General features: G+C 40.3%; 1 long non-coding RNA gene across 1 annotated transcript; it reads right to left on the reverse strand.

The window, feature by feature from the left end:
* Positions 1-11139: 11139 nt before the first annotated feature.
* On the reverse strand, positions 11140-58147 carry LOC136884346 (uncharacterized). The gene is made up of 3 exons (XR_010861353.2): positions 58120-58147; positions 14742-14853; positions 11140-11863 (listed from the first exon to the last, which is right to left on the reverse strand). It is a non-coding gene; the product is annotated as an uncharacterized lncRNA (long non-coding RNA).
* Positions 58148-72089: the final 13942 nt, after the last annotated feature.

The following is a 72089-nucleotide window of genomic DNA, read 5'->3' on the forward strand; positions in this document are numbered from 1 at the left end:
AATTGCCCGCTACTACATAGAGGGCAGCAAGTTGCTCTGTAGATTAAAGATGGCGGATGACAGCTGACGAAATTGCCTGCATGATGGCAGCACAGTGCTCTATTTGTTAAAGATGGTGGATGACAGCTGTCAAAATGCACGTGGCTTTGTTTCCAAACAAGAGCACATAGAATTTTTCAAATTGCAGTCACCACATTTCAAAGGTAACTAGCTAAAGAGCGCAGCACTGAGGTTTGTGATGCAAGATGGCGGATGACAGCTGTCAGAGAAAGGCACGTGAGTTTGTAAAGCACGTGGAATTTGCCACCGCCACAAAGAGGGCAGCACGGTGCCCTCTTGATTAAAGATGGCTGCTGTCACGTGGAATTGCCTGCCACCACAGGTATCTAGCTAAAGTGGGCAGCACGGTGCTCTCTGGATTAAAGATGGCTGCTATCCAAAAGCATTTTTCAAATTATCCGACAACACATTTCAAAGGCAAGTAGCTAAAGAGGGCACCACTGTGCTCTATGGATTAAAGATGGTGGATGACAGCTGTCAAAAAAAACCGTGGATTTGTTTACCGATTCAAATCTCGCGCTAGTAAGGTTAAGTTGGTAGCACTAAGGTTTAGGCCCGTTAAGATGGCAGCACGGCGGATGACAGCTGTGACATACCACATTTCAAAGGTAAGTAGCTAAAGAGGGCAGCACTGTGCTCTATAGATTAAAGATGGCGGATGTCAGCTGTCAAAAAAGCACATAGCTTTGTTTGCAAACAAGAGCACGTGGAATTTGCCGCCACCACTTTTCAAAGGTATCTAGCTAAAGAGGGTAGCACTGTGCTCTGTTGATTAAAGATGGCGGATGACGGCTGTCAAAAAAGCGCGTGAGTTTGTTTCCAAACAAGAGCATGTAGAATTTTTCAAATTGCCGCCACCACATAGAGGGCAGCATGGTGCTCTCTTGATTAAAGATGGCTGCTGTCATGTGGAATTGCCTGCCACCACATTTCAAAGGTATCTAGCTAAAGACGGCAGCACGGTGCTGAAAGATGGCTGCTGTCAAAAAGCATTTTTCAAATTATCCGCCACCACATTTCAAAGGTAAGTAGCTAAAGAGGGCAGCACTGTGCTCTATAGATTATAGATGGCGGATGACAGCTGTCAAAAAGCACGTGGATTTGTTTACCGATTCAAATCTCACGCTAGTGTGGTTAAGTTGGTAGCACTAAGGTTTAGGCCCGCCAAGATGGCAGCACTGCGGATGACAGGTGACGAATTTACATCTACTGCGATAAAGAGGGCAGCACAGTGCTCTGTGGTTTAAAGATGGCGGATGACAGCTGTCAAAAAAGCACGTGGCTTTCTTTACCACGCGCTAGTTAGGTTAAGTTGGTACTACTGAGGTTTAGGCCCGTCAAAATGGCAGTACTGAGGTTAGCGATGCGTTGTTATCTGTCAAAAAGCACGTGGCTGTCAAAAAACACGTGGCTTTGTTTACCTCGCGCTAGTTAGGTTAAGTTGGTACTACTGAGGTTTAGGCCCGTCAAGATGGCAGTACTGAGGTTAGCGATGCGTTGTTGTCGATGACAGCTGTCAAAAAGCACGTGGCTTTGTTTACAAATACAAATTTCCCGCGGGTGGTGGAGGAGACCTCTGGGAGGCCTCTGGCTGTGGTGGTGGTGGTGGAGGAGGCATCTGGGAGGCCTCTGGCTGTGGTGGTGGTGGAGGAGGCATCTGGGAGGCCTCTGGCTGTGGTGGTGGTGGAAAAGGCATCTGGGAGACCTCTGGCTGTGGTGGTGGTGGAGGAGGCATATGGGAGAAATCTGGCTGTGGTGGTGGTGGAGGAGGCATATAGGAGACCTCTGGCTGTGGTGGTGGTGGAGGTGGCCTCTGGGAGCCCGCCGTGGCGGTGGCCGCAGAACCATCCAATTATACTACTTATACGTATTCTAAATACTAACATTCCCATGAAACCACTGACTGGAATTCAGTTACAAAAACATGAACTTGCTACAAAATGTAGTTTATGTGATAATGGATTTTCAGAAAATGATCGTAAAATTTTCGAGCATGACCATTTAACTGGCTTGTAAAGATGTCCAGCACATAATAGCCGCAATCTTAAGTTCAGAGTTCCTAAATTCATTACTGTAATTCTGCATAATTTATCTGGTTACGACTCACATTTTATTATTACAGAATTTTGAGCTTCTGATGAATAAATAGATCTAATCCCTCAGGAAAAAGAGCTGTATACCGCATTTACAAAATGCGTAGAAGAATATAGGAACTATGAAACTGAGATTTCTTATCCCGTTTCGTTTTATGGCGAATAGCCTCTTCACCTTGGTGACGTGCTTCTAGTCCTCTATATTCGAACTAGCATTATCGCTGTGGAAATTGGTGTCTATTGGAATTTATTCCGCCTTGTCTTCCACCATAATTTTCTGTGGGACTTCATATTGCTATTTATATCATCTTTGTCCTAGGATCATTGTCTTATACTTTAAAGTCTTCTCATGTATTTCTTTAAATTGCCACGAAGTCCTTAGTTGTGGCGTCATATTAAGAGGAGTCTACCACTCTCCTCTCTGCCACTCTGGCCAATCACTACGACGCACAGTGGGACGAAATGACGAAAACGTGGCCGAAAATCTAAATCTTGGTAAAATTGGACATAAATGGGTACTATAAGATTTTTGATACTGCTTATTACGAATCTGATGTTAAAATTGAAAAATTCAAAATGGCGGATCCAATATGGCTGACCAAAATTCGTAAAAGTTGGTTTAATTGGGCAAAAATGAGTGTTATATGGTTTCTGATACTGCTGATTACGAATCTGATGTTAAAATTGAAAAATTCAACATGGCGGATCAATATGGCGGACCAAAATTCGTAAAAGTTGGTTTAATTGGGCAAAAATGAGCATTGTAAGGTTTTTGATACTGCTGATAACGAATCTGATGTTAAAATTGGAAAATTCAAAATGGCGGATCCAATATGGCGGACCAAAATTCGTAAAAGTTCCTTTCACAATTTTGGAAGCATCTAAATTTCCTGAAGCTCGGAGACTCATTTGCGCAGCGTATGCCAGTTCTTTGTGATTATACTTCTCACGAATCTCCGCGGTTCTTCTTCTTTATGATCTGTCAGACATTTCGTCAAATTCTTTTGGAGGTCGACCCATTGATCCACGCTGTTCGCTTCTCGTAGTAACACCAGGTACAGGAAAATTAATTAAACCATTTAGCCATGTTTCATTTTTCTTAAAAAAATAATCATCACGTTTGGAAGCCTGTTTATGTTTGGTCCTAAACACGTGAAATAAAGTTGAAAAAATTGGCCTCATGTATTTCGGTAATGTATAAGGTTGTCCAATATTGTCAGCCACAAACTTTTCTTAATTGTCAACAACTACTTGCAGGTCACTGGAGAGATATGTTTTCATTTAGATGAAAATGTCTTTTCTCGAAACATGCACATTATCATGGTTACTAGATGAACCTGAAAAAGCACATAAAATAATATATATACATATGTATGTGTGTGATTGTGTGTGTCTGTGTGTGTATGAAAAAAGATAGGACAGAATATAATAGCATCGTTCGTCCTTTTCTAAGTTATGCGTCAGATCCTTCAAAAGAAGAGTCAATGTTTCCGTCTCCTTTCATCAAATTCTTTCCTTTACTATGCTACACGTATAAATAATAGCATAATTCACATAAATATTGCTATAACTGAACTTTTATGTAACTTTTTACAAAATGCATAAATATCGGCTAATACCAATTTTCACTTCAAATGTGGTTCATTACCGGAGTAGTGGCTAGTAGTGCGTTTTTTCAAGAGATTTTGAAAGTAAATTAATTGTACTTCATCATAGTATGCGAGATTTAGCCGAATGCTGTCGTATACATAACTTTTACCTATCATTTGTTACTATATTTCAGTATTATTTTACGTTATTTACCATAAAGTTAATTATAAATAAATAACTGTTACTATTTTGTTTAACATCTAATAAGGTTTGAATAATAAACTACATACCTGGAGAAACATTATCCATTTTGTCGATACTTTTATAAACGTCTGAGATCACTTTTATCAATATCGTAACATGTGATACGTCGCTCGTTCCGCTTGCCTCGTGCGTGACTAACAGAAACGCTACGCATTTGCCCTGCTGTGCAACTTCACAAAGAACCGGCCGGCTGTTTCTAGGGCCGGAATTCAATAGTCCCAACGTTCCTATTACCAACTTATGAGTCGAAAATCCCCAATAGAAAACTTTTTTTTCTTTCGGACTTTTGGCCACGTTTTCGTCATTTCATCCCACTGTGCGACGGCCATTTTAGACTGGCTTCTGCTGGGCGAGAGCTTACCCACCATGATGAGTTGTTGCTTAAGCATTATGAGAGCAAGACGTGTGTGGTGCCCGCGTCAACCTCTGATCATGAATCTTGGCTACATTGGTTTCGTGCGAGGGTTTTGACCCTCAGGAAATTCTTCTTCTTGTTTGTGGCGGAATTCGTCCTCCTATTTTTAAAGTATTGAATATGTATTGGATTATCTCATCTATGTGAGTAGCGTTACGGACGCCAAGGCGTTCCTGCTAATCTGAAGACAACAAATAAGTCCTTCGTGATTTTCTTTTAGACTACACCTCCTTCTGGGACAATCTAAAAGTAACTTCTGGATATAGCTTCTCATGGACTGTTCGCGTGTTTGGTATCTCAATGAAGTAATCACAAATTTCGTCCCATCTTCACTCACCTTATTTCTTTTTTAAGTTGATGCTAATCTGTAAATCGGGTTTCGTAGTATTTTTCTAATTTATACTCCCTATGAGATTTTAAAGGTGAATCGTATCCTGGTCATTATGCTACACCCACATTATTATTATTATTATTATTATACATACATACATACATACATTATCATTATAGACTGTTATGCCTTTCAGCGTTCAGTCTGCAAGCCTCTGAGAATTTACTAAACGTCGCCACAATCCTCGATTTGCAACTAGTGTTGTGGCCTAATTTAGTTCTATATCTCTTATCTTTAAATCGTTAGAAACCGAGTCTAACCATCGTCGTCTTGGTCTCCCTCTACTTCTCTTACCCTCCATAACAGAGTCCATTATTTTCCTAGGTAACCTATCCTCCTCCATTCGCCTCACATGACCCCACCACCGAAGCCGGTTTATGCGTACAGCTTCATCCATCGAGTTCATTCCTAAATTAACCTTTATCTCCTCATTCCGAGTTCCCTCCTGCCATTGTTCCCACCTGTTTGTACCAGCAATCATTCTTGCTACTTTCATGTCTGTTACTTCCAACTTATGAATAAGATATCCTGAGTCCACCCATCTTTCGCTCCCGTAAAGCAAAGTTGGTCTGAAAACAGACCGATGTAAAGATAGTTTCGTCTGGGAGCTGACTTCCTTCTTACAGAATACTGCTGATCGCAACTGCGAGCTCACTGCCTTAGCTTTACTACACCTTGATTCAATCTCACTTACTATATTACCATTCTGGGAAAACACACAACCTAAATACTTGAAATTATCGACCTGTTCTAGCTTTGTATCACCAATCTGACATTCAATTCTGTTGAATTTCTTACCTACTGACATCAATTTAGTCTTCGAGAGGCTAATTTTCATACCATACTCATTGCACCTATTTTCAAGTTCCAAGATGTTAGACTGCAGGCTTTCGGCACAGTCTGCCATTAAGACCAAGTCGTCAGCATAGGCCAAACTGCTGACTACATTTCCACCTAACTGAATCCCTCCCTGCCATTTTATACCTTTCAGTAGATGATCCATGTAAACTACAAACAGCAAAGGTGAAAGATTACAGCCTTGTCTAACTCCTGTAAGTACCCTGAACAAAGAACTCATTCTACCATCAATTCTCACTGAAGCCCAATTGTCAACATAAATGCCTTTGATTGATTTTAATAATCTACTTTTAATTCCATAGTCCCCCAATATAGCGAACATCTTTTCCCTCAGTACCCTGTCATATGCTTTCTCTAGATCTACGAAACATAAACACAACTGCCTATTCCTCTCGTAGCATTTTTCAATTACCTGGCGCATACTGAAAATCTGATCCTGACAGCCTCTCTGTGGTCTGAAACCACACTGGTTTTCTTCCAACTTCCTCTCAACGACTGATCGCACCCTCCCTTCCAAGATGCCAGTGAATATTTTGCCTGGTATACTAATCAATGAGATACCTCGATAGTTATTGCAATCCTTCCTGTTCCCTTGCTTATAGATAGGTGCAATTACTGATTTTGTCCAATCTGAAGGTACCTTACCAACACTCAACGCTAATTTTACTACTCTATGAAGCCATTTCATCCCTGCCTTCCCACTATACTTCACCATTTCAGGTCTAATTTCATCTATTCCCGCTGCCTTATGACAATGGTGTTTATTTACTTTCCTTTCCACTTCCTCAAGCATAATTTCACCAACATCATTTTCCTACTCCCCATGAGCTTGGCTGTTTGCAACACCACCATGATGATTTCCTTTTACATTGAGAAGATGTTCAAAATATTCCCTCCACCTCTCCAGTGATTCCCTAAAATCTATTATGAGTTCGCCTGAATTACTCAAAACACTGTTCATTTCCGTTTTCCCTCCCTTCCTAAGATCCTTTATTACTGTCCAGAAAGGTTTCCCTGCTGCTTGACCTAGCCTTTCCAGGTTATTACCAAAATCTTCCCATGACTTCTTTTTGGATTCAACAACTATTTGTTTCGCTCTGTTTCTTTCATCTACATACAACTCCCTATCTGCCTCGGCCCTTGTTTGGAGCCATTTCTGATAAGCCTTCTTTTTACGTTTACAGGCTGCTCTCACTTCATCATTCCACCAAGATGTTCGCCTTTTCCCATCTTTACACACAGTTGTTCCTAGTCATTCCCTTGCTGTTTCTACTACAGCATCCCTGTATGCCACCCATTCACTTTCTATATCCTGAACCTGCTTACTGTCTACTGTTCGAAACTTCTCACTAATCATATCCATGTACTTCTAGTCTTCTCATCCTGGAGATTTTCTACCCTTATTCGTTTGCAGACAGATTTCACTTTCTCTACGCTAGGCCTAGTGATACTTAGTTCACTACGGATCAGATAGTGGTCTGTATCATCGAAAAATCCCCGAAAAACTCGTACATTCCTAACAGATTTCCTGAATTCAAAGTCTGTTAAGATATAGTCTATTATGGATCTGGTACCCCTAGCCTCCCATGTGTAGCGGTGAATAGCCTTATGCTTGAAGAATGTATTCGTAACAGCTAAACCCATACTAGCACAGAAGTCCAGCAAACGCTTCCCATTCCCATTAGCTTCCATATCTTCCCCACATTTACCAATCACCCTTTCGTATCCTTCAGTTCTATTCCCAACTCTCGCATTGAAATCGCCCATTAGCACTATTCTATCCTTGCTGTTGACCCTGACCACAATGTCACTCAATGCTTCATAAAACTTGTCAACTTCATCCTCATCTGCACCCTCACATGGTGAATACACAGACACAATTCTTGTCCTAATTCCTCCCACTGACAAATCTACCCACATCATTCGCTCATTTACGTGCCTAACCGAAACTATGTTGCGCGCAATGGTATTCCTGATAAAGAGCCCTACCCCAGACTCTGCTCTTCCCTTTCTAACACCCGTCAAGTACACTTTATAATCTCCTATCTCTTCCTCCTTATCTCCCCTTACCCGAATATCACTTACTCCTAGCACATCCAGATGGATCCTCTTTGCTGACTCAGCCAGTTCTACCTTCTTTCTTCCATAAGCCCCATTAATATTGATAGCTCCCCATCGAATTCCATTTCGTTCGCCAAGTTGTTTCCAAGGAGTCCCTCGCCTGTCAAATGGGAGTTAGACTCCATTACTCCCATAGGTCCGAGGCTTGCTTAAAGTGTTCTGAGCTCGGTAAATTCATGAAGCAGGATGCTGCCCTACTTGCACATAGTCCAAGTGAGGATCTCTCCTCTAACGGGTTATGGACCACCGGTGAATTGTATAGTCCTAGCCGCCTGAGCACAAGGAGGGCCACGACTCAGAATAAGTCCGAGATGCCCACTCCCATTCCATAGCAACTGGTATTATTATTATTATTATTATTATTATTATTATTATTATTATTATTATTATTATTATTATTATTATTATTTGTTATTTGCGTGATAAGTTATATTTTGGCATTGCATTAAGAAGGTGGATCTCATGAAATTTATTTAAGCATTTCTGATATTAGGTAACTTAAAGAATTTGAAGGTTTAAGGACCTCGGCAGATTTCACCTAGGTTTCTGAGTCTTCGTTCGGTGTTTCAATTATTTTCTACTTTCCCCTTTTCCGTCATTTAATTTATTATGGTATTTTGGTTTTCTTCTTCTCGTTTTCTTTTGCTTTCTTTCGGTTTGTACCTTTGTTGCTTCGGCTTTTGGGATTGGATGGTATCTATGGTTCTGGCCGTGTTCTTGTTTACATAGCAACTGATAGTGATGGGAATGGTTATTTTATTGTTGACATGTGTGGGTGTAGAGTTTGATGATTGGACGGAGATTGGTCTGGCTTCTTGGTGGAGTATTGTCAAGTGATCTTTTCTTTATGTTTGCATGTTTTCCTGTTTTCTCCCTTGGCTTGAGTTTGTCATATCTCTCTTTCGACAGGTTATGCCAATTATTTAATTCTTATTTTGTGAAACGTGAGTTTTGGTTTCAATTACCTGGTGAAAACTCCGTGGCCGTTATTTAAGCTGATTTGGTATAATTAAATAAGTTGAAAGGAGAGAAGAAATTTTCGAATTAAATGTAACGTCTAGTTGAATTCTGAAAAATAAGTCTACTTAATTTTATCAAAGATTTATTGGTATTATAGTGTCGAGGCTACTGTCTTGTTCAATTTTAATCTTTCTAAATGCCGGTCGAATTGAACTTTTAATCTTATTAATTTGTTTAATTTCAATTAGTTACTTGATTTTTTACTTATGAGCACGACTTCACTACTTATGTTGTTTAATTGCCTTGTTTCACGAATTAAATTATTATTTTATTTTCTATTGGTTTTTCTTTCACGACATTTCAACAATTTCTTACTGTGCCAACATTTTCATCGATCTTATGCCTACCCTTCCACTTATGGTGAATATTCTGTTGGTTTTAATTTATTATTTGTTTTGAGTTTTTTATACGTTTTGTATATGTTTGACTTGTACCAGCTAATCGAAGGCTGGTACAGCCGTGATAAACCTTCAAGTAATTTGCAACCAGGACAATTTACAGAAATTCGACGTGCTTTTCCTGAAGAAGTATTTTCCTGAAGAAAAGCAATTTAATTTAAATCGGCGTAAAGATGTATACTCTTATGAAGATATAGACTGCTTAGAACGTCTCGAAGAACGCTCCTTACCATTAAAGAATCATATTACAGCTCGCTAAATTCAGCTAAAATTAGTGACGAAGGCTATTTACATGCACGACGTATCTGGGAGCAGTTCCACATTCAAATGCTAGACCAATACTCAGACATATATAAAGAGAGATGTACTTTTGTTAGCTGATATTTTTGAAAATTTTCGGTGTGTTTAGAAGAAAATATATAGCCTTGACCCATGCCAGTATTTTAGAGCACCTGGGTTAAGTTGCGAGGCCATGTTTAAATACACGCAAGTGAATTTGGAACTGCTAACAGATATCGACATGGTGCACTTCATACAATCATCTATTCAAGGTGGCTTAAGTCGGTGTAGTGGGCGGCATTCTAAAGCAAATAATAAGTACATGCCGAGTTTTGTCTCTGATCAACAATCTCAGTATATTATTTATCTTGATGCTAACAATCAGTATGGATGGGCAATGAGCCAGCATCCACCATTAAATGACTTCCGCTGGCTACCGCAGTGCGAGATGGACGATTTACAGCTGCACACCCTAGGTATACCCATATATATCCTTGAAGTCGACTTACGACATCCTGGAGAGTTACACGCTTCTCACCATGACTTGCCGTTCTGCCCTGAAAATTGACATCTCCGTACACAACATCATCAACACGGGTGCTAATCACTTATTTGTATGTCAAATTTAAGTATGTCATTCATTGTCGGAATTTCAAATAGTGTTTGCAGCATGGTTTAACAATAACTCATTGTGTACTAGAATTTCGTCAGTCACCGTGGCTAAAACCATATATCGATCTCAACAATGATTTAAGAACAAATACAGTTAACGAGTTTGAGAAAAAAATATGTATAATCCCATGAATAGCGGTATTTTCGGTAAGACAATGGAAAATGTTGACAAATGTGTTGATGTAAAATTGATTACAAACTGGGAAAATATTCAGCAAAAATATGGTGCTAACAATTTACGAAGTAAACGTAATTTCCCTAGATGTACTATCATACACGAAAATTTAGTCATTATGCAGATGAATGGTGTTAAGTTCAAGTACGACAAACGTACCTACGTTGGCTTTACTGTACTTGAATTAACTAAAACACTGATGTGTGAATTCCATTGTCATTATATGATGAAGAACGCTGATAATATTACCCTACACAGATACAGATCATTTATTTACTAAATCAAAACTGAAGACTATTACAATGATATGAAGCCAAACTTAGGTAGGTTTGATACCAGTAACTATCCCCAAAGTAATGCTAATAATCTATCACTGGTCAACAGAAAGCTCTAGGCAAAATTAAAGACGAATGTGCTGGAAATATCATACATTCCGTTGTAGGTACTAAATCATATTGCATAATGTCCTTAAATAAACAACAAATAAAGAGACTAAACAGTATTGAAGTAGTTCAGAATGAGCTAAGTTTACAAAATCATGAAAATTGTATACATAATAATCCAACCATTTTACATAAGCAAATAGCTGTTATTGGAAGTAAGAAGCATCAGATGTACACTTATTTAATTAATAAAGTAGCGCTTAAGAATGAAGATTGCAAACGGTTTGTCATTTCAAATTCTAACAACACTCTAGCCTGGGGGCATTGCAGTATTGATATGTACTACTTCACACAAGGCAGTTTATTTACCGTGTGTGTGCAAATAATCTTTGCAAATATTAATGTAGAGCTTTGTACTTTGTAGTAAACGCTAATTTTAAGCCATCTCACTTTACAGATGACTGTAAAGATCTTAGTATATAATACATAGTTTTGTAAATATACTGTATATATTGTATAAAAGCTAGTGCTACCATATTTGGTAGTAAACCCTTTTTAAAGCTGTATCTCAGTTGTGATAATTACATGATAAACTAAAATCGTTATCGATTGATTTAATTGTTCCAATAAGCACATCCTTTTAATCACCGCTCCTATTACCTCAATTTAATTTCTACTTCAATCAACGAACATATGTAGGCTAAAGTTTGCATTTTATATAATAAAGAACTGCGGTCTAAAGGAGAAATAAATATCGACTTTATAAAACAGTGTGTCAAACTTCTGGTTAATAAAATATAATTTTACCATCTCGAATTATTGTCTCCCATGTGACTACAAGAATGGCAGACTATCACACGCTGTATTTTATTTGCACAAGGAGATGTTTGAAGAGCATTGGTCTACAGTGTTCGTATTGGACTTCATTGTAAAGTAGAATCTAGTTAAAGTAAAATCTACAAGGTAACTCACTTATAGCATGTTTTGCTTTACATATTAAAACGTTCTCTTTGGGAACGAAGGAAACTGTACAATTGCAGATCTCAGAAATGTCCTTAAGCTTTCTCTGAGCCGTGTCTGGACACGTGAGAGGTAGCTCTTCACTCAAAGTTGTTTCCAACAGCGTGATCATAAATTGCGCCACCTAAGGGAGAAAGAAAATGCATTTATTTACTTTCATATTTAATTTATAATGCGCAGAGGAAATGAAGTAAACAAATTTCACCAAAGGTAAAATACTGAAGAGTATAAAATGGCAGGGATGGATTCAGCTGGGTGGAAATGCAGTGAGCAGTTTGGTCTTAGCTCTGGTTTGCATGTCGGAGTCAAGTGAAGTGATTGAAGGAGAATAATGGACTGGGGCATAGAGGGTAAGGAAAGCACGGAAAAACGAGACAACGATTATCAAACTCGGTATTTATTAATGAAGATAAGACTTGAGAAACTAAATGAGGCCACTGAGGCTGTAAGTCGCCGAGCTGAGTGGCTCAGACTTGGCCTAGACCGGTACTCAGATTCGTCAGTCTCGTGTCGGAAGATTTAGTGGCAAGTAAAATAACCCCTGCGGGATAAATTCCTGGCATCTCGGATTCTCCGAAATGGTCAAAAGTAGTCAGTGGGACGTAAAATCTATAATATCATCATCTGAACGCTGTAAATATATAACGCAGATGTACGTATTTTGAAAATTAATTTCGGAGTTCATAACAGGAAATATGGAGAGTATGAAGGGCAATTAGTTTAACGGACGATAGTTGTTGTACTTCGTGAAGTGGCAAGGTAGCTCGTTAGATAACTGCACATTTAATAAAATGGCGAGATGTTCACCGAACAATTGAGAAAAATCATATTACAGGATTACATCTAAGACTTGATTTTTGGTCTTGTGTATTACTATGAGTGTGTGTGCCAGGAAGTCAGAAAATTAGCAGCCACCTTGACTAAGGAGCTACCATATTTATGAAGTAAGTACGGTGTAAGAAAGTTACCAATAACTAGGTTTTGCCGATGTGAGGATTATAAAAGTGCCATTGTGTACTAACTTACAAAGCACGCTACTAGAATATTATTTGGCTGTAAGCTAAATGTCTTGATATAGTGCTATGTGCTGTAAGCTAAATGTCTTGGTACAGTGCTATGTGCTGTAAGCTAAATGTCTTGGTACAGTGCTATGTGCTGTAAGCTAAATGTCTTGATATAGTGCTATGTGCTGTAAGCTAAATGTCTTGGTACAGTGATATGTGCTGTAAGCTAAATGTCTTGGTATAGTGTTATGTGCTGTAAGCTAAATGTCTTGGTATAGTGCTATGTGCTGTAAGCTAAATGTCTTGGTACAGTGCTATGTGCTGTAAGCTAAATGTCTTGATATAGTGCTATGTGCTGTAAGCTAAATGTCTTGGTACAGTGCTATGTGCTGTAAGCTAAATGTCTTGGTACAGTGCTATGTGCTGTAATCTAAATGTCTTGGTATAGTGCTATGTGCTGTAATCTAAATGTCTTGGTATAGTGCTATGTGCTGTAAGCTAAATGTCTTGGTATAGTGCTATGTGGTGTAAGCTAAATGTCTTGGTATAGTGTTATGTGCTGTAAGCTAAATGTCTTGGTTAAAGTGCTATGTGCTGTAAGCTAAATGTCTTGGTATAGTGTTATGTGCCGTAAGCTAAATGTCTTGGTATAGTGCTATGTGCTGTTAGCTAAATGTCTTGGTATGTGCTGTAAGCTAAATGTCTTGGTATAGTGCTATGTGCTGTAAGCTAATACCAGCGTGACGTTTCGAGACAATCATAATGTAATCATAAAAGCTGGTGAATCTACGACGGTATGTATTAAAGATGATAATGTAAGGTCTTCGATTTGTGAATAATGAATCTCCAAACTGAGGTAAGTTGGCAATACAAGTCAATAGGTACCTTTACCACTGAGGGGTATTTATTTCTACCGCACAGCCACAGATTCCAGCTCGGTCGTACTAGAAAATACACATTGCGCATGAAACATAAACACTAGCCGTAGTACGTGTCGCACTTTTGTCACGGCTACCAGTCTTCACCTGAAATGGCATAGTTCACACCGGGCTCAACACAGACCGTAGGTAGCGACATCTGATGTATTTTGAAGAAGCATTTGAATTACTCGTGTGAATACAGAGCTCTCTGCCAGTTGCAAGAGGATTACACACAATCTACCACATAATGGACTTAATTCCACAATAGTATAATGGTTATAGCGTCCGCCATGCCAACTTGCTACGGGCGGGGGCTTCACCGTATCGGCCCACCCCCTACCGCTTCGACCGCGCCGATCACGAACAAGACTTAAGTGCTAGGCCGGCCCCCTCTCGCTTCGGTCGCGGTAGCGCAGCAGAGGACTATGGAAATTACTCCACGATTAATCGGGGGTCTTCCACCTCGCGAGGTTCGTGGATACATCCAGCATCCGGACTGTTCTTGAAAGACCGCGCAGATATATAAGAGAGGAGTAATTCAGTCGCGAGCTCGGTCAGCGAGTGACTGCCAAGCGTGCCTACAGTGCGGACTGATGGCGAAGGAGAGAACGTGTGGCCGTGTGACGTGTGACTAATGACATAACTCTTTACCTTGTGTGTGAATGTAAAACTGTGTAGTATGAGAACAAGTGAGAAACTAGGAGAGAGGGAGAGCGCGCGAACTGTGTGTGTGTGTGTTATGAGCGAAAGTTATGTGTAGTCTAGTGATTAGTTAATAAATCTTAGTATAGAAGCCACCAGTGTAGTGTTAATTTATCCTACTATCCGGCCAACTCATCACAGTGCTACAAACTTATTGGAGGTGAGTAGTTGGCCGTGCAAATTGACAGTCGGTTCTTATATTACACAGCTAGATGAAATTGGGAGAGGGTTTTATATAATATCCTGTATGGTTAATACAACTGATCAATTATCCGCTGAGAATTTCCTTTATCTCCTTGCAAAAGCATGACCCAGGAATACATCCGAAAGAATGTCAATACAATGCCCATTATGAGCTCTAAAACTGTTAACTTACCACGAGGACACTCGTAGAAAAATTCATTTCGTCGCGGGTGTTAATTCTCACTGGACTAAGGCCTGTTAAAAATGTCTTTGTTTTGGTTCTCTTCAATGTAGCTGTGCACATTCTGAAAGAGGAAAAGAGAGAAATTATTAGTAGAGAAAAAATTACGACTAATTCTTTAACGAGAATGGTAAATCTAATAACGAAGATATTCGGAATTTTTACATTATTCACAAACTCGCAAATACCTAAGGAATGTTAATTCTATCTGTGTTCAACAATTATAGAACACTTACTTTTATGTCTAATAAAGTGATACCATGCGAGCTACAATAATGGAAGTAGAGACGCCGAGTCCACCAACGGCGAGCATCAGTTGTCATGGTAACGAACTTGCCAGCTGTGGTGGAGATCACGTGATCATTAGCCCAGTGCTACCAATCGCAGGGAAATGTCACAACGCAAAGTGACAATCTTCCTTCCTTTATTACTATAAGCTCGTAGGGACGGGTTTCACGAAAAGGGCGGAGCTGTAGGAAGTGATACATATGTGATAATAAAAGGACGTGTTTGTCTGTTTTTGTGTCTGTGTGAGAAGCCCAGCCAAATACATGGCACGCAGAGATCTGAAGCTCTTAAAATAGGTAGATGGAAGGGAGTTCAAATACGACTCGAAGGAGAATTTTTAATTTTCGCGTTCGTTGGTGAGTTATGAAATAAAAGCTGGCAAAAAACTGTGTTGGGAAATGACAGTCCTTCGTGATGTCACCAGTATTAAATGTATACATTCACTTTATTTATTTATTTATCGTGTCAGAAGTACAAAGTAAGAGAGACAAAAATTAAACAAAGAAATTTTAAACATTGTTTGACCAAAAATTGGCCACGACAAGCGCATTTGGAGTTGCCCTCATTAGATCTTTAATGGTACAAGTGACTGGAGAAGATGGACACAGTAGAAGATGTTCGTTAGTCTGCTTAGTACCACACTTGCAGTAAACTGTCTCCACAGGAAAGCCCCATTTCTGTAGGTTGGTCTTGCATCTCGTGGTACTGGAGCGTAATCGATTGAGAGCCTTCCATGTTGTCCACTTTTCAGAATGTTCAGGAGGAAGTTCTTCCTTTGGAACCATCCATTCTCTCAAATGTTGACATTTTTCCCGCCACATTGAGATTCTTGCTTGTTGTTATTTATACATTCACTGTAACTCGACAACGTAGATACGGAAGGACACAAGTCACCGGGTCACTTGAAGTCCATGGAATAGGAAGCCATTGCAGGTCCCCGTCGTGAGGAGCCATAATCAGTCCGTGATGAACGTAAGCGTATTCTTAGATGACTTAATAACTTGTATTAGTTGTAATCATGTACGTTTTTACTTTTATTATTCATTAATGAATTTCATCGCAAAGCCGAATACTTTAGGTGAAGTGCAGTCTCATATTTATAAGATAGGGTGGGAGAAGTGCGGACTGCCTTATGCACACATTCTGGTTCGGCTCAAACACTCCTTACACGTACACAGAATGGTTGAACTTCATCAGTGCCTAAATTCCTGAGCCAGAAGAAGACCAAGGACTGTCTGCAGATGCACAAATCCGCGCTCTTCCTACATGAGGGATGGAATATGCATCTTCGACTTGGACGGTGCAGGACGGATATCCGTTGCTTCACCATAGAAGCCCACACGATGGAGGAATTACCGCAAACATCAATGTTCTAGTGGCGGAAGTGTTGTGGATTGTTCCGTATTCCCCCCGTTATCAGAAGTTTTCAACGCACGTATGAACGTAGAATACTGCAGTTCAGCAAATTCGATCAAGTACGTTTGCAAATATGTGAGCAAGGGATCCGACAACGCCGTGTTTGATGTCACAAGTGGAATGAAATTCATCAGAAAAGCATGACGAATGGATACACAATAAGCGAAATCAATATATCTTCGAATGTGAGACAAAAACCTAAGTAAAAATGTCTCAGTCATCTGTACTGAAATGCCGTTTTCTCATTATAATTGGCTACAGCAATTCATATCGCATTTTGAAACCTGCAAAGGCTAGTTTATAATCTAGCTTACAGACCACTTGATTCTGCTGATGTAATCCTGGAAAGAATAACATGAACAATGTCGGGTAAAAAGTTGTGCTAGTGCGCGCGACGCCTTTTTGTAAACTGGAAAATATCGCTAATACATTTTGCTTTTCCGTGGATCATTGGTGGAGTGTCGGCCTCCGGATCCCAAGATACCGGGTTCAAACCCGGCAGAGGTAGACGGATTTTTGAAGGGCGGAAAAAAGTCCATTCGACACTCCATGTCGTACGATGTCGGCATGTAAAAGATCTCTGGTGACACATTTGGTGTTTACTCCACAAGATTCATTAAATCTCAGCCATGGACTCCCAAGAGAGTTTCAGTTTACTCGGTCTGCCATCTAGTGGGCCTGGAGTAAAACGGAACGTCCAAATTGACGAGCAGACATCCAGATGGCGAGAAATTGAAATGTCTGAACACGATAGCTGAGGCCATACGATTATTATTATTATTATTATTATTATTATTATTATTATTATTATTATTATTATTATTATTATCTCATTTCGAATAGACCTACTATTTAAATTAACAATTAGTTTAACCAATTTTTAAATTATAGAACGTTCTACAAATTTAATGAACTGCATGCTTCGATACCTCAAACAAATATTTAAAGATTGAGGCACCGTATTGACGTGAAATATGAAAATCTGCAATCATACATACATTATGTTTTTCCTGTTATTTCCATTTCAGTGCGTTTTGCGGGAAAATATATATTACCAGTAAGATAAAATGTTCCACAGCTTTTATCTAAGAGATTTTGAGGAACGGAGCTATTATGTTCAGGTGAAAACGGAAAAGTACACATCTCAAAAGCAATTGTAGTTATTAATACTTTTAGTGAAAACAAGTAGGAACATTGCAATTCTTTTCTGCTACAATATCATAAAAATACGCTGCCACTAAAGATGAGAATTGGGCTTGTAAATGCTCTTATCCTCGCTACATTCTCCTACTGTGACGTATTACTAACTGACGTCACGAGAGAAGAACTTAACCGAGTACAACGTACTGTGAATTCTTGTATTAGATTTATCTTCTCGCTACGCTGTGATGCTCATGTTACCCCCTTATTATCGACAACTTTCAATATAGAAACCTCCACGTGGCAATACTTTCGAGTATTAAACGAGAATATCCCATAGTACTTGTCTTCGCAACTGAATTTCTTATCCTCTTTGCACCAGCAGAGCACACGCTCCGGCAGCACCCTTGCTGCAGGTCAGCAGCGTATAGCCACTCCTTTGTTGCGAATGGAGCTAGAATGTGGAACTCTTTCCCCCCATAACATTTTTACTTATTTTCGTGTGGCTATTTCTAGCCGAGTGCAGCCCTTGTAAGGCAGACCCTCCGATGAGGGTGGGCGGCATCTGCCATGTGTAGGTAACTGCGTGTTTTTGTGGTGGAGGATAGTGTGACCCCATAACATTAGAGCCGTACATAGCTTAAATTCCTTGCCGTGAGCATCTCCTCGATGTGTGTCGCCAGGTTGAATGAATCGTGTGGAGTGAATGTGTGTGTGAAAGTTCGTCTACTGTGCTTATGTTATTTTGTGTCATGTTGCTTTTAGTTCGTAATAACAGTTTTAAGATACGACTAGGAATATTTACTGTACTTATGTTACGTCGTGTCATGTTACTTCTGGTTTGTAAGATAAGATTATGAATACTTTTCTCAGATATACACTGATAAAGAAGTGCGGTTAAATGTAAGAGAGGACCATGAGTCAAAACTTCGCCACTACGAATAAAGGCAATAATAACAATTATTAAATAATAAAAATCTGCGGTACATTTTGAATGCACTAAGCATTTCTACCGGATGTCTGCCTACTTAAAATCACTTACAGTATTTTTTCCTCCTATATTTTAAAAAACGAATGAACCTCAACTCGTTTCAGGTGATGTTTCAGTCTCGTCCGTACTGGGTTACTAGAAAATGTAATATTTCAGTGGCTTCAATGATTCATTGCATCCTGTCTATCGGCAACTGGATTTCGGAGGACATGAACAAGTTCATACGGAATGAGCGCTCTAGAGTGTATTGCAAATTTTCCTTCTTCCCTCACTGAAAATAGCAGAAGTTGCGTCATGGCCACTTACAGCACGAAGGAAGAGGATGTTTAGAACAATATTTCCTTGCGGTTAAAACAGTTGCTGAGTACAATGTACCGAGCTATTTGGCAAACAGAAGTTGTATGGAGCTACAGCAGCCTGAGGAACTGGTCTACACCAATTGTAATGAAATGAAATGTCGTATGGCTTTTAGTGCCGGGATATCCCAGGACGGGTTCGGCTCGCCAGGTGCAGGTCTTTCTATTTGACACCCGTAGGCGTCATGCGCGTCGTAATGAGGATGAAATGAGGGTGAAGACAACACATACACCCAGAACCCGTACCACTGGAATTAACCAATTAAGGTTAAAATCCCCGACCCGGCCGGGAATCGAACCCGGGACCCTCTGAACCGAAGGCCAGTACGCTGACCGTTCAGCTAACGAGTCGGACACTAATTGTGATGATTCCATCTTATTCAGAAGGAAAATACATTGCTGTGTAGACTGTTGCCACATCTGCATATTCTGTTCGTGTCGTACGTAAATGACTAATGGAACATTCACTGCCATCGCACCCAGATTTGTGCACTTGTATATCCACTTTCTACTCACAGTTGTGTGTCATATGGTGGCCGGGTTCAATCTGAATTAATAATAATAATAATAATAATAATAATGATAATAATAATAATAATAATAATAATAATAATAATAATAATAATAATAATAATAATAATAATAATAATAATAATAATAATAATAATAATAATAATTGTACCGGGCGGTACACCTCCACGCCGCTAATTCAAATATTGCGCCAGTTGAAACTCCTCTACAGGAGAAAGCCTGAACTTTAACAAACTGAATTAACTGAACGGTTTTTCGGAAGATGTCACTACTGTGCTGTAAATTTGGTAATTTTGAAGTGTTCTGAACTGTGTCTATTTCGATTTGTGTTTGTTTGCTCCGTATCAAGAAGTTGGGACATTCTCTAACAGATGTCTCTACCAAAAACTATGATAACGCATTCTGGTGTAAAGGAATGAATTCTCCTGAAGAAATATGGTATTCCTAAGTTTTGTTTTTACTAAATTTTGTTCTGTGGTTTGTGGGTTGGCAATATAAATCCTTTCTTTCCGCCTGTTTTGAATGTAACCAGTCAGGAATTTATGTAATTAATTTTCCACCAATAAGGTGTTTTTTCCTCGTCTTGTGTATTAGTTTTTGCTGTTATCCAATAAAAGTTTGTGGGCGGGTTGTTATCATTCATGAAAGGTCTCGAATTTTCCACGAGGGTATAAAAACTGCTGATTTTTCTTGTCTCGGTGCCACTTCAGTAACATCTCTCTTAGTGTGTGAATATATAGCAGGGGGCGGGATGCGCCTCTTTCTTCAAGCTGCAGTTCTCCTACAAGGTAATGGCCGGTTAACATCTTCATTTCTTGCTAGCTCAGAAGTTTAACTCTCGGGGAGTGTTCGAAACCTTCAGTATGTAACCTACCTTTTTTTCTTTTCTGTCCATGTAAATCTATAAATTATAAAACTATAAATTACTGTAAATCGGGGATAGAGAGTGCTTCACCGTCTCGAACTCCCCTTCATTTTTGAAAAGGAGGTGACTACGTTTTCATAACCGTTCTTCTCTTCTTTAATGTAGTAAAGTTTTCTCATACATGTCACCTCCCTAGCTTGGGATTAGCCCCTGTATGATTGGCCTAGCGCCACATAGGTTTTAGACAAAAACTTGGTGTAGGAGTGCAAGTTATCGCCTCCATTCATTTTGAATTTTGGGCCATTTACTTAACCCGTTTTGTTTTCCTTCCTGCGAAGGCCCAGTAGATTGGGTACTAGTTACCCCTGTTTCCTGGTGTGCCTTAAGGGTAGATAGAAATGAAGTTTGTTGTAGCCTTTGATAGACTTGTAAAATTGAGAGCGGGTCTGCTCTTTTTCTTAACATTGTAATTAGGAGCAAGTGCTCCTCGTACTTAGAGGTTTTCTGCCCTTCAGCAATTGTGGTTGTGAGCTGAGTGCTCAGGAATTAAAGTTGGGGCTCGAAGCCCAAATCTTGTAACGATTGTAATCTGTAATTTCTTAATTTGTTGATCTGCTACTTGGTACCTGTTACACTTTTGTTATTTGTTGTCATTTGTTGATTTTGAAAAGAAAATATAACCTTTGTTAAAGTTTTAAATTAACTTTAATTTTGTAGTTGAGACCTATTGCAGTCCGCACCTTCTTTCACCTCTAACTACCACGGATATCTCCGTACCAAGTGGTAGCAGAGCGTGGTTGAATGTGTCTCAATTTAGCCCATTTTGAGGGCTAAACATTGTTTTCGATTCGAACACTAACAATTTTCTCAGTTGCTGGAATTCTTTTTATTTTTCTAAAATGTTTCTGCCATCATGTCCGGCCCTCGCGACGTCCTCCATCCCGGCTATTTGCGCAAGGAGGAATTGATCTATGAATTAACGATTAGGAATGTTCAGTCTGGAGGCACGGTTGCGATAGACACCAATAAGTTAAAAGATTCCCTTGATTTGCCTATTACCATCCCGACTTTGGGAGAAATCGACTTTGGAAGAGATCGATGACGCTCTCTCCACGATCACTGATAATGCTACTGAGCTAGCATCGGTAGTTAGTTTTTTTGAAGTGGGTGATCCATCACCTAATCAACTTAAACGTGTACAAGCTAGATTGTACCATTTTTCCAATAGGGTGAGTGATCTGTTGTCTCTTAAATTGAATGATACTCAAGGGAAGGAGTCTAGTGCCGTCCTCGAAAACCTTTCGGATTTATCCAGTAAGGTTGGCCTACTGTTAACTGGGGCAGTACCTCCCAAAACTGATCAACCCGCTACGGTAAACGTAGGTAGCGAGGAAGAGTCTTCTAAAGGAGAAGCAAATAGGAAAGCTGTTGGAACTCAACAAACCTCTGTCCCATTAGACTACGAATCTGAGCGTCGTACCTCGCTGAATAATGCACCTCCTGAACCAGCTTCTCCGCCACTTAGGCCTCTACCATCTACGTCACCTGGCTTCAGCAGTTTGCCCCATCCGTTAGCAATGCTGCTCAAGGGATTTCTAAGTTTTCTGTTAATTCCTCCAGTGATGTTATTGCCTTCCTAAGATTTTTTGTTGAGTTTCAGGATCATGCTCTTGTGTTTTCTCTTTCTCCATGTCAAATTCTGCAGATTATTTATCCCTATTCCGTTGGTGATCTCTCAGACAAGATAGTTAGGGCAATTGCTGAACAATCATCCATACAAGACTTCCATGCCCATCTGTTAGCAAATTTTTTTCCGGCCCGAGCTAGATCTAGAGTTGCATTGTTGGATGCGCTTGAGAACGGTTGGCTGTTGAGAGAGCTCTTGCATTATTGTAGTGATAAAGTAGTGAAAACCTATTGAAATAGCTTAATTTTGTGTAGATCTGATTCATTTAGTGCTGTTTATATAGTGGTGTTTAGTGCTTGTTGGTAGAAATTGGGAGTAGTGATATTTATTTAAATTTTGTAACAAGTAATTCAGTTGGTCTTCAGTAAATTACGTTTTCTAGGTTAAGTAGGCTAGCTAGGTGTACCTTGTTTCGAATTTAGGTTTAGGAGATACTTTAGGTAATACTATTAACTTTAAAAATATTTGTAAATATCTGTAGGTTCGTTGGTTGTACTTACAAAGGCAGATTATCATAAGGAATAGTACCGTAACTTCTGCAGCAACTTCTCCGGTATTTCGTATAGATATCCGTTCTAACTATCGCGAAGGTAATAATTTACTACATTAAAAAACACGATACGCCTGTAAACTTCCATTTAAAAAGAAGTTAAAGAGATTACACGGTAATAGTTAACAGTCGTTGTATTGTTATTGATTATTGTCGCTCCTCATATTCAAATATTGCATTGTTGGCTACAGTCGTGAACAAAGAGTGTAGTGTAGTCAAGTAAATATAAATAAAAATCAGCTGACCTTGTATTCCATTCATTTGTACTTCTCAGTAGGTAGTTAGTATCCGTAATTTATATTTCGCTCCCTCGATCTTTCAGTATTTATGAGCGGTTAGCTAATAATAATAAAGTTCATATATCCCAGTAATTGCAGTTCAAGTCCTTGGAGTAGTAGTAGTAGTAGTAGTAGTAGTAGTAGTAGATTTAATAGAAATATTTGAGAAATTATTGTAGACAACCCCGTATTTTTCAGCAGGCCTAATTAAGGACAGTTTTTTTTCTCCGTCCCGTGGAGTAGGGAAAATAATAGTACCGGTAATCCACCAGCTGTAATAATCACATAACCACATTTCAGTAGAATTGTAGTGAAGGTAAGGTATAATATATTAGATAGTATCTTGCCAGTTATATTCGTGTTTTTCTTCGTGTACGGCAAACCTTTTGATACTTAAGCATTTAACCAAACGCAGTGTAGTGTAGTGTAGATACATTGTAGTATAGATACAGTACATTTAGATAGTGCCGTATCTTGCCTGCTATATTCGTGTGTTATCTTTCGTGTGTATCTATTAGACCGTAATACTAATAATAATTTGTCTAAGCATTTAGCTTCGTTGGTAATCTTTGAGTACAGTAGTTCTTGCAAATTTCATTTCTGTTGTGCTTAGTAGTGACATACGGTACGGTACCGGTATCGTAATTAGGATACGTCTGAAAGTAGTTTAAAAATTACTGTAGTGTACTGTACAGTAGTATACGAGTAATACCCTATTAGAATTGAGTGTGCTTATTTTATTATTGTAAAATATTTGTGTAGTACTGGTGTAGTAGAGGTTTCCGTAGAAACTCTTACTAAAATACTGTTGTAATTAGGATAGGCTTAATTGCAGTTTGGAATTGTGTAGTTCTTGTGTAGGCTATTACTTTCGATATTCAGTAATTAACAGCAGTTTTTATCCTGTTAGGGGTTGTAGAATAAAAAAATAGAGCACGACTAAGTAGTATTGTAGTGTAGTCGTATATTAATTACCTTATTGTTGTGTACTATCCCAGACAATATATCCCTTCGTTCATTTACTTTTTGCAAATAAATTATTTTAATTTTTTAATTTAATTTTTTCCCCCCGTAAAGAATGGCTAAGGAGCGCGAGTGTACTTATTGTGGGTGTGGTGAGGCATTGAGGGGTATGAGGGAGGAGTTGGAAAGTTTGAGGGAGATAATTAGGATTCTCACAGAAGACAGGAAGGAAGATAGGACTCCCTCAAACAATGTACAGGTTACAGTAGGTGTACAAGAGGGAGGAGAAGGAAAGGGAGGAATTGTAGAAGACAGGTGGTCTAACGTTCTAAGGGGAAGGAGATTGCAGGCTAAGGGCTCTATTCAGGATCAGAATTCAGGACAGGTGTCTGTGCGAAATCGGTACGAGTCACTCCAGGTAGAACAACAGAGGGAAGATGAGGGACAGGGAACTGTTGCTGAGATGCGTGGAATTAGGAGGAAGGGAAAAGGTAGGAAAGGGAAATGTAGAGTAGAGGATAGGAAAAGACAGGTGGAACGGGGTCATGGGAAGGAAAAAAGGGAGGAGAAAGTAGCTTCTGCAGCAGTGAGAGAAGATAGGGCTGGCCAGGAGGGGAGGGGATCAGATGAGGTGGGTAGGGTTGAGGCTCTGGTCAAGGCGATTCCATCGTTAGACACGTGGGGAAAGTGTGTGGAGGAAAAGGAACCAGGGTAGAATGTTATCCAGGAATTAGGTTGAGGCAGATGTTGAGGAAAGTAGAAGAGAGGGAGGAGGGGAAGGAGAAGGTGGTAGTGTTTCACGTTGGTACCAACAACGTAAGGCAAGCTGATATAAGTACCAACATAGTTGGAGATGTGTAGGATCTGGTAAATGCAGCACGGGTGAAGTTTAAGAAAGCGGAGATTGTTATTAGTGGAATACTGTGTAGGAGGGATACTGACTGGAGGGTGATTGGGGATTCAAATGAGACTATGGAGTGGGTATGTGGGAAACTGGGAGTGAAATTTCTAGATCCTAATGGGTGGGTAGGAGATAGAGATCTGCGCTCAGATGGCCTTCATTTAAACCGCAGTGGTACGTATAAGTTAGGAAATTTGTTTGGAAGGGTAATAGTGAGGTACATTCAGGGAAACGGGATGGTCTAGGGAGCGGTGATAAGGGAACAGGGAACTGGAAATCAAGTAGGGATTACATAAAATTGTTAGTGTTGAACTGTAGAAGTATTGTAAAGAAAGGAATAGAATTAAGTAATTTAATAGATATATATTTACCAGATATTGTAATAGGAGTTGAATCATGGCTGAAAAATGATATAATGGATGCAGAAATTTTCTCACGGCACTGGAGTGTGTATCGTAGAGATAGGATAGGAATGGTGGGAGGGGGAGTGTTCATTCTGGTGAAAGAAGAATTTGTAAGCTACGAAAAAGTTAAAGATGAGACACATGAAATTCTAGGTGTAAGGCTCATTTGTAAAGATAATAGGCAACTTGATATATTTGGAGTGTACAGACCAGGAAAGGGTAGCACTGACGCGGATTCGGAATTATTTGATAGGATAGTCAGCTATGTGGGAAACGACATGGAAAGAAATGTGATTGTAGCGGAAGATCTGAATTTGCCAGATGTAAATTGGGAAGGAAATGCGAACGACAGGAAGCATGACCAACAAATGGCAAATAAGTTAATATGGGAAGGACAGCTGATTCAGAAAGTGATGGAACCAACCAGAGGGAAAAATATCCTGGATGTGGTGCTGATAAAACCAGATGAACTCTATAGGGAAACTGAAGTAATAGATGGTATTAGTGATCATGAAGCTGTTTTTGTGGTAGTTAAAAATAAATGTGATAGAAAGGAAGGTCTTAAAAGTAGGACTGTTAGGCAGTACCATATGGCTGATAAAGCAGGCATGAGGCAGTTTCTAAAAAGTAAATATGATCGGTGGAAAACAGTAAATAAAAATGTAAACAGACTCTGGGATGGGTTTAAAGAAATTGTTGAGGAATGCGAAAACAGGTTTGTACCTTTAAGAGTGGTAAGGAATGGTAAAGACCCACCTTATTATAATAGAGAAATAAAGAGACTAAGAAGGAGGTGCAGACTGGAAAGAAATAGAGTTAGAAATGGCTGTGGAAGTAAGGAGAAATTGAAGGAACTTACTAGAAAATTGAATCTAGCAAAGAAGGCAGCTAAGGATAACATGATGGCAAGCATAATTGGCAGTCATACAAATTTTAGTGAAAAATGGAAGGGTATGTATAGGTATTTTAAGGCAGAAACAGGTTCCAAGAAGGACATTCCAGGAATAATTAATGAACAAGGGGAGTGTGTATGTGAAGATCTTCAAAAGGCAGAAGTATTCAGTCAGCAGTATGTAATGATTGTTGGTTACAAGGATAATGTCGAGATAGAGGAGGAGACTAAGACCAAAGAAGTAATAAAATTTACATATGATAACAATGACATTTACAATAAGATACAAAAGTTGAAAACTAGAAAAGCGGCTGGAATTGATAAGATTTCTGGGGATATACTAAAGACAATGGGTTGGGATATAGTACCATATCTGAAGTACTTATTTGATTATTGTTTGGTCGGAGGAGCTATACCAGATGAATGGAGAGTTGCTATAGTAGCCCCTGTGTATAAAGGAAAGGGTGATAGACATAAAGCTGAAAATTACAGGCCAGTAAGTTTGACATGCATTGCATGTAAGCTTTGGGAAGGCATTCTTTCTGATTATAGTAGACATGTTTTTGAAATTAATAACTGGTTCGATAGAAGGCAATTCGGTTTTAGGAAAGATTATTTCACTGAAGCTCAACTTGTAGGATTCTAGCAAGATACAGCAGATATCTTGGATTCTGGAGGTCAAATGGACTGTATCGTGATTGACCTGTCTAAAGCATTTGATAGGGTGGATCATGGGAGACTACTGGCACAAATGAGTGCAATTGGACTAGACAAAAGAGTGACTGAATGGGTTGCTATATTTCTAGAAAATAGATCTCAGAGAGTTAGAGTAGGTGAAGTTTTATCTGACCCTGTGATAGTTGAGAGGGGAGTTCCTCATGGCAGTGTTATCGGACCTTTATGTTTTCTTATATATATAAATGATATGAGTAAAGGAGTGGAATCGGAGGTAAGGCTTTTTGCGGATGATGTTATCCTCTATAGAGTGATAAAAAAGTTACAAGATTGTGAGCAACTGCAACGTGACCTCGAAAATATTGTCAGATGGACAGCAGGCAATGGTATGTTGATAAACGGGATTAAAAGTCAGGTTGTGAGTTTCACAAATAGGAAAAGTCCTCTCAGTTTTAATTACTGCGTTGATGGAGTGAAAGTTCCTTTTGGGGATCATTGTAAGTATCTAGGTGTTAATATAAGGAAAGATCTTCACTGGGGTAATCACATAAATGGGGTTGTAAATAAAGGGTACCGATCTCTGCACATGGTTATGAGGGTGTTTAGGGGTTGTAGTAAGGATGTAAAGGAGAGGGCATGTAAGTCTCTGGTAAGACCCCAACTAGAGTATAGTTCCAGTGTATGGGACCCTCACCAGGATTACCTGATTCAAGAACTGGAAAAAATCCAAAGAAAAACAGCTCGATTTGTTCTGAGTGATTTCCGACAAAAGAGTAGCGTTACAAAAATGTTGCAATGTTTGGGTTGGGAAGAATTGAGAGAAAGAAGAAGAGCTGCTCGACTAAGTGGTATGTTCCGAGCTGTCAGCGGAGAGATGGCGTGGAATGACATTAGTAGACGAATAAATTTGAATGGCGTTTATAAAAGTAGGAAAGATCACAATATGAAGATAAAGTTGGAATTCAAGAGGACAAACTGGGGCAAATATTCATTTATAGGAAGGGGAGTTAGGGATTGGAATAACTTACCAAGGGAGATGTTCAATAAATTTCCAATTTCTTTGAAATCATTCCGGAAAAGGCTAGTAAAGCAACAGATAGGGAATCTGCCACCTGGGCGACTGCCCTAAATGCAGATCAGTATTGATTGACATGATTGACATCTTCACTAATTCAAAAGTACTACTACCGAGTACAGCTTCTGGATGAGAAACTTGCCGACTTCATCCAAAATATTAAGTTCTACACTAGGGTATTTGCTCTACATTTCCCTGAAGATTAAATTGTACAGGCTATTGTGGAAGGTATTTCTCTATCATACCGATCATACTTGTGTTTTGCGTCGCGTCCGCAAACTTTCGCCGAGTTAGAGGCTATGGCTGTCTCAGCCGAAGGAGTTAGATATGCCGACACACTACGTGTGGCGAGGGAGCCTCCTCCTTCTTTCAGTAATCCTCGGCCTCCACCTCGCCGACCAGTCACTCCCCGTAAATGTTACGCTTGTGGATCGCCTGACCATCTTCGGAACAAGTGTCCATTAATTAAATCTAGTGGAATAAGGAATGGAGCAGGGTCATCCCAAGGCTGTTTTAAATGCGGCGCGTTTTCACATATTGCCAAGAACTGCCCTAATGCTAACAGCACCCCCTCCTGCTCAACTTCGGGTGCAACTTCCACCAACAATCATAAGTGACTAGTGGCTTTGGCTGAGTCGACTAACTCTTCTTTGCGAGGCTCAGCCCCAAGTATATCTGCCGAAAACTCAGGGAAATTTTGTTCTTCTAATTCGTCTTTTGAAGGTCCCAAAGAATGTCGTAGGATCGCGGCGGATACCTCCGCACCTATTCCGTTTCTCAAAATTGAATTGAATAATGAACCTGTAACAGCTGTATTAGATTCAGGCAGTATTTGTTTCATTATTTTGGCTGAATGGTATTCCAAATTAAAATCTATTTGTAAACATCCTGATTTTTGTTCGACATCGGTTCAATAAGTTTCGGCAAATTCCTCTCCGTTAGAAATTTTAGGTTTTCTGTATGCCAAAATTCGTATATCTAAATTTACTTGGAAATTTAAATTGTTTGTGGCCAAGCACTTGTCTTGCCCCATTATATTGGCAGCTGATTTCATGTTTCACACCGGTCTAGTGCTCGACCTTCAGAGCAAGACGTGCACGTTCAAATTTGATAGTAATTCCAAAACCCCTTTGTTAAAATGTAGTTCTGTAATATGTTCATCTATTTCGCCTACCCAGGATGAGATGTTGTTAGATCTTAGACATCTACCTGAGGAGCAGGCTGATAATATTCGTAAGTAGTGTCAGTCGTTTCCAGTGGTGTTCTCTGATACTCTTGGTGTTACTGACCTTATTGAATACAAGATTGAGGTTACGGATTCGATTCCAGTCCGGTTTCCGCCTTATAGGCTGTCTCCTCCTAAAATGAAAGCTTTGAACGAAATCATAGATCAGATGTTGAAGGATGGTATCATTCGGCCCTCTAAGTCGGCGTATTCTTCGCCTATTTTTCTAGTCCCGAAACCCCAAGGTGGCTTCAGGCCTGTGATTGATTATAGGGCTCTCAATCGGAAGGTGGCGTTACAATCCGTGCCCCTTCCAGAACTTCATTCTTGTTTTTCATGGTTTCGAAAGGCTAAATTCTTCACCATCTTAGATCTTAATCAGGCGTATAATCAGATACCGCAGGCAGAGGAATCTAAACACCTGACAGCGTTTGCCACAGATTGGAATTTGTATGAGTACAACCGCGTGCGCGTGCCTTTCGGGCTCCCCACGGGAGCAGCCGTGCTTACGAGACTGCTAGACAGGGTCTTCTCCGACATCAAATTTGAGTACTTGTATCATTACCTTGATGATGTCGTCGTATTTCCTGAGACCTTTGAAGAACACCTTGATCAATTGAAAGAGGTCCTTAATCGTCTTCGTAAGGCAGAGTTAACAGTTAAGTTGTCCAAAGTCGCTTTTGCTAAGCCTTCTATGTCATTTCTAGGGCATATTGTGTCGCCCAGAGGTGTCGCTGTAGATCATTCTAGAACACAAGCCATCCGTGACTTCAACCTCCCAAGGACATCAAGGGGATTGCTAGGTTCATTGATATTGTGAATTTCTTCAGGAAATTTATTCCAAATTTCGCCAATAGAGCGGCGCCCTTGAACTTACTTCGTAGGAAAGGCGTCAAATTTGAGTGGGGACCTTCTCAACAAGCCGCTTTTGAAGATCTCAAATTAGCTCTGTGTAATGCCCCTGTTCTTGCCATGCCTGAGTTTTCTAAGAAATTCATCGTCCAAACCGACGCGTCGTCGTCGGCGGTAGCTGCAGTCCTTCTTAAAGAGACTGAACTAGGGAGGCGACCGACTGCCTATGCCTCTAGGACATTATCGGCCCAAGAATCCAAGTATTCCATCTACGAACTTGAAGGTTTAGCAGTTTTGTTTGCTCTAGAAAAGTTCCGCCTTTATCTGGAACATATCAAGTTCGACTTGGAGACAGACAACCAAGCCTTAAGTTGGGTCTTAGGTAGGCCGCGTCGTACTGGTCGTATAGCCCGCTGGGCCATCAGAATTTCTGCCTTCCAATTTGACGTTAGGCATATTAGAAGTACTGAAAATGTTGTGGCAGACGGACTAAGCCGTATGTTTTCTAACGAGGTAGAGACTCCTGAACAGGTTGATCGTTCTTCACCTCCCGAGTCCATACTACCTCAGCTTAATGCCATTCTAACAGATGCTCCCATGCTCTTTAGGGATATTGAAAAATATCAACGTGAAGATCCGACGCTGGCTCCGATAATGGAAACCCTTTCTTCTGGGGAACACGTCGTCCCTTATGTACTGAGGAATGGTGTTTTATGTTGCCCTTCGAGGCACGATAAGACGATGAAAGTTGTAGTTCCAGCTGTTCTTGTACCTATGATCTTCAAGTACTACCGTGAGACCCCACTAGGGGGGCATTTAGGAATCTTCAAAACTCGAGAAAAGATTCGTGAAATGTTCATCTGGAAGGGTATGGACGGAGAAATCCGTGAATTGGTAAAATCTTGTAAATATTGTTAGCTTAGTAAACCCACCATGTCCACAAAGCAAGGGCTTTTGTCTTCTCATCAAGCGTCGCGCCCCATGGAACGACTCTATATCGACTACGTCGGACCCTTTCCCCAGTCAAAGGAGAATGCCAATAAATTCATCCTTATGTGTGTAGATGGCTTCACTAGATTTTCTTGGTTATTTCCGACTAAGTTGGCTACCGCTCAGTCCACTATTTCTTGTTTAAAATCCATTTTTGCTTCTTTTGGTCCGTGTCAATATATTGTGTCCGATAATTCTAAAGCTTTCACATCCAATCTCTTTCGTAAATTCTGTTTTGATTTGTCCATCTCTCATGTGACTACCTCGGCATACTATCCTCAACCATCTCTAGCTGAACGGGTCAATCGTAATCTGAGGTCGGCTCTTATTGCCTATCATCACGATGATAATTCTAGTTGGGACACGACCCTGCATTGGTTAGCCTTCGGTTTGAATTCGGCGGTTCATGAATCTCATAAGTTTACTCCAGCTTCTTTGATGTTCAAGTTCGTACCCAACACGCCGCTCGCTAACCTTTGGTCTCTTAGTGATATTCTACCAGAGGCAATAGAAGTAGTATAATTGGATGGTTCTGCGGCCTCCTCCTCCGCCCGCGGCGCGGGAAATTTGAATTTTGGCGGGAAATTTGAATTTTGGCGGGAGATTTGAATTTGTAAACAAAGCCACGTGCTTTTTGACAGCTGTCATCGACAACAACGCATCGCTAACCTCACTGCTGCCATCTTGACGGGCCTAAACCTCACTAGTGCCAACTTAACCTAACTAGCATGAGGTAAACAAAGCCACGTGTTTTTTGACAGCCACGTGCTTTTTGACAGACAACAACGCATCGCTAACCTCAGTACTGCCATCATGACGGGTCTAAACCTCAGTAGTGCCAACTTAACCTAACTAGCGCGAGATAAACAAAGCCACGTGCTTTTTGACAGCCACGTGCTTTTTGACAGATTTGTAAACAAAGCCACGTGCTTTTGACAGCTGTCATCGACAACAACGCATCGCTAACCTCAGTACTGCCATCTTGACGGGCCTAAACCTCAGTAGTGCCAACTTAACCTAACTAGCGTGAGGTAAACAAATCCACGTGCTTTTTGACAGCCACATGCTTTTTGACAGACAACAACGCATCGCTAACCTCAGTACTGCCATCTTGACGGGTCTAAACCTCAGTGGTACCAACTTAACCTAACTAGCGTGAGGTAAACAAAGCCACGTGTTTTTGACAGCCACGTGCTTTTTTGACAGCTGTCATCCGCCATCTTTAAACCACAGAGCGCTGTGCTGCCCTCATTCATCACCTGTCATCGGCAGTGCTGCCATCTTGGCGGGCCTAAACATTAGTGCTACCAACTTAACCTCACTAGCTCGAGATAAACAAATCCACGTGCTTTTTGACAGCCACGTGCTTTTTTGACAGCTGTCATCCGCCATCTTGAATCCATAGAGCACAGTGCTGCCCTCTTTAGCTACTTACCTTTGAAATGTGGTGGCGGATAATTTGAAAAATGCTTTTTGAGCAGCCATCTTTAATCAAGAGAGCACCGTGCTGCCCTCTATATGGTGGCGGCAATTTGAAAAATTCTACATGCTCTTGTTTGGAAACAAACCCACGCGCTTTTTTGACAGCCGTCATCCGCCATCTTTAATCAACAGAGCACAGTGCTGCCCTCTTTAGCTAGATACCTTTGAAATGTGGTGGCGGCAAATTCCACGTGCTCTTGTTTGGAAACAAAGCCACGTGCTTTTTGACAGCTGTCATCCACCATCTTTAATCAATAGAGCACTGTGCTGCCCTCTTTAGCTAGATACCTTTGAAATGTGGTGGCGGCAAATTCTACGTGCTCTTGTTTGGAAACAAAGCCACGTGCTTTTTGACAGCTGTCATCCACCATCTTTAATCAATAGAGCACTGTGCTGCTATCATGCGGGCAATTTCGTCAGCTGTCATCCGCCATCTTTAATCCACAGAGCACAGTGCTGCTCTCTGTAGTAGCGGGTAATTTGAAAAGTTCTGTTAGCTATCATCCGCCATCTTTAATCAAGAGAGCACCGTGCTGCCATCTTTAGCTAGATACCTTTGAAATGTGGTGGCGGAAAATTCCCACGTGCTCTTGTTTGGAAACAAACTCGCGTGCTTTTTGACAGCTGTCACCCGCCATCTTACATCGCAAACCTCAGTGCTACACTCTTTAGTTGAAATATGGTGGCGGATAATTTGAAAAGAAAAATTCTACAGCAGCCATCTCTCGACGCTAATTGCACAAGATGGTGGCTATACATGACTCCTTAAAGGTGCTTATGCAAGATGGCCGCTATACATAGGTTCTTATGAGACGTCCTTGGAATGCTTGCGTAAGATGGCGGTTATTCAAGGCTCCTTATGAGACACCCTAGGGATGCTTGTGCAAGATGGCGGTTGCTCTTATGAGGTGGCTTAAGGGTCCTTGCACAAGATGACTAGAGACGCCCTAAGGATGCTTGCGCAAGATGGCGGACGCAGGATGGCTGCTATACACGACTCCTTATGAGACGCCTTAAGGGTGCTTGCGCAAGATGGCTGCTGCTCTTAGCTTAGAGGCTAACGTGTCATGCTAGTTCGATTCATTAAATTTGGGGCTTAAATGCAAAATGTTAAATATCTCGAAAACGGTACATCGTAGAGCAAAACGGACAAAATTTTTCTGCCTAATACCTCGGTTCGCAGTACGAGGAACATGATAGCATAAGTCTAATGATGAGATCGACGGTTCGGTTCCTACTTAGGCCCTTTGGCATTCACTCTGTTTTAGCTTGTATTGAAGCAAGTCTTCGTAACATGATCAGGTCTAGCTATGGTAGAGGGTATAACGTGCCGTGCAGGTTCGATTCATTAAATTTAGGGCTTAAATGCAAAATGTTAAATATCTCGAAAACGGTGCATCGTGGAGCAAAACGGATAAAATGTTTCCACCTGATACCTAGGTTTTCAGTATCAGGAACATGATAGCATAAGAAAAACATAGTCTAATGATGAGATCGACGGTTCGATCCCTACTTAGGCCCTTTGGCATTGGCAGCTATCTAATTCTACAAGATGGCGGCTATACATAGCTTCTTATGAGACAGCTTAAGAGCGCTTGCACAAGATGACTGCTGCTCTTATGAGACTCCCTAGGGTTGCTTGCGCAAGGTAGCAGCGACAAGACGGTGACTATACACAGCTGCTTATGATACGGCCTAGAGGTGCTCACACAAGATGGTGGCTGCTCTGATGAAGAAAGCTAGCTTTGCATCGTGCAGGTATCTTTACAGCACTAAACCTCATACCTTTGAAATGTGGTGGCGGGTAATTTGAAAAATTCGACGTGCTTTTTCATAAGCTGTTAAGGCCTCCTCTTATGTCAAGGCATAGCTCTATCGAACAAATTTAAACCTACATCGGGATAGCTAGAGTAAGCGCGTGCTGCAGTGATGACGCCATTATGCATGTTTAGACTTGCAAATCACAGAAGAAACGTAACAAGGCTGGAATCGAAAACTGCACTCTATGCTGTTAACTTTATCATGTGATTGAAACATTGATTGAAGTATTTAGAACACGCAATAAGTAGAACCAAACACTGTACTCGATACAACATGTGTTTAGAACATGTCAGTGGATATCTTTGTTCTAAGAAGATTAGTTTACCGCACATTCCTTGGCTAAAGGGCTAATGGGCTAAAGGGCTAATGGGCTAAAGGGCTAAAGGGCTAATGGGCTAAAGGGCTAAAGGGCTAAAGGTGCAACAACCTCATCGATCGCTATCAGCAAGAACGCTTGTACTTTGTTAAGTGTAGAAAATTAATCTTTATTTGTAAATGGCTTCATGTTCAGAACAAGGAATGGAACCTAGGGGTTACGTCTTACCTAATAAAATCCCCGAGGTGCGATGAGTTACGTTTTTCGAACTAGTGTTTGGAACACTGAACTTTTCAAGATGATAGCAGAGAGTTTAGCAATGGTCTGTTGTTGGATTATAAATTCCGCGCTACAACATGCATAAGGTAGCAGCCTTGAGGTTTACCGCCGTAAAGATGGCAAGAGTGAGGTTAGCAATGTTCCGTTGTTGGATTTTAAATTCCGCGCTATAACATGCATAAGGTGGCAGCCTTGAGGTTTACCGCCGTAAAGATGGCAGCAGTGAGGTTAGCGACACTCTATTGTCCTTCAAAGTGAGGTTAGGGTTCGTCAAGAAGACAGCTGTCAAAAACGCACGTGGCTATGTTTACCAAATAAGAGCACTAGGCTGTGACGTCACGGTGTCGTGGTATGCTGCGTCAGCATGATACGATCAATGTCTACACCTACGTAGTTAACACTCTGCTATGTTCACAAGATTTTTTACATATAAGTATTCTTTATGCTTTACGTTCGTGTACATAGGTTATGTTAAGATAGCACCAGATACAAGCGATGGTCACACGCTCTAGTAGAAGATGCATGCATTATCAAAACGCTTTTAAACATTGCTATTCTTACCGCTGCCATGTTCACAAGATTTTTAAACATCGCTATTCTTTGTACTTTAAGTTCATGCACATAGGCTATGCTAAGATAGCAGCACAAACACATGCGAACTTTGTACATTCTAGTGGAATAAGTTTAGTACTGCATGCATTATAGATACATGATGTGTACGTGCATTTAAACATGGCTATACTTAATGCTGCTGTCATGTTTACAAGATTTTTATACATTGCTATTCTTTATGCTTTAAGTTCGTGCACACACAAGCGATAGTCTTACGCTCTAGCAGAAAAAGTTTAGTACGATAGTCGATACATACATTATCGATAGGTGATGTGTACACGCTTTAGAACATAGCTCTTCTTTGTGCTTTAAGTTCATGCACATAGGTTAGGGATACACAAAAGCGATTGCTACATGCTCTAGCGGAAGAAGCCTAGTACGATACTCGATGCATGTAAAATCGATAGGTTATGCTAAGATAACAGCACACGTACACGATTTTAGCACAATCTAATAGGAAAAGTTTAGTATGATAGTCGTTTCATGCAAAATCATTAGGTAATGAGTACGCGCTTTGAAACAAGGCTATTCTTTGTACTTTAAGTTCATGCGTACAGGTTATGCTAAGATAGCAGCACAATCTAGCGGGAGAAGTTTAGTAAGAGATTCGATGCATGCAAAATCAATAAGGAATATGCACACTCTTTGAAACATGGCTATTCTTTGTACTTTAAGGTCATGCGTATAGGTTATGCTAAGGTAGCAGCACAATCTAGAGGAGGAAATTGAGTACGAGAGTCGATGCTTGCAAAATCGATAAGTAATATGTACACGCTTTGAAACATGCCTATTCTTTGTACTTTAAGTTCATGTGTATAAGTTATACTAAGATAGCAGCATAATCTAGCGGAAGAAGTTTAGTACGGGAGTCGATGCATGTAATATCAATAAGTAATATGCACACGCTTTGAAACATGGCTGTTCTTTGTACTTTAAGGTTATGCGTTGTACCCGTCTAAATGGTACCTCAGTTAATTTGAGAAAGCTGGGAATATTTATTACGGAGCATTGCTTACGAGTGCGCGTGTACCAGCTGTGACACAGTTGTGCGAGAGCGAGCCGGCCGAAACTAGGTCAACAGCTGATCGAGGGCGACCAGAGCGCAGTTACGTCATGACACCGGCAGACGACAAAGGGGAGGAGAAATGTTCTCATAAAATCCACTCGTAGCGATCAAGGACGAGCTATGGCGCAGGTCGATTACCAGCCAATAGAAATTGAGGAAAGTGCTGGAAATATTAGGATTGTTCTGGAACTAAGTCGAAGGAAGTTCTTGGGTAAGAACGTCAGAACAGTTCAAGAGAAATTTTACGAGACGACGGCCAGAACAGTTTTTCAAGAGCACGTCGGACAGTTGTTTCTTACGAGAAGTCGAACCGTGTATTCTCTACGGGAAAGAAGAATATGTTCAGACGACGTGAATACTAGTGTAATCCTTGTAGGGCACGATCATTACATTACTTGAATGCCAGTGTAATTCATTGTTAGCTCAACGCAGTATCCAGCGAGCTCATTACAGTCGTGCATTCTCCCGGGTGGAAAATGTTAAACCGCAGACAGTCAGCGTGCTCATTAAAGCCGATTCTTGCCATAGAAGCTTTAGGAATGTTCCATTGGACATTATGAAAGGAAATCACGATCTCAAGTGGATAGGCGAGAGGAAATCTAACCTTTATTTAATCATCATAATAGTCAGCCCTATTATTTGTCAGCCTAAGGCGTATCGTAACTTAATGAATGTGTTCAGAAGACGAAGCTTATAGTAATAATGGACCTAAAGTACATCGTTGCGCCAAGTTAAGTGTTGTACATAACTTAGTGAGTTATAGCTAGTGTGGATCCCTGTGCTAATAGAATGTTTTAGTTTCAGCTATCTCCGAGGAAACCAAGTTGTCGACATGCGGCGATCAAGAGGGAAATCGGGAGATTTTCTGTGACTTTGCTGGAGTAAAAAGAAGACGCTGAATATAGCTACAGTCATGAGGAACTAAATTCCAGAGTGCACGCCAACGCGATGACTTTGTACATCCGTAAACCACCATAGATGAGGCAAGAGACGTTGTCGCCTGAAGCAGCATCCCGACGCCAAGGATTTTCACCGGAAATATGAGTACCCTTGTAAAATTTCTTCTCTTTTAGTAGATGACTAGATTGTATTCTTGCGTAGAGTAAAGTAGTTTCCTTAGTAATTTTGTATGTAATGGTGATGGGAGAGCATTCCTTACTTCGTTGATTTGTACTTTCAATATTGTTCTATCTTTGCATTTTCTTGGAATAATGATAATTTTATTTTTGGACGTGATGATGAATAATCCCATTTGTTCTCGAGTTGACAAGAGTGAATGATTATGATCTTCGAAAGTGATTTAAGGGAATAAGGTCTACTAACAATCATGATAATAATAATAATAATAAGAGTAAATTAAACTCATAAAAATAGTAAATGAAGATATGATTAAATGTAGGAGTAAACTATAATTAAATCGTAGTTTTAAAACCCTGTTAGTCATGTGTAGTGATTGATGGTAGAAGGGAAAGTGAACGACGAATGTTAGAAATATTCTTCGAGAGAACGATCTAGGAGCCATTATAGGATAATAATAATAATCAAAATAGTAAAGGTCGGATAATGTAAAAGTTGTTGAGATTCAACTTGTATGGTCATTGTGATAATGGAGTTCGCCATTAATGGACGACATGGGACTACTAGGGTGCATGTCGGGCCTAAACGGTATTATGAGTCACAATGATTGTAATGAATGATTATGGCGATAATGATTTATGAGGATGTACGGATTTAGGGACTATAATAGGTCTATTTCTGGCTCAACCACTGATATGAATAATACACGACTTAATCGTTATTAGATGTTTTCGAGGCTCTTGAGCTCTTATCACTGACGATGGTGATGGTTATTCTTCGAGAGAGAAATTTGGATTTCTGTATCATCATAACTACAGTCATGAGCGAGTTTTATTCTGGTCAGATGATTATAGGGATCTTCAATAAAACCCAAGAGGAAGACGTGATAAATGACTGGATAATAATAATAATAATAAATATTACAGATTCATTGTGTGATAAAAATGTACTTATAACCAGTTGGTAGAATTGGGTTATTTGGTGTCATTTACTTTTATCATTCCAAGGAACTTATCTTGTATATTTTTTTTTGTGACTGTGATGCATTGTTGTTGTTGTGGTTGATTCCGTGTAGGATCACATGATGCTCTATCCATCCATGAAATGCTAGGTAATTTAGAAAGGTTAAATAGAGTAAGGAAAGAATACAGTCAAGCGTAGTCTACGAGAGAGAGGGAGTTATGCCAAAGAAATTGTAAAAATATTTCCAAACGCTAAAGTGAAGAATTTGTAAAAATATTTCCCAACACTAAAATGAAATTGTAAAGGAATTTTATGAGGACAAAATGAGTTAGAGGATTTTTCACAGGTAGAGTGAAATGAATGTTCAAGAAATTTTCTTGAACAAGTAAATGCTGAGTTAATAGTAATTGTTCTTCAAAATGTATGAAATTATTTTACCTGTAAATGACTAAACATGAGTTATAACGGGAAATGACAGCTTTGCTAATTTTGTGGTTCATTCGATGTTGCAGAGTAAAATACTGGGTGGAGTTTCATTGAAGAAGCAATGGAATCTAACTCCAGAAGCATGCGAGGACTTACAGTCGTATTCATTTATTCACAAGCCATTAAAGATTGAGATATTCCTTTCATTGCAAAAGTAACATTGTATTTAAAAATTTTTTTTTTCTTTCATGCATTTCTCCAGACTGAGTTTCCATTATGTTTTTAATAAACGTTGTTGTTATTTTGCCCTGATTTTCATTTATATTGTGTCACCTATCCAGTCACCAAGGGTCCTGAAAATATAAACTCTATGAAATTGTCCCTTAATAGCAAAATCGGCCCTGCGAACGGTCCACCCTTTTGGGACTCTCGCTCCGCCGACTGAGCGACCCCGGAGAAGGGGACAGCGTATAGGTTATGCTAAGGTAGCAGCACAATCTAGAGGAGGAAGTTTAGTACGAGAGTCGATGCTTGCAAAATCGATAAGTAATATGTGCACGCTTTGAAACATACCTATTCTTTATACTTTAAGTTCATGTGTATAAGTTATGCTAAGATAGCAGCACAATCTAGTGGAAGAAGTTTAGTACGGGGGGTCGATGCATGTTATATCAATAAGTAATATGCACACGCTTTAAAACATGGCTATTCTTTGTACTTTAAGGTCATGCGTATAGGTTATGCTAAGGTAGCAGCACAATCTAGAGGAAGAAGTTTAGTACGAGAGTCGATGCTTGCAAAATCGATAGGTAATGTGTACACGCTTTGAAACATGGCTATTCTTTGTACTGTAAGTTCATGTGTATAAGTTATGCTAAGATAACAGCACAATCTAGTGGAAGAAGTTTAGTACGGGGGGTCGATGCATGTTATATCAATAAGTAATATGCACACGCTTTAAAACATGGCTATTCTTTGTACTTTAAGGTCATGCGTATAGGTTATGCTAAGATAGTAGCATGATCTAGCGGAAGAAGTTTAGTACGAGAGTCGATGCATGCAATATCGATAGTTGATGTGTACACGCTTTGAAACATGACTATTCATTGTACTTTAAGTTCATGGGTATAGGTTATGCTAAGATAGCAGCACAATCTAGTGGAAGAAAATTAGTGCGATATTTGATGCATGCAAAATCAATAAGTAATGTGTACACGCTTTGAAACATGGCTATTCTTCGTACTTTAAGTTCATGTGTATAAGTTATGCTAAGAGAGCAGCACAACCTAGCGGAAGAAGTTTAGTACGATATTTGTTGCATGCAAAGTCGATAGGTAATGTGTACACGCTTTGAAACATGGCTATTCTTTGTACTGTAAGTTAATACGTATAGCTTATGCTAAGATAGTAGCACGATCTAGCGGAAGAAGTTTAGTACGAGAGTCGATGCATGCAAAATCGATAGTTGATGTGTACACGCTTTGAAACATGACTATTCATTGTACTTTAAGTTCATGGGTATAGGTTATGCTAAGATAGCAACACAATCTAGCGGAAGAAGTTTAGTACGATATTTGTTGCATGCAAAATCGATAGGTGATGTGTACAGGCTTTGAAACATGGCTATTCTTTGCACTGTAAGTTCATGTGTATAAAATTATGCTAAGAGAGCAGCACAACCTAGCGGAAGAAGTTTAGTACGATATTTGTTGCATGCAAAGTCGATAGGTAATGTGTACACGCTTTGAAACATGGCTATTCTTTGTACTTTAAGGTCATGCTAAGATAGCAGCACAATTTAGCGGAAGAAGTTAAGTACGAGAGTCGATGCATGCAAAATCGATAGGTGATGTGTACACGCTTTGGAACATGGCTACTCATTGTACTTTAATTTTATGTGTATAGGTTATGCTAAGATAGCAGCACGATCTAGCGGAAGAAGTTTAGTACGATGGTCGATGCATGTAAAATCGATAGGTGATGTGTACACGCTTTGAAACATGGCTATTCATACTGCTGCTCTGTCCCCAAGACTTTTAAGCATAGCTAATCCTAATGCTGCTCTTAACGACGCCGAGCTAAGGATTGATTACGTGACCGTGACGTCACGACCACGTGCTCTTGTTTGGTAAACATAGCCACGTGCGTTTTTGACAGCTGTCGTCTTGACGAACCCTAACCTCACTTTGAAGGACAATAGAGCGTCGCTAACCTCACTGCTGCCATCTTTACGGCGGTAAACCTCAAGGCTGCCACCTTATGCATGTTATAGCGCGGAATTTAAAATCCAACAACGGAACATTGCTAACCTCACCCTTGCCATCTTTACGGCGGTAAACCTCAAGGCTGCTACCTTATGCATGTTGTGGCGCGGAATTTATAATCCAACAACAGACCATTGCTAAACTCTCTGCTATCATCTTGAAAAGTTCAGTGTTCCAAACACTAGTTCGAAAAACGTAACTCATCGCACCTCGGGGATTTTATTAGGTAAGACGTAACCCCTAGGTTCCATTCCTTGTTCTGAACATGATACCGTTTACAAATAAAGATTAATTTTCTACACTTAACAAAGTACAAGCGTTCTTGCTGATAGCGATCGATGAGGTTGTTGCACCTTTAGCCCTTTAGCCCTTTAGCCCATTAGCCCTTTAGCCCTTTAGCCCATTAGCCCTTTAGCCCATTAGCCCTTTAGCCAAGGAATGTGCGGTAAACTAATCTTCTTAGAACAAAGATATCCACTGACATGTTCTAAACACATGTTGTATCGAGTACAGTGTTTGGTTCTACTTATTGCGTGTTCTAAATACTTCAATCAATGTTTCGATCACATGATAAAGTTAACAGCATAGAGTGCAGTTTTCGATTCCAGCCTTGTTACGTTTCTTCTGTGATTTGCAAGTCTAAACATGCATAATGACGTCATCACTGCAGCACGCGCTTACTCTAGCTATCCCGATGCAGGTTTAAACTTGTTCGATAGAGCTATGCCTTGACATAGGACGAGGCCTTAACAGCTTATGAAAAAGCACGTCGAATTTTTCAAATTACCCGCCACCACATTTCAAAGGTATGAGGTTTAGTGCTGCAAAGATACCTGCACGATGCAAAGCTAGCTTTCTTCATCAGAGCAGCCACCATCTTGTGTGAGCACCTCTAGGCCGTATCATAAGCAGCTGTGTATAGTCACCGTCTTGTCGCTGCTACCTTGCGCAAGCACCCCTAGGGAGTCTCATAAGAGCAGCAGTCATCTTGTGCAAGCGCTCTTAAGCTGTCTCATAAGAAGCTATGTTTAGCCGCCATCTTGTGGAATTAGATAGCTGCCAATGCCAAAGGGCCTAAGTAGGGATCGAACCGGCGATCTCATCATTAGACTTATGCTATCATGTTCCTCGTACTGCGAACCGAGGTATTAGGCAGAAAAATTTTGTCCGTTTTGCTCTACGATGTACCGTTTTCGAGATATTTAACATTTTGCATTTAAGCCCCAAATTTAATGAATCGAACTAGCATGACACGTTAGCCTCTAAGCTAAGAGCAGCAGCCATCTTGCGCAAGCACCCTTAAGGCGTCTCATAAGGAGTCGTGTATAGCCGCCATCTTGCGTCCGCCATCTTGCGCAAGCATCCTTAGGGCGTCTCTAGTCATCTTGTGCAAGGACCCTTAAGCCACCTCATAAGAGCAACCGCCATCTTGCACAAGCATCCGTAGGGTGTCTCATAAGGAGCCTTGAATAACCGCCATCTTACGCAAGCATCCCAAGGACGTCTCATAAGAACCTATGTATAGCGGTCATCTTGCATAAGCACCTTTAAGGAGTCATGTATAGCCACCATCTTGTGCAATTAGCGTCGAGAGATGGCTGCTGTAGAATTTTTCTTTTTAAATTATCCGCCACCATATTTCAACTAAAGAGTGTAGCACTGAGGTTTGCGATGTAAGATGGCGGGTGACAGCTGTCGAAAAGCACGCGAGTTTGTTTCCAAACAAGAGCACGTGGGAATTTTCCGCCACCACATTTCAAAGGTATCTAGCTAAAGATGGCAGCACGGTGCTCTCTTGATTAAAGATGGCGGATGATAGCTAACAGAACTTTTCAAATTACCCGCTACTACAGAGAGCAGCACTGTGCTCTGTGGATTAAAGATGGCGGATGACAGCTGACGAAATTGCCCGCATGATAGCAGCACATTGCTCTATTGATTAAAGATGGTGGATGACAGCTGTCAAAAAGCACGTGGCTTTGTTTCCAAACAAGAGCACGTGGAAATTGGCCGCCACCAAATTTCAAAGGTATCTAGCTAAAGAGGGCAGCACAGTGCTCTATTGATTAAAGATGGTGGATGACAGCTGTCAAAAAGCACGTGGCTTTGTTTCCAAACAAGAGCACGTGGAAATTGGCCGCCACCAAATTTCAAAGGTATCTAGCTAAAGAGGGCAGCACTGTGCTCTGTTGATTAAAGATGGCGGATGACGGCTGTCAAAAAAGCGCGTGGGTTTGTTTCCAAACAAGAGCATGTAGAATTTTTCAAATTGCCGCCACCACATAGAGGGCAGCACGGTGCTCTCTTGATTAAAGATGGCTGCTCAAAAAGCATTTTTCAAATTATCCGCCACCACATTTCAAAGGTAAGTAGCTAAAGAGGGCAGCATTGTGCTCTATGGATTCAAGATGGCGGATGACAGCTGTCAAAAAAGCACGTGGCTGTCAAAAAGCACGTGGATTTGTTTATCTCGAGCTAGTGAGGTTAAGTTGGTAGCACTAAGGTTTAGGCCCGCCAAGATGGCAGCACTGCCGATGACAGGTGATGAAAGAGGGCAGCACAGCGCTCTGTGGTTTAAAGATGGCGGATGACAGCTGTCAAAAAAGCACGTGGCTGTCAAAAAACACGTGGCTTTGTTTACCTCACGCTAGTTAGGTTAAGTTGGTACCACTGAGGTTTAGACCCGTCAAGATGGCAGTACTGAGGTTAGCGATGCGTTATTGTCTGTCAAAAAGCATGTGGCTGTCAAAAAGCACGTGGATTTGTTTACCTCACGCTAGTTAGGTTATGTTGGCACTACTGAGGTTTAGGCCCGTCAAGATGGCAGTACTGAGGTTAGCGATGCGTTGTTGTCGATGACAGCTGTCAAAAGCACGTGGCTTTGTTTACAAATCTGTCAAAAAGCACGTGGCTGTCAAAAAGCACGTGGCTTTGTTTATCTCGCGCTAGTTAGGTTAAGTTGGCACTACTGAGGTTTAGACCCGTCAAGATGGCAGTACTGAGGTTATCGATGCGTTGTTGTCTGTCAAAAAGCACGTGGCTGTCAAAAAACACGTGGTTTTGTTTACCTCATGCTAGTTAGGTTAAGTTGGCACTAGTGAGGTTTAGGCCCGTCAAGATGGCAGCAGTGAGGTTAGCGATGCGTTGTTGTCGATGACAGCAGTCAAAAAGCACGTGGCTTTGTTTACAAATTCAAATCTCCCGCCAAAATTCAAATTTCCCGCCCAAATTCAAATTTCCCGCCAAAATTCAAATTTCCCGCGCCGCGGGCGGAGGAGGAGGACGCAGAACCATCCAATTATACTACTAATAGATCCAGATAATATTAGAGATCTTTGGAAGAAGGCCAAGGCCAATCTGAAAATTTCTCATGAAAAGGTTAGGGAAAGATATGATCGTGGACGGAGACACACCAATCTGAAGATAGGCGACCAGGTTATGGTAAAGAATTTTGTTCCCGCGGGCAAGCTTGCCCCCAGATTTGACGGGCCGTGCATCATTTTAGATTTCCTTACCCCGGAGACGTTGTTACTGAGCAATCCAGCCACCGAGAGGATGTTTAGGACTCACCTGTCGCAGGTAAAACCTGTATAATTTTCGTGCTAACTTTGTTCTTATAATTTTGTAGGAATCCTGAAGGTTATATTTTTAGTTTCATTTTAAGGCCTTCTGCCTCTTATAGTTTTACATTTGGTTGAATCTGCTTTGTAATAATTTTGTGAAACCTTCCCTGAAGTTACTCTGCTGTCCCCTCCATATGGCCATTACCACGCTCCCGTCTCCTGCTAAACCACACCAGTGGCATTAAAATAAAAGTAATGAAATAAAAGTTTCCACGTCGCTGGCCCCTCTGCCTCAACCACAAAGACTGTACCCTAAAAACATTTCCGTCCAACAAAAATTCTGCCGCCGAAATCTTAATGTTTCAGTGCCCCCGCAGCCGTGCGGCCCACTCCACTCCAGCGAGGTCAACCTGTGTACGGCGCACTGGAGCCCCCCTTCCGGCCAAGGCTGATGTGCGGCGCACCACCCGCAATCTACGTGTGGACTGTAAACAAACGTCGCAACTGCGACTACCCCTCTCATAGTGCGGGAGAGCGGTATCTCAGGGTACTTAAGGGGTCCGAGTGGCCTCCTATGGGCACAGACAGCGGCGGCAGGTCTTGTCGTCAAAATTAAGCAACAGATAATGTTATTCTTCAGCTACATGGACACTCCATTTCTGCAATTAATACGGCTTTGCTTCCAATCAACCTTTGGGGGACTTAGAATTTTTTTTCTTTCAAGAATTTAAGTTGTTTTTTTTTTCTTTTTTTGAATTCAACTACTACAAAACATAGAGACCTTTCATCAAAAGCTACTACAAAGAAATTCTAAAACTGGATCCCACCTATGTCAAACAACTTCTGAGACCTCGAACTACTGACAAGTTATATTTTTCTCTTCTAAATTCTTCAACTCATCAGCAAAACTTGGACTTAAAAAAACAAATTTGTTGTTTTCTTCTGTGTCACCCCTTGGAAGGACTTTTGGGGGGGGGGGGAGGGCTGTATCGGGCGGTACACCTCCACGCCGCTAATTCAAATATTGCCCCAGTTGAAACTCCTCTACAGGAGAAAGCATGAACTTTAACAAACTGAATTAACTGAACGGTTTTTCGGAAGATGTCACTACTGTACTGTAAATTTGGTAATTTTGAAGTGTTCTGAACTGTGTCTATTTCGATTTGTGTTTGTTTGCTCCGTATCAAGAAGTTGGGACATTCTCTAACAGAAGTCTCTACCAAAAACTATGATAACGCATTCTGGTGTAAAGGAATGAATTCTCCTGAAGAAATATGGTATTCCTAAGTTTTGTTTTTACTAAATTTTGTTCTGTGGTTTGTGGGTTGGCAATATAAATCCTTTCTTTTCGCCTGTTTTGAATGTAACCAGTCAGGAATTTATGTAATTAATTTTCCACCAATAAGGTGTTTTTTCCTCGTCTTGTGTATTAGTTTTTGCTGTTATCCAATAAAAGTTTGTGGGCGGGTTGTTATCATTCATGAAAGGTCTCGAATTTTCCATGTGGATATAAAAACTGCTGATTTTTCTTGTCTCGGTGCCACTTCAGTAACATCTCTCTTAGAGTGTGAATATGTAGCAGGGGACGGGATGCGCCTCTTTCTTCAAGCTGCAGTTCTCCTACAAGGTAATGGCCGGTTAACATCTTCATTTCTTGCTAGCTCAGAAGTTTAACTCTCGGGGAGGGTTCGAAACCTTCAGTATGTAACCTACCTTTTTTTCTTTTCTGTCCATGTAAATCTATAAATTATAAAACTATAAATTACTGTAAAGCGGGGATAGAGAGTGCTTCACCGTCTCGAACTCCCCTTCATTTTTGAAAAGGAGGTGACTTCGTTTTCATAACCGTTCTTCTCTTCTTTAATGTAGTAAAGTTTTCTCATACATGTCACCTCCCTAGGTTGGGATTAGCCCCTGTATGATTGGCCTAATGCCACATAGGTTTTAGACAAAAACTTGGTGTAGGAGTGCAAGTTATCGCCTCCATTCATTTTGAATTTTGGGCCATTACTTAACCCGTTTTGTTTTCCTTCCTGCGAAGGCCCAGTAGATTGGGTACTAGTTACCCCTGTTTCCTGGTGTGCCTTAAGGGCAGATAGAAATGAAGTTTGTTGTAGCCTTTGATAGGCTTGTAAAATTGAGAGCGGGTCTGCTCTTTTTCTTAACATTGTAATTAGGAGCAAGTGCTCCTCGTACTTAGAGGTTTTCTGCCCTTCAGCAATTGTGGTTGTGAGCTGAGTGCTCAGGAATTAAAGTTGGGGCTCGAAGCCCAAATCTTGTAACGATTGTAATCTGTAATTTCTTAATTTGTTGATCTGCTACTTGGTACCTGTTACACTTTTGTTATTTGTTGTCATTTATTGATTTTGAAAAGAAAATATAACCTTTGTTAAAGTTTTAAATTAACTTTAATTTTGTAGTTGAGACCTATTCCAGCCCGCACCTTCTTTCACCTCTAACTACCACGGATATCTCCGTAACAATAATAATAATAATAATAACTAGCAGTTTCTCGCTGGCTCCGCCCGCAATGTACAAACTATGATATTGTTCCTTACTATCGTCATGGATGTATTTGAAAAATTTGAGTTAATGAAAGAAAGCACATGATCTGCTGTGGTAATAGAATGTAATATTATGTCAACAAAACACTTGAAAATATATCACACAAAGAAACTGAATTAAATGTTCCTTGGAACAACTGTTAAAAAGTCCTTCAAAGTTCTTCGTAATGGAGACAAATGTACTCAAAACTTTTCTCAAAATCTGCCAATTTATACTCCGCTCCTCTCTACTTCTAAATTGACGTTTCTTCCGATTTTGGCTCTGTCTGGTGGTTGTGCACTGAAGCATTGACATTCAACCAATCCCAACGTGCCATTTATATCGATTTATATCAGCAGAGCACGATCTCGAAACCTAGTTGCCAAGTCTGATATTTACATTCACCACGTGGTTAACCTATCTCGTATGGTATTCGGTACGGTTCGCGATCATTTGCATTTTCCTCCAGTAATTAGTGTTTTTTCATATAAGTTTTATTTCTCCTGTAGAGTACAATATAGCGTAGTTTACAGTTTAGCATAGCGTAAGTACAATATAGGTTTAATTATTAAATAGCTGTAGTTTTATATACGTCCGTGTATCAGGGTACTTAGTTCGTCGTGTTTACCATGTCTCAGTGTAGCTCGGGAAAGACAAGTGGCAAGAAATCGAGAGGTGTGGGACAAGGCACGCCCGTGAGAATCCAAGCCCGTGAAATTGCGTCCAACGGGCGCGAGAACTTTGAGAAAGAAAAGGAGAACGGTGCTACATTGCTTCCTTTAGCACAAGCCGTACAGAGAACTTCCGACGCTACCAAAGTAAGTAAATACACAGTAGTGGCAATTGGAAAGGAGAAATACCATCTCCTGGATCCTCTAAGTTTGAAACGCCGGGTAAGAAAAGGAATCGGACCAAACCAATGACGAACTTGGACAGTTTCGAGAAAGATGCCATTCGTCGTCATATTTATGACTACTACCGCAGAAAAGACCACCCTACTCTTGCGAAGCTACGCGAGTCTCTGAAGGAAAGCGAACTATTTAATGGATGCAAGACTTCACTGAATGTTGTGGTAAATGAACTGGGATTCCGTTACAAGAAATTAAACGGTCGCCGAGTGTTAATGGAGAGAAGTGATATTGTGAGGTGGCGCTGCCGGTTTTTAAGGGACGTTATGAAGGAAAATTTTGATTCGATTGTGTGGTTAGATGAAACATGGATTAATGCAAACCATACCGTAGGAAAAGGCTGGACAGATGATTCTGTGGAAGGTACAATGGCAGTGCCCATTGGAAAGGGGGAAAGAATTATTGTGCTACATGCCGGTACCGCATACGGATTTGTACCTAACTCTTTATATGTTCCGAGGTCTAAGAAGACTGGCGATTACCACGAGGAGATGAATAGTGTCAGTTTTCAGAACTGGTTTGAATACACACTAATAAATAACCTGTCTGAAACTTGTACAATAATAATGGACAATGCCCCCTACCATTCCGTAATTCAAGACAAAGCTCCGACAATGGCAGCAAAGAGTGGTTAAGGAGGCACAACATTCCTGTGCGGGACGACATGAAGCAGCTTGTGAAAGAAAACAAGCCACAATTTCCTGTGTATGTCGTGGACGAAATTGCAAGACGTCATGGACATAAAGTTATTCGACTTCCACCTTATCATTGCCATTTCAATGCTATAGAGAAGATTTGGGCTCAGGTTAAGGGTTATTTTGCAAAAAAAAAATAAGCGTTTTACTGTACCCGAGGTGGAAAACCTGTTAACCGAAGCTGTGGCGATGACTGCAGGAAAGTTGTGCGCAGTACACAAAGATGAATACGTGAGGCGGGGGAAAATGAAGAAGTACTGGAGAACTCCGTCAAAGTTTAATAATATCTTTGGGAGCAGGTGATAGTGACAATGATTCATTGTTGGAGGGTTCCAGTGACTCTGAGATCAGTGGAGTGTTCCTCCTTCCTGTGCCAGCCATTGGCGGTCAGTGATGTGTTATTTCCTCATTCTCTTTTATTCTGAATAATATATTCTCTTATTAGTGTCAGATGTTGTTAGTAAGTGTAGATTTTATGAATTTGTTTTCATTCCATATGTATTCGTTTTTCTGAGTACGGTATTACATTTTACTATATATGGCTGTTTACCGCGGTAGTATTGCATCAGCTGTTCTCGCGGCCGTAGCGCGCTGGCAACAGAGGAAAGGCGATGCTCATTTGTTTTGCGAAACTTCAATTTAGAAGTAAGGCCGTGCGGAGTATAAGTAGTTATTACCTCAAAAGAATGCGCTTGATCCACTGAGTGTTTTTAGACCAAAATAAGCTGCATACCTCAATTAGAACGAAAGATATGATTGCTTCAATGAGAAAAAATGTTGAAGAAATGAGACGTCAAATTGAATGTGCACTCATAACTTTCCTCAGAATCAAGCAATTTGAATAGTTGAGAGCTGAAATGAAAGAGCTTGATCCACTGAGTGTTCTTAGGCCAAAACGAACTCCGTTCCTCAATTATTATTATTATTATTATTATTATTATTATTATTTGCTAGTTGCTTTACGTCGCACCGACACAAACGGGTCTTATGGCGACGATGGGAGAGGGAAGGGCTGGGAGTGGGAAGGAAGCGGCCGTGGCCTTAATTAAGGTACAGCCCTAGCATTTGCCTGGTGTGAAAATGGGAAACCACGGAAAACCATTTTCAGGGCTGCCGACAGTGGGGTTCGAACCTACTATCTCCCGAATACTGGATACTGGCCGCACTTAAGCGACTGCGGCTATCGAGCTTGGTCGTTCCTCAATTAGAACCAAAGATATGATTGCTTCAAAGAGACAAAAAATTGAAAAAATCAAGTAATTTGAGGAAGAGCGGAAGTTAAGTGATTTATAGTAGGCTACCTGATGACAAATCTGTGCATGAATACCTTTCAGTTAAAAAAGAATGAAGGAAATCGACCAGATAGAATGGCCAGACTGACTGACTTCAGTTTTCATATTTTTTAATATAGACTACAGATAATAATAATAATAATAATAATAATAATAATAATAATAATAATAATAATGAGCTCATGGTACTGAATAAATTCCTCCAAGATACTCTTTTCTCATAAACAATTCGACCTACAGGTACTGTATAATGTTTGTTCTGGACGGTGGAGTGTCGTGAATATTTGGGGGCTGTTACTGGTCAAGCCATTAAAAATCATACGTTTACATCAGATCAACTCGGCAACGTTTCTCTACAAACACATCTACAGTGGAATTTCAGAAATTCAGTATTTTCTTCATATTTCGAAGGAGATTTTTCTTCTAATGCCATAAAGAACAAGTTGGACTTTCTACTCTGTCCCTGAGTGTTTCGCCGGTATGTGTGTCTCCACCAGAGGGCAGTAAATGATCGTGTCTGCAGAATACTCCCCACTAGAAGTTTGGCTGAACCTGAACAGTGACAGCGTTTACATTTTATGGAATTGCTGACCGATTTAGTCTTCCATTCTTACTCGATTTAAGAATCTTAGAGCGTGCAACGTTCGGTTAATTTCAAGTTGAATTTGGTACTTCTAATTACGAACGTTGATATCTTACAGTCCTGGTGTCTTGGAGTGTGTTCAAAGGAAGCAATTATAATGCTAGGCATTTATATGTTATTCTACTTTCGCGGACTTAAAGTACACGAGAACATGCAAATTAAAACTAGAATATAATGTACTCTACATCACTAGAGGAATGTTGCTGTTTGAAAACTAAATAACACCACTCGCAACATACGGACTCAGCATTCTACGGGAAAATCTAACGCTTAGTGATCTCAAAAGAATGTATCAAGTAAAACCACGCTTCCTCAAACATGAACTAAGAGCAAGGTCAGGATACGCATGTTACTTATGGAGCCAACATATTGGGACAGAGTCTGCGCGTTCCCCACAGGACTTCTCTGTTGGACACAGGCGAGTTTCGCATTTAAAAATGGATTTAAGGACAAAAACTAAAAATTGAAATTAGTTTTTTTTTGCCTTTGATTACAAGCAGAAGAGCGGTGGGACTCCCAAATTCACATAGCCGCTATCTTGCACAATCGCCCATGTCCGGCATATTTCTCCATAAGAGCCCATGTACAGCCGCCATCTTGCGCAATCGCCCATAGCCGTCATCTTTCTTGTAAGAACCCATGTATAGCCGCTATCTTGTGCAATCGCCCATAGGCGTCATCTTTCTCCATAAGAACCCGTGTATAGCCGCCATCTTGCGCAATCGCCCATGGCCGGCATATTTCTCCATAAGAGCCCATGTATAGCCGCCATCATCCGCAATCGCCCATTTTCGTCACCTTTCTCTATGAGATCCAATGTATAGCCGCCATCTTGCACAATCGCCCACGGCCGGCATATTTCTCCATAAGAGCCCATGTATAGCCGCCATCTTGCGCAAGCGTCTTAGCCGGCATATTTCTCTATAAAAGCCCATGTATAGCCGCCATCTTGCACAATCGCCCATGGCCGGCATATTTCTCCATAAGAGCCCATGTATAGCCGCCATCATCCGCAATCGCCCATTTTCGTCACGTTTCTCTATGAGATCCCATGTATAGCCGCCATGTTGCGCAAGTGCCCCTAAGCCTTCTCATAAGAAGCTCTGTATAGTCCCCATCTTGTGTAATTCGATAGCCCCATCTTGCGCAAGTATCCCTAGGCCGTCTCATAGAAGCGTATGTATTGCAGCCATCTTGCGCAAGCGCCCTAGGCCGTCTCGTAAACATCTGTGTATAGCCGCCATTTGTACAATTGATGTAGATACCCCCTTCAAGATGGCGGCTGTGAGGTTAGGCTCGTTCTCTTAGGCGTCGGGAAGGGAACTAGCCGTTAATGTGAAGTTACGCCCTTCAAGGTGACGGTGAGGTTCTTATGGAGAAAGACGCAGGCCATGGGCGCTTGCGCAAGATGGCGGCTAAACATGGCTATGCAGAATCCACAAATCGGCCTACCCCTACTACTATACTAGGGTTCAATGACCTGGGGTGCTGTAATTAGTTTTACCATAACCTGAGAATTGTGAAATAATTCTAAGATTTATATACTTTTTTTATCTATTCGCACTCGGTTTTCATATATTCTGAGCAGTTGCAATGGCAGTAAAACAAAAATTCGTCGGTAGATGCAGAGTGGTTCTCGGGCGATAAGTGGCTACGCACCAACAGCACCGCACTCTGCATTCGAGAGACGGGCCCCAACCGTCGGTAGTCCTGACAATGGTTTTCCGTGGTTTTCCATTCTCCTAAACTAAAGTTAATGCTGGGACAGTTCCTAGTATAGGCCACGGCCGCCAACCCCCCTACCCCCCACCTTCTTCGAGCATTTCCTTCACCGTAACAAATCTCCCGGCACTAGAGACGGCGTCCCCGTCTAAGAGCCCCGCCTCCCCCTTTAGGGGTGGAATGAAAATTCTTAGTAGTAGTACAACATGATAATGAATTTTTCAGCCAGTAGGCCAAATGTAGGGTACCTAAGCATGAGCAAAGCAATATAATCATCAAACAAGTGCGGACGGATAGAATGAAATACTGTAATTACATAGTCTATAGGCTAGGGCCTAACATAACATTAGGCCTATTATAACAAATATTAAAGTCAGCAATTTAGGCTACATTTCTAGTAACAGAAATAAACGCGTATATTAGTAAACTGCGCTCCTAGCGTAATGTTTAATGTAATAAACTGCCATCCGCGGGGTCCGGGTTCGATTCTCGGTATTGCTTGAAATTTGAGAATGATATCTGGTCGAAGTGGTACATGCGGCTCACATCTATTGCGGACGTGCCTGAAAGAAAGAGTCGCACCGCCACAGATAGGTCTTATGGCGACGATGGTAGAGGACAGAGCTAGGAGTGGGAAGGAAACGACCATGGTACATCCCCAACGTTTGCCTGGTGTGGAAATGGGAAACCACGGAAAAACATCCTCAGGACTGCCGAGAGTGTGGTTCGAAACCACTATCTCTCGAATGCAAACGTGACCCAAGTCCCACAGCCGCTTGCTGGGTGATAAACATTTTATAATAATAATAATAATAATAATCACGTTTGTGAGTTACTGTGGTCACGTCCTAGTTCATGAACCATGGGCAACGGCTGAGTGGCCTAGTAAGTGGTCCTGAGAGTCGGGATACCAGTTGCTATGAAATGGGAGTGCGCATCTCGGACATATTTTGAGTCGTGGCCCTCCTTGTGCTCAGGCGGCTAGGACTATACAATTCACCGGTGGTCCATAACCCGTTAGAGGAGAGATCCTCACTTGGACTATGTGCAAGTAGGGCAGCATCCTGCTTCATTAATTTACCGAGCTCAGAACACTTTAAGAAAGCCTCGGACCTATGGGGGTAATGGAGTCCCACTCCCATTTGACAGGCGAGGGACTCCTTGGAAACAACTTGGCGAACGAAATGGAATTCGATGGGGAGCTATCAATATTAATGGGGCTTATGGAAGAAAGAAGGTAGAACTGGCTGAGTCAGCAAAGAGGACGCATATGGATGGGCTAGGAGTAAGTGATATTCGGGTAAGGGGAGATAAGGAGTAAGAGATAGGAGATTATAAAGTGTACTTGACGGGTGTTAGAAAGGGAAGGGAGAGTCTGGGGTAGGGCTCTTTATCAGGAATACCATTGCACGCAACATAGTTTCGGTTAGGCACGTAAATGAGCGAATGATGTGGGTAGATTTGTCAGTGGGAGGAGTTAGGACAAGAATTGTGTCTGTGTATTCACCATGTGAGGGTGCAGATGAGGATGAAGTTGACAAGTTTTATGAAGCATTGAGTGACATCGGTGTCAGGGTCAACAGCAAGGATAGAATAGTGCTAATGGGCGATTTCAATGCGAGAGTTGGGAATAGAACTGAAGGCTACAAAAGGGTGATTGGTAAATGTGGTGAAGATATGGAAGCTAATGGGAATAGGAAGCGTTTTCTGGACTTCTGTGCTAGTATGCTTTTAGCTGTTACGAATACATACTTCAAGCAGAAGGCTATTCACCGCTACACATGAAAAGCTAGGGGCACCAGATACATTTCTTAACGGACTTCGTATTCAGGAAATCTGTTAGGAATGTACGAGCTTCCCGGGGATGTTTCGATGATACAGACCACGATCTGATCTGTAGTGAAATAAGTATCTCTAGGCCTAGCGTAGAGAAAGTGAAATCTGTCTGCAAACGAATAAGAGTAGAAAATCTCCAGGATGAGAAGACTAGAAGTACATGGATATGATTAGTGAGAAGTTTCGAACAGTAGACAGTAAACAGCTTCAGGATATAGAAAGTGAATGGGTGGCATACAGGGATGCTGTAGTAGAAACAGCAAGGGAATGACTAGGAACAACTGTGTGTAAAGATGGGAAAAGGCGAACATCTTGGTGGAATGATGAAGTGAGAGCAGCTTGTAAAAGTAAAAAGAAGGCTTATCAGAAATGGCTCCAAACAAGGGCCGAGGCAGACAGGGATTTGTACGTAGATGAAAGAAACAGAGCGAAACAAATCGTTGTTGAATCCAAAAAGAAGTCATGGGAAGATTTTGGTAATAACCTGAAAAGGCTAGGTCAAGCAGCAGGAAAACCTTTCTGGACAGTAATAAAGAATCTTAGGAAGGGAGGGAAAACGGAAATGAACAGTGCTTTGCGTAATTCAGGTGAACTCATAATAGTTCCCAGGGAATCACTGGAGAGGTGGAGGGAATATTTTGATCATCTTCTCAATGTAAAAGGAAATCATCCTGGTGGTGTTGCAAACAGCCAAGCTCATGGGGAGGAGGAAAATGATGTTGGTGATATTATGCTTGAGGAAGTGGAAAGGATAGTCATAAGGCAGCAGGAATAGATGAAATTAGACCTGAAATGGTGAAGTATAGTGGGAAGGCAGGGATGAAATGGCTTCATAGGGTAGTAAAATTAGCGTGGAGTGTTGGTAAGGTACCTTCAGATTGGACAAAAGCAGTAATTGCACCTATCTATAAGCAAGGGAACAGGAAGGATTGCAACAATTATCGAGGTATCTCATTGATTAGTATACCAGGCAAAGTATTCACTGCCATCTTGGAAGGGAGGGTACGATCAGTCGTTGAGAGAAAGTTGGATGAAAACCAGTGTGGTTTCAGACCACAGAGAGGCTGTCAGGATCAGATTTTCAGTATGCGCCAGGTAATTGAAAAATGCTACGAGAGGAATAGGCAGTTATGTTTATGTTTCGTAGATCTAGAGAAAGCATATGACAGGGTACCGAGGGAAAAGATGTTCGCTATACTGGAGGACTATGGAATTAAAGGTAGATTATTAAAATCAATCAAAGGCATTTATGTTGACAATTGGACTTCAGTGAGAATTGATGGTAGAATGAGTTTTTTGTTCAGGGTACTTACAGGAGTTAGACAAGGCTGTAATCTTTCACCTTTGCTGTTTGTAGTTTACATGGATCATATGCTGAAAGGTATAAAATGGCAGGGAGGGATTCAGTTAGGTGGAAATGTAGTAAGCAGTTTGGCCTATGCTGATGACTTGGTCTTAATGGCAGATTGTGCCGAAAGCCTGCAGTCTAACATCTTGGAACTTGAAAATAGGTGCAATGAGTATGGTATGAAAATTAGCCTCTCGAAGACTAAATTGATGTCAGTAGGTAAGAAATTCAACAGAATTGAATGTCAGATTGGTGATACAAAGCTAGAACAGGTCGATAATTTCAAGTATTTAGGTTGTGTTTTCTCCCAGGATGGTAATATAGTAAGCGAGATTGAATCAAGGTGTAGTAAAGCTAATGCAGTGAGCTCGCAGTTGCGATCAGCAGTATTCTGTAAGAAGGAAGTCAGCTTCCAGACGAAACTATCTTTACATCGGTCTGTTTTCAGACCAACTTTGCTTTACGGGAGCGAAAGCTGGGTGGACTCAGGATATCTTATTCATAAGTTAGAAGTAACAGACATGAAAGTAGCAAGAATGATTGTTGGGACAAACAGGTGGGAACAATGGCAGGAGGGAACTCGAAATGAGGAGCTAAAGGCTAATTTAGGAATGAACTCGATGGATGAAGCTGTACGCATAAACCGGCTTCGGTGGTGGGGTCATGTGAGGCGAATGGAGGAGGATAGGTTACCTAGGAGAATAATGGACTCTGTTATGGAGGGTAAGAGAAGTAGAGGGAGACCAAGACGACGATGGTTAGACTCTGTTTCTAACGATTTAAAGATAACAGGTATAGAACTAAATGAGGCCACCCCACTAGTTGCAAATCGAGGATGGTGGCGACGTATAGTAAATTCACAGAGGCTTGCAGACTGAACGCTGAAAGGCATAACAGTCTATAATGATAATGTATGTAATGTATGTATGTATAATAATAATAATAATAATAATAATAATAATAATAATAATAATAATAATAATAATAATAATAATAATAATAATAATAATAATAATAATAATAATATCAGTTAGCCTATGCAAAGAGCGTGACCAGACCTGTGTATATGGACCGTTGCTGACGGTATAATATAGCGTAAGCAACGATACAGACCTTGACTAAGAGAGGAGAAAAACAACGCCTTGTGTGTTCCCTGAAGAAACCTTCACCATCGAAGATATCCGTTTCAAAATGCTGCTGCCATCTACCGGATCATCCAATGAACTTTAAAGAGTTGAATCTCGAAGAAAGAAATAGATTTCTGTGGCTTAAGTGTTATGATAGGAAAGAAATGTCCGGCTCCATGGCTAAGTGGTTAGCGTGCTGGCCTTTTGCCACCGAAGTCCAGGGTTCGATTCCCGGCAGGGTCGGGAATTTTAACCATCATTGGTTAATTTCACTGGCACGGGGGCTGGGTGTATGTGTCGTCTTCATCATCATTTCATCCTCATCATGACGCGTAGGTCGCCTACGGGAGTCAAATCAAAAGACATGCACCTGGCGAGCCGAACTTGTCCTCGGATACTCCCTAGCCTAAGTCAATCAGTCTACTAAAGTGTATTAAGCAGTAAACTCTTTCTTTGCTATGTTATAATTCTGTGCTCTGCGAATAATCACGCGTTATTTTTAACGTCAGTCCATAAGGGGCTTCGTAGGCAACTCGTGAATGCCAGTTGAATCCGACAACACAACCCAAACTCGTCTGCCTGCTTGCTGGTCTTCACGGTACGTAGAAATTCTCGACAGAGTTTTCGTTTAGAAAATACTATTTACTTTGCAATTTTGTTTTACGTCGCACCGACACAGATTGGTCTTCTAGCGACGACGGGAGAGGAAAGGTCTAGAAGAGGGAAGGCCTTAATTAAGGTACATCCCTCAGTATTTGTCCGGATCTGAAATGGGAAAGCTCGGAAAATTAACTTCAAGTTTGCCGACAACGGGGTTGGAGCCCAAAAACTGCTATATGAGTATTGAAATAAAATATTCAACATAAACAACTATTTTGCTGTCAGTGTCAGTAACAACGGTAAGATGCTGTATGTGTAATAATTACAGTTAAGTCTGATAAAATACTACGGGATGAGGAGCGTGCATTTGCGTAATCTCATTCTTTTCTTGAGTGACGGCCAAAGAAAATTACTATCAGTTTATAAAACAGTGCGTAATTGAATGCCCTGACTGGATTGCAGAAAGACAGTTGTGAGGTCCGTCTAATGCACCAATCAACAATGTTTTATTAGACATAATACCTGTGAATTGAACAAATCTCTTGAAAGCTACGGTTCTAACAGGCAGAAGCGCAGATTTAGGGAACATACTGCATGTAGAAAATCGCCCATAGTTTCAACAGAAAATTATTTTCGTTACAAACTAAGTCAGCGTGTCACTACTTACAGAGTCCAAGTCCTCCTCCTGCACAAAGTTGTATCAGACTGTATCTGCTGCGATGAATGTAATCTTATTTGAACTTCCTTCCTCAGAAGATCACATGACGCATATGCCGCTGCGGCAGAGAGAGGATGGCATAAGGCTGTCGCAAGCCGTCTAACGCCACTTAATGTCTGACATCGCACACATGCAACCGGACTTTCATGACCGGTAGGAAAGACTTTCAGATCCTGTGATCCCATAAGACGTACAAAGTGTTTATTTACCTGTAAGAGTCAAGGTGTTGCAAATTACGACAGAAATCTTGCACTGGATGTAAAATCAATAACATTAATTAACGTTTTGTATTTAAGAATTCCTCAAACCACTTTTCCTTTGTCAGTCATCTCAAATATGAGGTGTGAAAACCGAGAATGTTCGAATTAATAATAATAATAATAATAATAATAATAATAATAATAATAATAATAATAATAATAATAATAATAATAATAATAATAATAATAATAATCGTATGGCCTCAGCTACCTTGTGCAGACATTTCAATTTGACGCCATCTGGCTGTCTACTCGTTAATTTCGACGTTCTGTTTTACTCTAGGCCCACTAGATGGCAGAACGTGTAAAACGAAACTCTCTTGAGAGTTCATGGCTGAGATTGAATGAATGTTGTCGGGTAAACACCAAATGTGTCACCAGAGATCTTTTACATGCCGACATCCAGTGTGGAATGGACTTTCTTCCGCCCTTCAAAAATCGGACTATCTCTTCCGGGTTTGAATCCGCTCTCTGGGGATCCGGAGGTCGACACTCTACCACTGATCCACAGAGGCGACCAGTACACATGCCGTGCTTCCCTCTATGAATAAACTATTGTAAAAGGCGGGCTGCGGATCCAAAGATATCGGGTTCAAACCCAGAAGACGTAGTTGGAATTTTGAACGGCAGAAGTTGGCCCGAATCGGCATGTAAAATATCTCTGGTGACACATTTGGTGTTTATTCGAAAATTTCATTAAAAATCAGCCACAGATCACCCAGGAAAGATCCAGTTTAGTCTGTGACCTGGTAGACTTGTACGTAAAGTAGGCAGCCGAGATTGGGGGGAATAAAAATACATGTTCATGATAGCTGAGACTATTCGGATATTATTATTATTAATATTATTATTATTATTATTACTATTATTATTATTATTATTATTATTATTATTATTATTATTATTATTATTATTATTATTATTGTACCAGGAGGTACACCGCTACGCCGCACGTTCAAAATGAACGCCTAAAATAACCCCTCTATCTATCAAATATGAAACCAATAATACAACAAGTTAGAACTTTACTCTGAAGATGTCACCAATACAATCTGATATAATTTTGTTATTGTGAAGTTTCCTGAACTGACTGTAATTCTACTTGTTTTGTTCGACATTCATCAAGAAGTTTAGACATTCTCACATAGATGTCAATACAAAAAAGCTATGATCATGCACCCTGGTGCGAAGTGAAAGAACTGTTGATTTAAAGAAGTTTTGTATTCAAAAGTTTTTTTACTAACTGATGGTCATTTATTTTTCGGTTGGAAATATTTAGCTTTTCTTTCCACCAGTTTTGAATCTAGCCAATCCCTAATTTATGTAAATAATTTTCCGCCTATCACAGGCTTCTTCCTCGATTCTGAGTGTCACTTTTGAATTTAACCAATAAAATTCTGTGGGTGTTCTTGATTATTCATGAATGACCTCGAACTTTCCCCGAGGGTTTATAAACTACGGATTTTCACGTCTCTTGGCCATTTGATCGTCATCTAACTAAGTGTGTGTGTCAAGCAGGGGACGGGTGGCGTCTCTTTCATCAGGCAGCAGTTCTTCAGCAAGGTAATGGCCACATAACATCTTACTTGCTTGCTAGCTCCGCAGCTTAACCTGAGGGAAAGGTCCGACTCATTAACTATGTAACCTTCTTTTCTAAAAATGTAACTTTCTGCCGGCTAATGTAAAAACTTCATAAAATCTTTAACTGTAAATCGGGGATAGAGAGTGATGTACCCTCTCAAGCTCCCCTTCATGTTGGTTTGAGGTGACTACGTTTTGTAACTGGTTTTCTTCCTTTCGGTAATGTCTTCATTTATTCTTATGCGAGTCACCTCCATAGTCTGGGAATAGCCTCTGCGTCATCCACCTAGTGCCCTTTAGGTTTTAAGTGTACATATCTTGGAGTGCGAGTACTCGCCTCCATTCCATTTGTGTTTCGGGCCATTTATTTAACCTGTTCGTTTCCGCAACGCCCAATAGGTTGGGTACTATATACCCCTGTTTCAAATGTGTAAGTTGTGCCTTGATGGCAAGTGATTGTAATTTTCTGATATTGCCTTGAATAGGCTTGGAAAACTGAGAGCACGTCAGCTCTTTTCTAGTGTTGTAAAAGTGCCTCTGGGAGGCCTGATATTGTAATTGCTGGAGCAAGTGCTCCATGGATGAGGAGATTTCTGCCCCTTGAACAAATTTGTGCTCGTTTGTAAATTTGATCTGGGAGCTCAAAAATTGTAAAACTAAGGGCTTGAAGCCCAAGAGTGTTGAAGTTCTGAAATCTTGGATTTTTCTCTTTTGTGGACCTACCTGAAATGTCATTGTTATCTCACTAAGTGAAAAATTGTTAAGTTTGCTGTTTTTCAAAAATATAACCATCAGTTTATGTTTTCAATTCAATTCTTGACATTGTAGTTAGACCCATTCATCCCGGCACCTTCTTTCACCTCTGCGATCCACGATAAACCCCGGAATAATCATTATTATTATTGTTATTATTATTATTATTACTGGCAATTGTACCCGTGCTTCGCCACGGTAGGCCTATTCCAGATTGTATACGGATATCGAAGTAAATTACTGTACATGAAGTAAATAATCATTTTTAAATTGCATGTAATTTGGCGTTATCCGAGAAAAAGCATAGGGACGTCCGCAGATGATGTTTCCAATGTAAAGTGCGAGTTGTGGAGTTGTGATGATAACGACAGGTGTGCTTGTCTACCACAATTCATTATGTTTTAGAAACGTTGAATAGGGTGAAATTTGTGTAAGATTTTCACACAGTGAATTACTTTTCAGATACTTATGCGACAGCTTCAAACATAGAATTTGGCTCACATATGGCTACTGGGTGGGCCAATATTCATGTAGAATTTGATGATCCCATCTTTCGTATAAGTGAATAAAACCATCAATTATATGTGTACAAAGTGCAAAGTTTAGGTAAATCCAGAAAGAGAAAAATTTAATGTATAAGGGATAGAGATACGACAAAAGTTCATAGGACCGAAGTTGTAGATCACTCCAAATTGAACGGAGATTGTCCCATCCGTTTTGTGATACGACTTACCGTTTAGCCACGAAATACATCGAAAGGAAGGACTGCGCCGTCATGAAAATTGCCTCCATATTTCGATATTTTTCGGTGGTAAACAATAAAAATTTTAAACATCTCGTGAATTTTCTGTCGGTTACATGCTAAAAGCTATAATTTTGCAAAATTTCAATTTTCTAACTCGTCTGGGAGATTGTGCTGCGATCTTGATATGGGAGAGTGGGTTAAAAATCAGGACTTTCAGGAAACTTTTAACCCATAAAACCTGTAGGTTCTGGATAAATATCACCGACTGTGTTCTTATGCAGGTTTGAAACTCCCAGCATGTACCCCTCAGAGAATTATGAGAATTTGAGATTTTTCTAGGGATCCTGAAGCCATCAACTTGTCTGGTACCAAGTTTCAAATTTCTAAGATGCCTAGAATGATCTCACTAATTCACGTCTGTTTTCATTTTTATGCCTTAATTTATATATACAGTATATATATATAGTACATTATATATAGATCGCGCCAAACAGACTTCCATTTATTAGTGTGGATTATATTTCACCCGCTTCCGTAGTGATTCTAGGGGCGTCTTACTCCCACAGTACGTTTTCCAGGTAGTAAGTTATACTTCAAAGTCATACTGGAACATACACACGTCCATTATCTCGGTCATTTCTGACAATTTATTTTTCCACCCTTTCTCACCCCCCCCCCTCCCATGCCAAAGGGGGCTGAAGTTAGACTTTAAAAATCTGGAATGTTACTATTCATCTCAGTGACTCGGAAAACTATGGAATCGGTAGTATATTTATTATTATATCTCACTCCCCCCTCCCCCACCCTAAAGAGGACTAAACTTTGAGTTTCAAAAAATCGGAATGTTACTATTCATCTCAGCGACCCCGAAAATTATGGATTAGACACTACTTTCGATTATTTGTATATCTCAGTCCCCTTGCCCCCACCCCGCCCCTAAGGGTTCCTGGGGTGTTTTACCCCCATGTAGTTTGTTTCCTGATACAAAAAATTCGGAGTGCCACTATTCATCTCAGCGACCCCGAAAACTATGTATTCGACACTATTTTCTATTATTTCTATATATCACTTTCCCATCGCCCCCCACCACGAAGGGGGCTGAACTTGGACTTTAAAAATTCCGAAGTGTCACTGTTCATCTCAGCGACCCCGAAAAGTATGGATTCTACGCTATTTTCGATTATTTTTATATATCACTCCCCCCTCACCCCCGCCCCAAAGGGGGCTGAACTTTGACTTTTGAAAAATCGGGAGTGTTACCGTTCATCTCAGCGACCCCGAAAACTGTGGATTTGGCACTTTTTTCGATTATTTTTATATCTTGCCCCCACCCCTAAGGGAGCTACGGATGGCTTACCCCCACAGTGCTCGTCTCCAGATAGTAAGTCATAAGTGTACCAAGTTTGGATGAAATTGCTCCAGTGGTTAAGGAAGAGATGTGCCATTTACACACACACATATACATGCATACAACATCCATTTTTGTATATAATAATAAGAAGAAGAAGGAGATTATGCTTGCTTTTTTATTACATGGAGGAATTTTATTTTGCTGCAGACATCTAAACTTAAACTGTATATCCGAAGAAATTATTCGAATCTGAGGAATGAATATTACTTCGCTCGCGACATGCCCAATCATGAGAATGGCTTCAGTAATATTAGTCATCAGTTTCAGAGTCGTGTTCATTGCAGAGGGCAGTATTCCTATTCTTAAGAAGGATAATTGGTGCCACAATCGTCCGCTCTAAGATGTTCGAGGGAACTCCAGGTGACTCCAAGTCTTTCGAAGCTCTGCCTTGTAGTCCATAGACTTGTAACTGTGTAGAACATCGGGTAATTCTTGTAAAAGTTGCTTGTTGAAAGAAATTAATGACATGATATATGATAGCAAGAATGAAGAGGATGAAACCCGCCGCCGGCACAGAGCCCACTGCTCTCGAATAGCTCAAGACTTAACGTCCCGAACCGACGAACGAATCATCATCAACACCGTTATATGCCCTCACACCATATAAGACCAAAAACAGCTTCCTACGTCCTGGACGTAAAATGGCTCCTTGAATATTGTGTTCTCTACCTATCTTATGCACGTTTTCCGATGGTTTTTCGTTCATAACTCACCAACGAAAGCGAAAATGAAAATTCCGGCTTCGAGGTGCATTCGGACCCCCTTCCATCTACCTTTGTTCAAAATTTCAGATCTCTGCGTGCTGTAGATTTTGCTGGGCATCGCGCACAGACACACAGACACACAGATAGACAGACAGACAGACAGACAGACAGACAAACACTTCCTTTTATAATTATAGAGATTATTATTATTATTATGCCCACCCTGTTCGGTGGGTCTGCATTACAAGGGCTGCACTCGGCTAGAAATAGCCACACGAAATTATATATTATTATTATTATTATTATTATTATTATTATTATTATTATTATTATTATTATTATTATTATTATTATTATTATTATTATTATTATTATTACGGACTCTGCGTGGTTTACAGAGGTGCAAGAAGTTGCTGGCATGAGCGGGTGGACAGAGAAAAGACCAAATCTAATTTAGAACTCTAAAATTTGAAATTTTCTTTCTTTCCTTGTGTTTTTCTTTTCAACTTTTTAACTTTGTTAAACAAATAATTACAGAACAGAAGGGAAGGTCTTCAGCTCTTATAACAATAGTTGTCTGAAACCGAAGAACAAATCAGGTACACTAGACATAAAGATTGTTAACAGACGAATTAGGTAGCTCAAACGTTACACTATTACAAAGAGCACTAAGTAAGGAGACGGGGCTCCAAAATTTACAACATCCGACAGAGTGTCTTTGCTCCATACAATTAACTAGGAAACTATTCTCCAAAATTTACAAGATTCAAGCCTCTCCAAGGCGCAATCTAAACTTTTACATTAGATAAAGAACGAACAGTTTTCACTGTGTTACTCGTCCGACAGTCCAAGTTAACTTTAACAGAGGATAAGGCCCAAGTTATTGGCCGTAAATCAAACTCTTAGGACGCGAACACTTGTACTCCTTCGCTTGACAATTCTTAAAACCCTATCTGCGCTTATGGCCAGGAGTTACAGAGGCTAAGCCGATACTACAGGGGTGACTAGAAGGAGAAAAACATTTTAAATTACAAAAGGAAGAGATCAATTTTAAGGTTTTCGAAATCATAGTCACCCCAATACCAAGATGAGTGGGAATGAAAAGAGGGTTCACATCCCTAAGTTAGAATAAAATCCTAAGACTAGTTTGAAAATTAACATTGAAATATTGAATTTTATATTACGACAGAATCTCGAAACCTTCCCCTCAAGTTAGCTTTCAGAAACTATTACATGATAAAAAGATGCTTGCCATTACCTTGACTGGAGCGATGGAAAAGACAACATGACCCAAAAGGTCCCAGCTTTCATAGCGGAGAGGAAGGTTCCAGAACTCTCTGGTCCGAAGCCCTGTATCTTTCTATTGGTTCATTAAATCAATATACCAAAATTCCTGCTTGGCTAAAATTTTAAGAAGAGGAAAGAGATAGAACTGCTAGTAACCTTAGAACACCAAAAAGAATCTACAAACAATGCAGTTTAGGAAACTTAAAAATACCAAAATTTCTTTGAAAATTAATTTTTCATCCTCTCACCAGAGGGGCACCTAAGTTGACAGTAGAGACATCTCTAGATAAACGTTCAAACTTCTTCCACTACACAGTTTGAAGTACACGTAACATATACCCTTCTGAAAGGCGCTCAATTAAGGTTTTCGTAATTATTGTTATCCCGAATGCAAGTTGACAGCTACGTGAGGGACATTTCTTTTTTCCAATAAATTCATATGTATTTAAATACCGTATTTGTCCTGTCCGAATGTCCTCAAATATTGTTCTACCTTCAACTATTTTTAAGTTTCCATTCGTTCGTCTTCTTCTTCCAGCACTTTTCCCTAACCCGTGATGCCGCGAGTGCGAGCAGTGGCTCACAAGAGGATTTTACCCTGTTTTATGTTCAGATGCCCTTCCTGACACCAAGCCTGGGGGAAGGATGTAATCACTATTGCGTGTTTTGAGGTGGTTAGTAGTGAACATGAAGAGGAGAGTGTTGGAGCAAACACAATCATCCAATCCCCGAGCCGGAATAATTAATCAGACGAGATTAAAATTGCCGAACCCGGGACCTTCTGAACGCTGACTGTTCCGCCAACGTTCCAGTTATCTGCCTTGTTCTCCTCATATGTATTGAAACTCTCTTTGAAAAGTTTTACGCCGTTTTCAGCTCTTCCATTAGTTGAGGGATGACAGAGTGCAAATATTATGTGGATAATGCCATTTGTCTCATAGAAATGTTTAAATACTTCTGAAGTGAACTGGCTGTCAATGACTGTGGTAAGAACATAAGGAAATGTGCAAAGCAATGGGTTCGAATCCCATCCTCGTCGCCGCATGTAATATATCAAGAAACATCCTCCTTTCAAACATTCTTTAATGAGACATAGAGTAAAAGGAACCGCACACAACATAAACAACCGTAACTAGTAACTACAAACATTACACTCAACTAATCAACACAGTAAATAAAACTCAGAGGACTTTTCTTTTCGTGAAACTATTCACTGTCTGCTGACCCTCTCACTACCTCCTCGAGGTCCTTTTGCAATCGATGTTACACATGTATTACTCTACACAGGATGACAACATCCTAGGAATCGAGTTCATTACTCATATCATCTATATATACAAAATAACATGTACTGACTGACTGACTGACTGACTGACTGACTGACTGACTGACTGACTGATTCGTCATCGTCGAGCCAAAACTACTGGACATAAAGAAATGAGATTTTGGGGATATATTCATATTACAGTGTAGAGGCTCAGTATGGGAGGATTCTTTGATATTCCGTCGCTAAGGGTGAAAAAGAGGGTGAACTTTTAAAATGAATGTATCTATATCTCAAAAACGTAACTGTGTAAAAAGACGTGAAAATTGGTATTTTGAATCTCCTTAAAAATAAAGTAGCACGTATTTTTTTGGAAAATATCATTAAGCGGGGTGAAAAAGGTAAAAATTGGGTTGAATAATTTTTATGAGGATACTTATATCTCAAAAACTGAAGATATCACAGACGTTGGTATTTTGAATCTTCTTTAGAAATAAAGCAGGACGTATTTTTTGTTTTCGGAAAATCCAATTAAGGCGCTGAAAAGATTTGAAAAAGTGGGTGAATTTTAAAAATGAGTAACGATTCATCTGCAGCGTATGTCAAACACTTAACATGTTAGACATGAAACATGGTATTTGGAAAGTCCTTTAAAAATACAAGAACACGAACTTATTTGTTTTCGGAAAAGGCACTTAACGGGGGTTATAAGAAATGAAAAGAGTTAATTAATTTTTTATGAGGATGCTTGTATCTCAAAAACTGAAGATGTTACAGATGTGAAAATTGGTATTTGGAAACTCCTTTAAAAATAAAGAAACATGTATTTCTTGTTCTCAGAAAATCCACTTTGATGGGGGTTGGAGAAGGACTGATAAAGGGGTTACTTATATCTCAAAAACTGAAGATGTTTCAGACGTGAAAATACATATGTGGAATCTCCCCTAAAAATAAACATTGTGTTTTCGACTTGAGAGAAGACTGCTAGTAATAAAGAATACTCGATGTTTACATTTTCAAACTGTTATCATTGGTAACAGTGGATACAGTGAATATTTGTTGCATAGCCGCAAAAAGTAATACCACAACCGTCGTTTACAGGAGTTTCTGGGGTAAATGCAACTCAATTTTTCGGTGAGTTTTTATACTTTAGGGATTTTCAGACAATGCCTTAGTACAGTACCGAGGAACGATAGGTTTGATCAAATTACGAAAGATGGTGGTGGTGATTATTGTTTTAGGAGGAAGTTCTTCTAGGCAACCATCCTCTAGATAACACTAATCAGAGGGAAAATATGGAAGGGATCCGACACTTCGAAGAATGAAGGTATCGGCCAAAGGAAACAAGGGCCACGAAGGGCGTGAAAATGAAAGACTCCCTAGGCCTCCATACGTAATACCGTCGGGGTCGGAAAAGAACAAGAGTTGACCAAGGAAGGTCAGATAGGATAGATGAAAGTGAGGAGCCTGACACAAGTAAGTGGAAGCAATGCCAGGACTCAGCTAAGGGCCCCGTGGCCGCCAACCCCCGCTCCAAAGTTCAGAGCCCCTGGGGCCCCTTTTAGTCGCCTCTTACGACAGGCATGGGATACCGTGGGTGTTATTCTACCGCCCCCACACACAGGGGATCAAATTACGAAATCCACGCGAGCGAAACTAGTAAATATACATAACGAAACATAAAGTCCAAAAATATTGCCTTACGGATCGTTCCTCGTAAGAATTAAAGAATCAGATAATGCTCTAATTTTCTTAGTTTTAATTCCTAGAAATGTAGTCACACTTCCGTTCCCTGTTTTCTCTAGTCCAATACTCCTCATGCTTCTCAATAGCCTCCCACAGTATACCTGTTAATTTTGTTTAATTGACTATAAGTTGCCTTGATCGCTAACAATTATAAGATAACAAAAAGTGTATTTCTAGAAGCTATTTCATGTTTGACGTTATTGCGCAAAAAAGCCCCGAACCGTGTCACTGACACAGTCTACATACAGCATGGATGAGTTATTTCACAGTACAGTAAGCTCTATATCATTGCTCCCCAATAAAGATGTGTTCAAAATATATCAGGTCAGTGATTAGAAAAAATGATCCTATTTCTTGGAAGTTACTACCTCGGTTTAGTACAGCTCCCAAAATAAAGAGCAACAAGGACATAAATATCAGTATGGTCTGCTGTTTCATTTAGCTCAGTAGTCATCCATAACTTCGGCTTGGTCCTAGCGCGCTCTTCAGCCTCTTCAGTTCTTCCTCATCGTCCTGCCCAGCTGAAGGCCACTCCAGGTACGTCCTTGTATCCATCAAGAACTGTAGGTGACGTGGCAGCTTATTTCGGTCCAAGGTCCCGAACTGGATCAGAATCAGGAAGTGTTCGTCTTCATTGAACATCTTGTGATTGGCCATTTCCACCACTTGCAAATTTAAAAAGTTTAAAAAAGTGTAACGGTCCTTTCACAATGACAACTAGACGTAAATATAACATAAAAATACTCGTGTTGTCTGAATGAGTCGAGCACCACGGCGGGCTATCTCATGTAACTTACCTTGCTGTTAATGACAGCACAAGGATGGTTTTACGACTGTGTTGTATGGACATGATATGTGACCCCAAAGGAAAATCACGTTCGTGAAGACATACACAGTATTGCTCCTGCCCTTTCTCCACCAATGGTGTGAGCCGGGTGTGAACGAAACGTCTGTCATTCGAACTGAAAATAATAACATACCGGTACATACATCAGTGGCCACGCGTGACGTATCGAAAAGTGTTATACCACACTCCTTCTGAGAGTATATCTATATAATGTCCACACCGTCTTTTTACTAAGCATTACTTTCTAAGGAAAACAGAATCCATGACCAACAGTACAGTTTATTCATTTTTGCACAACCACATTACCAATCCAGACCTAAGTACCACGAGTCATGAAAATATCGTACTGTACTTTTCGATTCCTTAACTAAATTTTTAAGAGAAGACTTGGGTCTATCTTTTTCAATTATGCTTTTCTTTTCTTCAAAAGTTCTTAACGAAAATGGCGTATTCATTAAACTTTCTATTATACATGAATATTCCGGGCCCGCCACCTCGCTAATTCTCGGGGTTAAAGTGACAGGACTCCCAGGTGTTAGGAGACATTCAAAGCATAACTACTGCATGGAGTTGGTAACAGCCTCTCGCTCAGCCTTGACGGAGACCATTTACTGCAATAGAGTTCTCGCGGCACGTCCAGGCGTAGAAACAAGAATATTAAATATTAGTAATAAAGAATATTCGATTTTCATATTTTCAAACACTTACCATTGGTAACAGTGGGTACTAGCACGCTTCGCCACTGACATTCATACATCATCATTATAGACCGCTATGCCTTTCAGCATTCAGTCTGCAAACATCTGTCGCCACAATCCTCTATTTGAAACTAGTGCTGTGGCCCATACCTCTCATCTTTAAATCGTTAGAAATTGAGTCTAACCATCATCGTCTTGGTCTACCTCTACTTCTCTTACCCTCCATATCGGAGCCCATTATTCTCTTACGTAACTTATCCTCCTCCATTCGCCCCACATGACCCCACCAACGAAGCCTGTTTATGCGTACAGTTTCGTCCATCCAGTTCATTCAAAACTTAGACTTTATCTTCTCATGCCGAGTACCATATTGCCATTGTTCCCACCTGTTTGTATCAGCAATCATTCTAGCTACTTTCATGTCTGTTACTCCTAACTTATGAATAAGATATCCTGAGTCCACCCAGCTTTCGCTCCCATAAAGCCAAGTTGGTCTGAATACAGACCGATGTAAAGATAGTTTCGTCTGGGAGTTGACTTCCTTCTTGCAGAATACTGTTGATAGCAACTGCGAGCTCACTGCATTAGCTTTACTGCACCTTGATTCAATCTAACTATATTACCATCCTGGGAGAACACACATCCAAAATACTTAAAATTATCTACCTGTTCCAGTTTTGTATCGCCAATCTGACATTAATTTCTGTTGAATTTCTTACATATTGACATCAATTTTGTCTTCGAAAAGCTCATTTTCATACCATACTCATTGCACCAATTTTCAACTTGCAAATATTAGACTAAAGACTTTCGGCACAATCTGCGATTAAGACCAAGTCGTCAGCATAGGCCAGACTGCTTACTACATTTCTACCTAACTGAATCCCTCCCTGCAACTTTATACCTTTCGACAGATGATCCATGTAAACTACGAACAGCAAAGGTAAAAGATTGCATCCTTGTCTAACCCCAGTAAGTACCGATATTTAAGTTATCCAGTTAGTATGTAGATTATTATTTTATTATTATTATATTATTATTATTGTTATTATTATTGTATTATGAACATGTATTTGGGCTGAACGCTTGTTATGTTCAACAATAAATACTAATGCTAATACAATATATCTGTAAGAGCAATTACAGAATCTGGATAATCATAAGTAGACTCATAAGGACGCTGTTGCCTACGAATAAATTCCAGACTCAAACTGTGGCGGATTTCATAAGGAAGGAAGGGAATCTCGCAAATCTTCCCCGAATTGAAAACGGTGCATATTCTCTAACCAAAATTTGCCTAAATATGTAGAAATCTTGGAGTGCAATAAGGTAAGAAGTTGAGGAAATGGAGCTAAGCGAGTTTGTAAAAATTTACGAGAAAAAAATAACCATAAGGTTAAACTTCTTGGAACAGTGGCAGTTAACTGTGGGACTTGAAGAAGAGCTTGTTTTATTATGTGAAAGTTAAGAGAATGGTGTAAGGCCGTATTTGGAAGATCTAAAGAAATGTCAGGTTGTAGTACAGAAGTAGGAGAAAAATGTATTTTCTGAGATTGGTGTCCAGGGTCAGGTTGCTTCGCATGTACTGTATTTTAGGAAATGCTTCTGTTTCATTAGACACAGGACTTGAGTGTTTAATGGGAAGCTCTTACTCTTCATAAATAGGGAGTGAATCGGTCATTTCTAACTTTGAATCATCCCCGAAATTAGGGACGTTAAAATTTGGTAGAGATTGAGTCTGTGGCAGAGCAATATTGGAGGTAGACAAATCTAAAAGATGTACAAAATCACCAGGAAAAAAGTGCCATGGTAAGTAAAATTTCAAAGAAATTAACTGTAGTGAGAATAAATGTACAAAAAGGGAGGAAAAGGAACAGATGACAATCATACAAGAAAGTTACAAAAGGGGGTAGTAGGTTGACATAAATAGGTCAGAAATACTCTGCTACCAGTTGTTACGTCTTTCATTTGGGGATGTGTAAAGGACATAATGCTATAAATTAGTAACGTCACCAAGGAGATGACGCTAATGTAAACGAAGACTAATTATCAATAAAGTCTCAGTAAATGTATATAAGTGAGCAGTGGGATAGTAAGAGGGGCTCAGAAAAAGAGGACCGTCAGGACCGATAAGCATAAGGGCGAAACAAGATAATAGGGTTTCAAATAATATGTAGACTATATTTATTTTTTTCTTTTCGAGCCAGCACAAAGATAACAATATATACCCCAGCAATAACAATTTGGCAGGACTATTAATTTTGTATAAATAGAAAACTATACAGTAGAAATAGAGATAAATAAATGTTTGGCAAGATTGAGAAAATGGGATTTACAAATAAATGTATATTAACTTAGATCATAAAGAATTTAAGAGGAATAGACTGCAAATTGAAAAACCGTACAATGAGAATGGAATATAGAAATAGATATTAGTAATTTTACGATATGCATGAATTCTCAAATTATGGCTGATAATTAACAGGGATACCAACTTGAAGTACGTTAATATATTTAAAACTTGTTGATGAATAATAGATTTTCCAAAGTAAACCTAACAGCGATGCTAAAAGTTAACGTGCTAAGTAAATGCACTGATGGATAAATATGTGATTTAGACGAA

Source organism: Anabrus simplex, chromosome 12, assembly GCF_040414725.1.
Source record: "Anabrus simplex isolate iqAnaSimp1 chromosome 12, ASM4041472v1, whole genome shotgun sequence".
Taxonomy (NCBI): domain Eukaryota; kingdom Metazoa; phylum Arthropoda; class Insecta; order Orthoptera; family Tettigoniidae; genus Anabrus; species Anabrus simplex.